General features: G+C 38.6%; 2 protein-coding genes and 1 long non-coding RNA gene across 4 annotated transcripts; all 3 read left to right on the forward strand.

The window, feature by feature from the left end:
- The first annotated feature begins 3977 nt into the window (after positions 1–3977).
- LOC104097481 (uncharacterized) lies at positions 3978–49982 on the forward strand. 2 transcript variants are annotated; one of them, XM_009604076.4, is made up of 18 exons: positions 3978–4069; positions 5756–5907; positions 7747–7986; positions 22937–23083; positions 23704–23782; positions 31846–32029; positions 35624–35689; positions 40699–40929; positions 41702–41908; positions 42062–42365; positions 43033–43192; positions 43303–43411; positions 46729–46864; positions 47279–47334; positions 47413–47712; positions 47805–47927; positions 48103–48792; positions 49608–49982. In XM_009604076.4, the coding sequence occupies exons 2-18, from the start codon at positions 5778–5780 to the stop codon at positions 49779–49781; spliced, it is 3336 nt and encodes a 1111-aa protein (XP_009602371.1). In that variant the 5' UTR covers positions 3978–4069; positions 5756–5777; the 3' UTR covers positions 49782–49982. The 2 variants fall into 2 exon arrangements, with proteins under 2 accessions (XP_009602371.1, XP_009602441.1); XM_009604146.4 differs by having other exon boundaries at positions 4064–4153.
- A 195-nt stretch (positions 49983–50177) lies between these two features.
- On the forward strand, positions 50178–50777 carry LOC104097974 (uncharacterized). Its single transcript, XM_070190314.1, has one exon. It carries the CDS (start codon positions 50178–50180, stop codon positions 50775–50777), a length of 600 nt encoding a protein of 199 aa, XP_070046415.1.
- Positions 50778–52088: 1311 nt separating this feature from the next.
- On the forward strand, positions 52089–54508 carry LOC104097672 (uncharacterized). Its single transcript, XR_686590.4, has 3 exons — positions 52089–52925; positions 53146–53693; positions 53814–54508. It is a non-coding gene; the product is annotated as an uncharacterized lncRNA (long non-coding RNA).
- The last annotated feature ends 17581 nt before the right edge of the window (positions 54509–72089 follow it).

Consider the following 72089-nt stretch of genomic DNA (forward strand, 5'->3'; position numbering starts at 1 on the left):
AGGAATCGCTTACCTCATGAAGGATGACAAAAATGGCACTCCAAAATCGCCCCCAAGGCCGGCTCCAATGAGGCAAAAGAGGTGAAATGAGCCAAAACCCGATTTGGCTAACATATACATTCTGCCCAGGCGATCTTTGCATATGCGAAGCCAATGGCCGCTTTTGCAGCATCGCTTCTGTGGAAAGCACTGGAGGTTGCCCCTTCATACCTGCGGACAAGGTCCCGCTCCTGCGACATCGCATGTGCAACAATCTCCCTCGCTCCTGCGCTCCACTCCGCTTTTGCGCTCCAGGAAGCCGCATATGCGCCATCGCAGATGCAGAAATAGTCTCGCACCTGCGGCCACTGACCAACTCGCCCAGAACCGCTTCTGCGACCCTCTTGGCTGCTTCTGCGGCTTCGCACCTGCGGCCAAAATCTCGCAGGTGCGGTTACACCAGATGTGCTGCCACCAGAAATTGCATAAGGCCAAATTCTTACTCCGATTTCAATCTGAATCAAACCCGAAGCCCCCGGGACCCCATCCAAACATACCAACGCATCCCAAAATATGACACGGACCTAGTTGAAGCCTCAAATCACGCCAAACAATATTAAAACTACGGATTGACGATCGAAACCTTTCTTAAAAATTTCAAACATCCAAACTTCGCCAAATGCGTCCGAATTATACGTAAACATCCCGGAACGACACCAAATTTTGCGTGCATGTCACAAAATCACGATACGAACTTATTCCAATGATTGGAATCCTGAATAGACATCGATAACACCAAAGTCCATCCCAAAGAAATTCTTAAACTTTCAAAAATGCCAACTTTTCATAATAAGCGCCGAAATGCTTTCGGATCACCCGATACTCAACCCGAACATACACCCAAGTCTGAAATCATCATACAAAATTAGAACCTTTAAATCCCGATTATGAGGTCGTTTACTCAAAAGTCAAACCTTAGTCAATTCTTCCAACTTAAGCTTCCGAAATTAGATTTTCTTCCACCCGAATCAACTCCAAACTTCCCGAAATTCAATTCTGACTATGCATACAAGTCATAAAACATGAAGTGAAGCTCAAGACCTCAAACCGCTGAGCGACGCGCTAGAGCTCAAAACGACTGGTCGGGTCGTTACAGAAAAATATCAAAATTAACTAAGAAAAATTAAAGAGAGAATTGTCAGCCTTGATACCAATTGTAGCTATTTTCAAGTGGGATTATTACAATTAACCAAAGAAATTAAAAAGAAGAAAGAAAGAAAATTATAGAGATAAAAATTAGGTTTTCTTTCAATATACGCTTTTGGAAAATGAGAACTTAGTACATAAGTAACGTAGGAGCTATTAAGGGATACATGCCTTAGGAAATAAAAATTATATATAAGAACGACTAGGGATTAAATAGTAACTTTTAAAAGCTGATATGTAGATAATAAAATTACTTGACTGAATTTATGAAAATAAATAACTTGCCTCCTTAAACACAACCTATAATTCTCTTTCCAATTAAATCCTAATTTACAACAGAATGATTTGTGTAATTCTTCTAATGATTCTGATGCACTGAGAATTCCATGTTAGAATAATAATTGGACTATAATAGTGGGAGTAATGTGAAAGATGAGATCTGGATGATTTTGACCCCATTGAAAGCCCTATTTGAGTTGAAGTGATATTTGTAAGACTTAAATTCATGGAATTCTGGAATTCTTTTTTCTTTAAATATAATTCACCCATGCTTTCCCTCCTGTGGAGATGGCTAATTTGGCATATACCCCTACCCGTTTATTAAAACTAAAAAGAAAAAGTACAAGTAAGGAAGACGAAGTTTTATCTCCAGTAATTCAAATAAGAGTAAAAATAAAAAATAATTATATGTCATATGATAATCTTGAAGTTTTTAATCCAAAATGATATTACAATAAAAAATACTACGAAAATTACAAAATTATAATAAAATATAATTTTATGTCACCTATGTATTTTATTATAGTGAAAAATAAGCCCAAACTAACAAGTAGGATAATAACACTATAGTCTTCGAAATTTTTAGCTTGCAAGTCTCGTAATTTGATGATAACTTCCAACACCTTCAACAAACTACTCATAATGGCATATTAAGTCCTGAAGTTTGGCATTTGTAACTTATTCATATTTATTAGAAAAAAGATATAAAGTCCCCATTAAACTTGTCCAGAAAGTCATTTACATACCTAAAATTTACTAGTATCCTAACACCCCACTGTTTTTATAGCAATCAAATTTATTTATACCTTAGGCCTTGCCAACTGCGCGTCTTAGCCAACATTTATGAGTGCATCTTTGTTCCCTTTTAAGTTTTAAACCCTCCATTTTCCTCCCCTCCCACCCAAAAAGAATTATAGTTTTAACCTCAATATAATCCCCAACGGTAATATCTATTCTTCCACAATTTTTTACCAAACCCAAGTGAAGAACCCTAATTTCCTATTCATCTAAATTCTGTCGGAATTGCAATAAATTGGCCTTTGAAGTTTTGATCTATGAAAGGAAAGGTTTATCTTTCTCCTCCTTAATTTCGTTTGTATACTTGATTAAGCTATATCTTCTTTCTTTTATTATTATTTTCTCTTTCTCCTAAAATCCAATCTCTCTCGTTTAAATACTGAAATGTGTCTGGTGTTTTTAATTATTTTGTCAACAATACCTTCAAAAGCTTGAATTTGACTAGGCTTTAAATGGAAGAGGACGGTAATCACTCAATTGGAGAAATTCGATGCAACGATGAGTATGCGCTACCTTTGTTAACAGCTTGGACCCCAAGAAATCAGGAAGAAGATATTGAATTTGTCCATACTATGGGGTAAGCAAGACAACAAGATATCCGATAACCGTTAAGCCGAACCATTAAGCGTAATTATCCGTCCGATCCTCTCAATAAGCACCCCTACTCGCCACTGAACTTACACTCCAAGTATTCTATTTTGGTCCCGCTCAACTTGAACCCTTTAGATTCAAGGGTCTGCCTCCATACCTCTAACACATCGTCTTGCATCTCGTCAATCAATACAATATCATTTACAAATATCATACACCAAGACACCTCCCCTTGGATGTGGCACGTCAGTATGTCCATCACCATAGCAAACAAAAAAAGGGCTGAGTGTCGACCCCTGATGCAAACCCATCATAAACAAAAAATGGTCCGAGTCCCCACCCAAGAGTGAAAATTATTTCAATAATTGAGTTGTGAAAAATTATCAATGATTAATTTTCTTTTGTTATTCATCTTAGGGTCCACGATCTTGTAATTTTTGGCTTTAGAAGGACTACGAAATTGATCTTAGGTCGAATTTGTTATTCCAAAACTGCTTGACAAAATGAGTGAACTTTGTGTATTAGAAGGCTTTGAAAAACGTGATAAGGGCAACTTTAAAGGCTGAAAATGACATAAAGAGTAGAAGATGAACAAGAATGAAGCTCAATTGGAGAAATTGTAATCTGATACGGAGAAGATGAAAAAGAAAGAGAAGATGTGGAGGAGCAAATTGGTTAGGTCCAAAGCCCAGAATCAGACCTTCAAGAGTAATACACCACGAGTAAACGACATCAAAAACTTAGTATAAAAGATAAGTTAATATAGTTATACAAACACACTTTTACAAGGGGTTTAATATATAAGGAAATATAGTTTAGAAAATTTTGAGGACACTAGATAGTTTAAGAAGATAAATAATAAAAACAATAGCTTTGGGGTATTTTAGGCTGAGTTAAATAGCTACTTGTAATGCCACATGAAATATTTTTTTAGTTAATTAGGAGCGTGTACCAAACATATTTCTAAGAATTCAATGGAGTTCAGGATTTTTTGAAGATACCGAATAGTTTAAGTAGGTAATTGACTAAAATATGATACTTTAGGGGGTTTTAGGATATTTTCTAAAAACATTCGAATAAATGGAAAAAGTACTTATGTATTATTCTTTAAATCTTTTTAATTTCATATATTAAACTGGGGTCACTTGCATATGCCACCCGTTCACTATATTCCATCATCCACCTGCAATGCCCACCACTTCCATAGTGGCAACTGGTAAGTGTCAACTTTCTCTATTATTGTTTTCCTCACACTATCGCATCTCTAATTCCTCTGAATTTTGCTATTTTCAATTATTGGGTAAGAATCTTAATAAGTTAGATCTATAGCAGTCTTCGTCCGTCCTTTTACTTTTGAATATCCATTGAAACTGTTCTTGATTCTTTTTTTTTGAGAACTATGAACAATTTAGATGGTCTATTAAGAACTTTCATCACTTACCTGTACTGAGACACGAAGCAATTTTCTTATTCAGTGCGGCAATTTCAAGAAGAAGTGTATATCCATACTTCATAGTCTCCTTTGGATAATTTTTAATACCCATTTTCTATGTGCGTTTGTCTAATAGTATGTGTCTATGGAGAACCTTGCTTATTTCTTTTTTTGAGGATCGACGAATCGAATGATATTTCTGTTCCAATTTTTGCCTCTTCTTCTCCCTCTGAATCAAACTTTTCCTTGCCATAATGGTTGAATTCCTATTAGTATCCATGATACAAGTCGAATCCTAGATGTAGAAATAGAAGAAGGTGGACCCCCTCTCCGTCGAAAGAAATGAGATTATCGCGGATACACACATTAAAAATATTAACCAAATTTGCCCGACGTAGAGGCAATCAAGAAAGCCGCATAAGTGAATATATAACCTACAGAAAAGTGAACTAATCCAACCAATCTTGCTTGTACAATGGAAAGGGCCACTGGTTTATCTCTCCAGCGAATCAAATTGGCCAAAGGTGTACGTTCATGAGCCCATGCTAAAGTTTCAATCAATTCCTGCCAATATCCACGCCAAGAAATTAAGAACATAAATCCAGTAGCCCAAACAAGATGTCCAAATAAGAACATCCATGCCCAAACCGATAAACTATTCATACCAAAAGGATTTTCCTTCATAAAGCTCCAACAGCGCAATATAAAAATTTATAAGTTGCCCCAAAGGCATTAGTCTAGTGGTAAGAGCACAACCCGTGTTGTGTGAGTTAGGTGTATGCGACTGATTCAATTTTGAACCCTACCGCAGACAAGGGCGGATTTAGGGGGGCGCAAGGGGCCCCTTTCATCAAAAAATTACATTGTACATATAAGGCAAAATCCGTTTTGTGCCTCTATATATTATATTTCGAATCCCCTTGACACAAATCAAAAGCATAGCTAAGTGGTTAAGGGGGTTTAAACTTTTATGAGGTTGCTGGTTCAATTCCCACTAGCCACAATCTCTTTTAATTTTTTCAACTTTTTCTTTTTTAAACCCTCTTAACGGAAAATTCTGCCTCGGTCACTGACCGCGGACAAAAGCTCAAGCGGAGAAGGATAGAGCGGGGTGCCTATTATCCATCGAGTTTCGAACCGTGTGCCATTGGGCCTCAGAGATTTCTTTGTTATCAATAATAAAATAAAATTATAAGTTTGTCTTTTGTTGTGGATATTACATTAACATGGATATACATAACTACTTACATAGATAAAAACATGTGAAGGTATATGCTTCACTGGGAATGGTTAACAAGGCATGGGAAGATCTTTATTCCTGGCTAAAGACATAAATATGTACATGTGTTTTATTCATAATTTTTTTTGGTTATGAGAAGATCCATCTTACAAGCTTCATCAATAGCTGAGATCCTGTACATTTGTTATATTCAGAGTTTCAAGGCTAAAGACATAAATCTGTATTTGCAGAGGTGTAACTCCAAATAAAGTGATGTCTTCTTTAATCAGTCAAATGGTTCTTCCATCAAGTAATGGTTACAAGGCATGGGAAGATCCTAATTTTTTCAAGTGGAGGAAAAGAGATTCTCATGTCCCACTCCATTGCCATGAATCAGTTGAAGGTAATACTCAATTGCATATGAGGGAGTGTTCTTGTTAGAGTTCTCCTCTTATGCCTATCAATAATTTGGTTTACTGATACGAGTAGAATTGAAGCTTACAAATGTTACTGTGACAAATATTTAGCTGTATTGTTCATTCTTATTTTCTCGGTACTACTTTCTTTTGTTGTTGCAGTTTACATTCCTATTGCAGTGAAATTAGATGTTAATAAGTGAGAAGTAGCTGAGAGATTTGTTGTTATTTTTGGAAATTGCAAGGTTTTATTAAAGAACTAATCAGCACCAAGAGAGTGCTGTGATATATACAGTGTACAGGAATGACCCCAAAAGGCAAAAACCTCCATATCTATCCTTGGAGGAAATCTATGAATTCTAAAGCAGATTCTGCCTCATTTACAGTTTCCTGTTTCCAAAAATAAAGCAAAATTATACAGTTAAACTTTATCTTCTGAACTGAATTGGCTTTGTCTTCGAGAGATTTCAAATTTCTTTCTTTCCAAATTGTCCACCATATACAGGCAGGGATGGTATTCCATATTTTGTTGCATGCCGTGGTTAAGGCCTCTTCTTTTACAGCATCTGAGTAGGCCCTGTGCAGTCTTAGGAATTACCAAGCAGAATCCCAGGATGTTCCAAAAAAGCTGCCAAAATCCCAAGTGTAACAAGACAAAGCAAAAATAAATGACTACTTTCTGGGTTTTTGTCACACAAGTAACATCTACTGGTAGCCTCTTTTCTGAAGGTTCTCATGTGTAAAACAAGATATCTTATAAGGAATTTTTCATCCTCCATAGTTGTTTCCAAAACCATAGATTAGCTTGGTTTTCTGTTGTTGATAAAAACTTGTAGCATGATTTTACAATGAAGCATCGATTGGAGTTGCTTGACTTAAAATTTTGAATTTTCTTTTCCTTTTGTTACTTTGCATATATTGATGAATCAGAATTTGTGGTAGTCATTAAAATACTATAGGGAGTTCTGGTTTTACTTTCCTCACTTCTAATCCTGGTAATCCTTGAGATCTGATATATGAAACAAGAACATGGAGGCCACAGTTTTGACAGTTGACTCACTTGGCATAACTAGCTATAAGGTGGCTTTGTAAATGCATGGTTGAGTTTTTGCCTTTGGTTCCTTTTGATTGCCTGAAACAGTAGAACTCTCCTTTCAATTGTTTCAAGCTGTATTCACTGCTGAAATAGTTATTTCTGATGTTCTGATTCTCTTGAAAGAAAATCGTTAGGTTGAATGGCGAGTTTGCTTGTTGCGACCTGCTAATACCCATATAATCCATGAGTAACAGATAAGTAGCCTTCCACTAGTAGCCATGAAGATCAATTAGACGCTGCGCACATCCAAAGCTGTCTTTTGTCAACCAGTGTTTGAACAATTAATGGATAAGAGTGAAAGATCACACAACATGCTAGATACTTACCTAAGATATCAGGGTCTCTGGTGCTTCCAAAGTCCTTGCACTTGCCAAGTCTTATGTTTTTCCATCTTCGTTGTCTTTGAAGAAATTTTCTGTTCTTGATAGCATCCTTCATGCAGATTGTGCACCGTCATAGTGATTACAACTCGTCTCCTGTTTGTGTCAAATAGGACCATAATGCAATCCCGGGATCATTACTAGGAAAGTAGATGAAGCCTGATATTGATTTTGACTTGTAGAAGTTTGGTAGTTGAAGAAATTTAAACACCATAAGTTTTGTGTCACCTTTTGGCTGTATACTGATTGACTTGATTATCATTTTTAAAAGTTGCTTCATTGGATTATTTGTTTTTGATGCTCGTACGTCGTAACTTTTAATGATACTCTGGTACTGTACTGCTATTTAGGATCTCTGAGATACTGGAATGAGCGAAACAAAGTGGATCTATTGGTATCAAAATCAGCAGTTTGGGATGATGATGCTGTTTCTAGAGCTCTTGAATGCGCTGCTGACTGGGTTAATGGTTTACCTTTCGTGAAATCTTTATCTGGCTTTTGGAAATTCTGGCTGGCTTCTGGCCCTAGCGACGTTCCATTGAACTTTTATGATAGCTCATTTCAAGATTCTTCATGGGGAACAATACCAGGTATAATAGAGCTCCGCTCACTTTTAAAAAAAATGGTACCTGGCTCAGCTCATAGTCCTTCATTGATCTTCACTCTATTTGAATGATTGAATTTTTTGAGCACTTATTTCTCCATTACTATTAGTACCTTTATTGGTTGCGGACAGACCTCCCTATTTCTTCCTTAGGATGTTTTTCTCAATAGTAGATATGTTGGCTTTTGGAGATGTAAATTGTTGGACTTTACAAAATATACCGTCAAACTTCTAATTGATGATTTAAGTGATATATCATTAACAAGCATCAAGAAGATGCAAGGATTACAAAAGAGAGAAATTCTCAGCTCAATAAAAGACAAAAAAACTATCACAGAACTAGTGAGCCGATGAATTCCAGGAAAGTATCAATACTAAATACAGGAGTGTGGTTAACCCAACTAAAAAGATTAACTAAACATCTGGCCTTGAGAGAGTAGGGGTGGGAGTTGAGATGCCATCAAAACATCGTTGGTTCCTTTCTGTCCATATGCACCACAAAATGCAAGCAGGAACCATTGCCCAGATCCTTATGATGGATTTCCCAACTTTCCAAGAGCACCAGCTCTCGAAGGCCTCTTTGATATTGCGTGGCATAGACCATTGCAGCCCAAAAAGTGACAAAAACATATTCCAAATGTCGACTGCAACTGGGCACTGAAGAAATAAGTGATTGATAGATTCTAGATTGCTATGGCACATGTGACAACTGTTGGCTAGCTGGAAGCTCCTCCTGATTAGGTTATCCCGTGTTAAACAAGCACCATTTAAGGTGATCCAGCAGAAGCATATGACTTTTGACGGCAGTTTGGTTTTCCAGATTAGCTTCCAAAGCCATTGGTCAATCAGGTCCTTGTTTGAGCTCAATAGAAGATAGCCTTCCTTGACTGAGTAAGCACCTTCCTTGCTATTGCCCCCCATTTGAGCCTGTCCCTCCTTTGGTTTGAAATTAGGATGTCTTGGATGTTAGCAATGAGTGAAAAGTACCCTTCCAACTCCCAATCATTTAGATTTCTTCTTAGAATCAGGTTCCAAGAGTTGTCCTCCCTGTTTTGGTCTATGCTATAGTGGAGTCTGGATTACTTGCAATCATGAATAGACTAGGGTAGGCATCCTTCAGAAAAGTGGTTCCCAGCCATTTGTCCCTCCAGAATCGTATGTGTGCCCCATCCCCAACCTGTAAGGAAGTGTTCTGGGAGAATTCTTCCCATAAGTTCCTGATTCCTTTCCATAGCCCTATTCCATGAGATGATCTGGTTGTATTAGTGCACCAATGACTGGAAAAACCATGCTTTGCTTGAATGACCTTCTTCCAAAACCCAACTTCTTCCTGATTGTACCTCCAATGCCATTTCATTAACAAACATTTGTTGTGTAGTGCTAAATCCTTGATACCTAAACCTCCTAGAGTTTTGGGAAGGGTTACTTTGGGCCATTTCACTAAGTGAAACTTGTGATCTTTGCTTCACCCTTCCCATAAAAATGTTCTTCTGATCTTGTCAAGTTGTTTATATACTTTGCCTGGTATTGGGAAAAGTGACATAAAGTATATAAGAATGCTATCCAGGACACTGATAATGAGAGTTAGTCTACCTCCCCAAGAGAGAAACTGCTGCTGCCAAGAGGCTAATCTTTTCTCAAAATTTTCAATGATCACATTCCAGATATCTGTTGATCTGTGCCTGGCACCCAATGGTAGGCCTAGATAAGTTGTTGGAAAAGCACCAGTGTTACAGAACATAATACCAGCCATCTCCTCCAGTAATGCTCTTGGACATGTTGATGGGCAACCCTGACATAGATTCAAAGAGCATGAGTGTGAGGTTTAAGTATTGGACCTAAGATTTCTCTGCACCACAGAATATGAGAGTGTCATCAGCAAACATTAGGTGTGATACAATGACTAGGGACTCTGGAGCTCTGCCTACATTGAAACTTTCTATCCATTGCAACTGCTTGGCCTTTTCAAGCATTTTACTAAGTGCCTCCATTGCCAGTATGAAGAGGAAAGGGGATAAGGGACCCCCTTGCCTTATTCCTCTCTTAGGAGAGAAAAAACCTACAGGGCTCCTGTTGACCAAGATAGAATACTTCACGGTAGTGAAGCTGTACTTGATCCATTTGATCCCTTTTACCCCAAATCCCATTTGCTGAAGAATTGAGACAAAGAACTTCTAGTTGAGTTTGTCAAAGGCTTTCTCTATGTCCAGCTTGAATAGAGTCCAGGAACATCACTTTTTTGCCTCCAATCCAGCACTTCATTGGCAATAAGAGCTGCATCAGTGATCTGCCTGCCTTTGATGAAGGCATTTTGATAGCCTGAAACCAATTTTCCAATCACTTTCTTAGCCTTTCTGTAAGTACTTTTGCCAAGATCTTGTAAACACTACCTATCAGACTAATTGGCCTGAAGTCTTTGAGCTCAATTGCACCTTTTCTCTTGGGGACAAGAGCAATGAAGGATGCATTAAAGGATTTAACCATGTGGCAATTGGCATGGAAGTGACTAAGAGCTCCCATTATGTCAAGCTTTAAAGTGTCCTAACACTTCCGGTAAAGAGCCATAGTAAAGCCATCAGGACCACGACTCTTATCACGTGCACAAGAATTGATGGCATATAGAACTTCCTCCTCTACAAAATCATGTTCCAATTCTTCTTTCTCAACAGAGCTTAGACAACCCAGACCTTCAAAGGTGGTAGTAGGCCTCCAATCTTCATTTTCAGTGTAAAGTTCTTGGTAGAAATCAAGAATCGCCTCCTTCACCTTCTCTTTTTTTTGATTTTGCACCGGGTGTCCGAGTCTCTTTGAGACCCGACTAATCCCGGGGGTGCACAGGCCCTCGGCAAGGAGTTTCCCGCAAGTGCACCACGGTTAATTCAGGTTTTACCCAGTCCGTTGGCCCTCAGAAATTGTTTGCACCCAGTGGGTTTCGAACTTGAGACCTTGAAAGGGAGCAAACCCCAAGGTTCAAGTCAATTGCCACCAGACCAACTCCTTCACCTTCTCTTTGTCTTCAATGATGACCTCACCGACCTGTAACCTATCGATGTGGTTGTACCTTCTATTAGAATTAGCTATTCTTTGAAAGTACTTAGTGTTCCTGTCCCCCTCTTTCAACCACAAACATCTAGATTTTTGCCTCCAAGAAGTTTCTTCAGTCTTAGCTAGCTGCTGAATCTCCACCTTTAACCTCAGGATGTTGTTCTTTTCATCTAGAGTTTGTGCTCTCCTTTCAGTAGCCTGTTCTAGCATCTGTAACTCTTCCATTGCTTTGTTGATCCTGGTACTTAATTTGCCAAAGACCTCCTTGTTCCAGATAGCCAAGTCCTTTTTTAATAGCTTCAGTTTCTGGGCAAGAATAAAATTAGGGGAGCCATTAACAGTATAACTTTGCCACCATTGCTTCACTAGGTCAAGGAACCCTTCTTGTTGCAACCACATATTCTCAAATTTGAAGTAAGAAGGGTCAGATGACCAATCACCACTTTCTAGGACAATAGGTTTATGGTCTGAGACCACTCTTGGCAATGCTATTTGTTTCACTGAGCCAAAATATTCATTCCACTCTGAAGAGAGCAGAAATCTGTCAATCCTGGAGGCTTGTAACGAGTCCTCCCCCCTATGCCAAGTATAAAATGCACCCTGCAAAGGAAGGTCCACCAGACCCATGTGTTGAATGAAATCAGAAAAGCTTTTCATGGCTCTTGACCTCCTTATGCAGTTGAATCTCTCATTCTCAAACCTACAAACATTGAAGTCGTCCCCTATAACCCAACATTCGTTCCAAAGACCCCTTACAGCCGCCAGTTCATTCCAAGGGTCCACCCTTTCCCCGTTAGTATGAGGTCCGTAAACACCAGAGAAGCAAAATCTGAAATCTACCTGGATGCCTTCAAACATAGCTGAGATAGTGTGTTGACCTTGATGAGAGTCTAAATATCTACACTGTCTCCTGTCCCACATGATTAGAATGCCACCCCTAGTACCACTAGCTTTAACTTCTACCCAATCTACCCACCTTGAACCCCATACATGCCTCACCATTGACACAGCAATTTTCAGTCTTTGTTTCTTGTAGGCATACGATGTCTGGCCTCCATTTTTGAATAAGTGACTTAGTAGTGCCTCTTTTGCTCACATCATTGAGCCCCCTTATATTCTAGCTGATAATTTTTTCCTTCATTCAGAGAAGGCTTTGTGAAACCTGCTCCTGCTCGACTTACTTCCTCTATCATAATTAACTAAGCATTCCAGCTTTTTGGCAATAATCTCCCCCTTTTTCTTTGGCGTTTTCCCCGCGCTTCCTTTCCCCTTTAATTGCTGAAGTTGAGATTTACGTTTTTGCTCCATTCTCAGCACCATATCAAATATTCCTTGTTCAAACCCTACTGAATTAACCCCAAAAGCTTTGCAAACTTTAGACATCACGATCTTGGTCCGGTGCAAAGTCTCTATAACTGCCAGGGAGTGGATCATTTGTTGTTCTGCATGATTATCACCATACCATGGCAATTAGGGCTGTGCATAATTTGGTAAATACCAAATTACCGTACCGAAACCGAAAATTTTGGTATTTGGTATTCGGTATGGTATTTGGTTTAAGTTTTTAAAACAAAATTGGTATTATCTACACAGTGAAGGTAGGATACAGTAAGCTAAGTGCATCTAATGATATGATTGAACATTGACCATTGAAGCTGATATGGAAGACAAAACTCACTTTAAAAGTTATGTGCTTCTCCTGGACAGTCCTCAAGGAAGCTATTTTGACCCAGGATAACCTATGCCGAAGGAATTTTCAGTTGGCAAGTAGGCGCTACATGTGTCAGCTCAACTCAGAGTCGGTTAACCATCTGTTACTACACTGTACAGTGGCAGCAGATCTTTGGAACATGTTCCTCGCACTTTTTGGAATCAGTTGGACAGTCCCACAGAACATTAGGGATGCAGCAGTTAGCTGGAGCCTCTGGGTCTAAACATTAGTTTTTTACTTTTGAGTACTTTAATTAAGAATATTACAGTCTATGACTCTACACACTAGTAAGCTATGTTGCTCGGACTCTCCGAAAATGTGTCCGGATACGTGTCGGATCCTCCAAAAGTAGTGCATTTTTGAAGGATCCGACACGGGTGCGGCTACATTTTGGAGAGTCCGCGCAACATAACTAGTAAGTATTCAAACCGAATAAGCCGAAGTTACCGAACCGATAAATCGAAACCGAAAGGAGAAAAACTGAACCATACCGAATTTAATTAGGTACGGTATTGGTATAGTATTTTAAGAAATCGAATACCGAAAATACCGAATTGAAATGTTTAAATACCGTACCATACCAACCGACGAACACCCCTAATAGCAATGACAAAGTGTCATTACTGAAAGGAGAAGAAAATCCTGAACCGGGGGAACTAACCATGGAGGGTTCAGGATAGGATACAGATATAGGAGAGTGAGAAGTGGGAGAGATTGCATGACCTCAACATCGTCGTCAGCATCGCCTTCGTTTAAAACCATTGCTTCAATCTCTGGATAGGCTTTGGTTGACGAGTGTAACGAGGTGGAGGCCTTCTGATTCCTTTCAGAGTTAAATCCCACATTTAGAAGCTGTTGGGCTTTAAAATAATGGGCTGACCCAGTTCTTCTCTATTCTTGTTTTTGCTTGCCTTTATAGTTATTTGCAGATTTAGCCCCCATTTGACTCTTTGCATAATACGCCTGGTCCACAGACTTGGCCCGGTGAGAATGGGCCTTTAACACTTGTTGGGCCAGATTGCCAACACTTGTTGGCCCAACCCTAGCAACTGATGAATTTTTGAATTTCACAGGCATAACTGGCGTTGTGCTCGATGAGGGTAACTCTTTGGACTGCCGGGTATTAGGTTGCTCTGAATCAGCTTTTCGGGTGAGCATCTGCCATGATTGAAACTTCAAAGGTCCAATCACCTACCACTAGATTTAGCTTGCTTGGAAGTTCAAAATCAGGGTTGGAGACACATATACGAGCCCAAAGGACGTGGTTCCGTTTTTTTGTGTCCTCATCGGATCCAACATATCCGCCACACCGGTCACCAATATATTTCAATGAGCTTTCTAACCAAGCATGAAGAGGAATGCCAAAAGCCCTGATCTATCTGTGGTTTTCGTTTGGTGCTACTGCCTCTGCTGCAATGACCGGAGACCACCATTCAAGAGTGAGTCTTCTCTCATTCCAGAACCAGTCCCCCACTATGATTCTCTCTGCCTCTTGTCTAGAAAGAAGTTCAAATAGCATTTGATTGTGGGTCAGTGGGATAACGCGCAAGCCTGCTGTCAGCCTCCATCTTTTCAAGAACCAATTTTGAATGACTTATGGGTTTGGGCTTGAGCTAAAAGGATCATTGAATGTACCCACAAGGCAGCAAGAAAGATATCGATCTAGCTCCTCCGGCTTAAATTGCATTTAAGTGTCACGCCCCAACCTCGAGGAATGTGACCGGCGCTCAACAGAGTTACCCCGGTCGAGCAAGCCTGCACAATGTCGTCTACCCAACTCACCCATGAATAAAGAGAATAATACATTTCATTAATTAGACAGTAAGAGGTCGTGTGAATATCACCAGTTCATTTCCATTAGTTACGTCATTAGCAAGTCTTCAAAACAGTACACTGTACAATCATAGTTAAAGTGGAAAGATGATACGATTACAATATTTTTAGTTTAACCTTCCCAAAGACAAGATACAACCCATACTGGCTACGGAGTCTTTAACAGGAACAAAAGAGTGCTATGACAGTGCCTGCAACAAGGCCCCGGCTATACCTCAAAACGCTATGTACAAAGGATAAAAGATATAGGACCCCGAGATGAAGTAGGGCTCACCAAATCAACAGAGGAGAGGGTGTGCTGCTATCACTATCAATGCCACTTGCTATGGAACCACCTGCATCCATTAAAGATGCAGCGCCCCCGGCAAAAGAGATGTTAGTACATATGAAATAGTACTAGTATGTAAAACTAAACACCCTCTCAATAGAACGGGCAACAGTAAACGGAGAATAAAACACGAAATCAATAAGAGACTCAAACAGTATCAATGTGTCAAGGTAAGGGAAAGGTAATTTCAAATAGGATTTGGTAATATAAGTTGGGAGATCTTTAGCACCGATACTCCACCGTGTTTTAGCACGGAGTCCGATCTCAGCCTGACCGGCTAAGCCGTCTCACCCCGAGACGTACACTCACAATACCACCATGTGCGCAGCATGGCGTCCGATCTCAACCCGATCGGCTAAGCCGTCTCACCACAATGCCGTGTGGGTCGACATCACATCATATCTCGCTAGCAATAATCTCATCCCATTTAAGGGGAAACATCTCAATACACCAATCTCATCCCTTATAAGGGGAAACAGTCTCATCACATTAACACGGGGATTTACCCCTCAATCACTCCTACACCGGCACGTGTAGTTTCGGGGTTAGGTTGTTCCTACCTACCCTTCCTCGGTGGCTAAAAGATACTCCCAAGGCATTTATTATTAAAAAGTATTTACCACTCAATTCATATTCTTTTACATGTCATTCATTTTATTGGCACCATTGGCTATACACAATATCATTCTTGGCACGTTGGCCGTATTTCTTAATTCATGCTCACTATTTCACTTTCAATCATTATCATGGATAATCAACAACAAGGCCTTTCAAATTAAGACTTTAAACACATACTCGAACAATTTAGGGCCTTAGGCACATGTAACTTCTTACCCAATCGACATGATAGCTTTCATTAAAAATCACGCTTTTAAATCATAACATAGCAACACACAACCCATACTTAAACCACATTCTCAAGCATTAACTCAACATGACAAGAATCTTTGGAATACATATTGAACGCATAATTATTTTGACACAAGGCTTATTTGGCAAAAAAAACAATTTATAAAGAGCATCACGAGACTTGGGCATTGCGGGGTTCAATTATAAGAGAAGAATTTAGCCAATATGCCTTGCCTCGAGCTTTTAATTTACTACAGTGTTCCAGAAATCCTAGCCACTTTGATCTATTTAGAGATATAGCAAAATTGAACACAAATTAGGAAGGAGTTCATAGTTCCAACTCACTTGAGCATTTTATCACACTAGGTGTGCATTAAGGTTTCAAGGTCCTCCTATGGTGGATTCTTTCACCCCACTACCCAAAGTTCACCCAAAAAAGTTCAACAATTTCCCCACTACCCTAGATGGTACATGCATGTAAAATAAACAACTCCCACGCCCAAGAGTTGCTTGGCTAATCACCCATTTTTAGTTAAATTCCGAAATTAGGGGTTATGGTGTAAAATCTTACCTTTTGGTTGAAGACATTGTGAGTTACCCTAGAGAAATCTTCAAGGTTTGAGCAAAGATTGATGATCAAATGACTTAGAACTCCTCTTCTCTCTAAACCACCTTCCTCTCTCTCTAAAATGTAAGTTTGAACCAACTAAAATGACCCTTAACATTGTTTTATAAGAATGGGGTCGGGTTTATAAAACCAGAAAAATGAAGCTCCGAAACACAATATGCGGTCGCAGAGTGACCGCAGAATGGATATGCGCTCCGCAAACTGGGTCGCGAAATGGCCCTCCAGAACTGGGCAGTTTTGCCCCACTCTGCGACCAGTCTGCGGTCGCATAATGCGCCGCAGAACTTCCTTCCGGAAAATCCCATGCTGGTTCCGCGGTCGATGTGCGGCCCACGAAACGGTTTTGCGGTCGCATAGTTGACCGCAAAATATCATCCAAACTTGCCCAGTTTTCTGCTTCACTCCGCGGCCGAATAGTGGGCCGCAGAAATGTCTTTTTCTGCCAAAATTTTTCTTTTACTCCTCAGCGCACTGTTCAACCCAAAAAGTTCGTAATCTCTACAATCGTCAACACATAAGCCTACTTCAGCACCACGAAACCCGGGTCTTAGGTAAAATTTTACGGGCCCTTACACTGAGAGTCCATTACCGACCACTTTTGAATGTTGGCATCTTCCATGAATGACTTTTCTGGTGAGCTAAATTTCTGAAGAACGGGGTTGATGGGTTCGCCTAAGAATCTGAGAATTTTCCCCGCAATGTCACTCCATCCCAAATTGTAATCAGCCTCTAGGACAATGATTGTTGATTTCCTTCCTCTTCGTTGTATCTCTATCCGTAAAATCTCCCATAAATGTTGTAAATCTGATAAACACTATGTAATACTTCTTTTTGTAATCTGCCCTATCTTTTGTAGAGATCCCCTGTTCCTCTGGATGCTAACTTTAGTACATTGCATACCCAGCGCAGGTTGTCTTCATCGATTTTGATGTTGCTGGAGAAACGTCTGCCGAATTCCTTAAATAAGAACCATCTGTTTTGACCTTCGCTGATGTCTATAAGCTCAAAAGATTTATCACTTGCAGTGAAGAATACCCTTTGACCCATGTTAAAGAATAGTTTTTTTCTGGTGGAAGGTATATAACTAAGGGTAGTGGTCAGATCCCCTGTTCCTATAGATGCTAACTTTAGTACATTGCATACCCAGCGCAGGTTGTCTTCATCGATTTTGATGTTGCTTGAGAAACGTCTGCTGAATTCCTTAAGTAAGAACCATCTGTTTTGACCTTCGCTGATGTCTATAAGTTCAAAAGATTTCTCACTTGCAGTGAAGAATACCCTTTGACCCATGTTAAAGAAGAGGTTTTTTCTGGTGGAAGGTATATAACTAAGTGTAGTGGTCAGATTTGTTGAAAAGAGAGGTCGGAGAAATTTGGGGGTTGTCGGAGAGGGGACTGCGAGAGAGGGTATCAGAGAGGGTGGTTTTTTTTGGTCGGAGAAGTTTTTGGGTTTGATCAGAGAAGTTTTGGCAAATCCGTATGAAGCACCTTTGAAGTTGATTGTTGTATGTCAATTCTTCCTCAACACTTCCATCCTATGGTAAGTACCACATTTGGGGTCAAACTTGACAACTAACAATTAACAATTGCTCTTGCTAGAAGAAGTATGTATCACTAAGAAATGATTGGATGGTATTGGTTGCTTGCTTGTGGAGTTTGTTGATTGTAATATCTGATTATAATTATATGTTATCAAATCAAATCAGATATGTTGATTTGTATTATCAGATTATTGATCAATCATACAAGATCAAATCAGATCAGCTAAGTTAGGAAAGTTTTAGATTCTTAGGGATTAGATTAGATTAGAAATACCCCTTTGTCTGGAATTAGGGGATTATTTCCTTTTTTATTGATTTGTTTTCTCCTATAAATTGTGTATTCTTTGAAAGAATAAAACATACTATTCCGATACCAAAACTAACATGGTATCAGAGCAGTAGCCTCTTTCAACCTCTTTCTTTTCCTTCTGTTCATGGCTAAAACAGCCTTTACTGGGCAAAGAATCCCAGCGGCAACAACAGAAGCCGAGAGTTCTGTTAGTGCGGTCCCACCCGAGACAACCATGAATCAAAGCAGCCATTCATCTCATTTATCCTTTCAACTAACGTCTCATAGGTTAAATGGAAAAAATTATCTGGAGTGGGCACAATCTGTCCGGTTAGCAATTGACGGCAGAGGAAAACTTGGCACTTGACTGGTGAAATCAGAAAACCTGAAGCTGGAGATCCAAAAAGGAAGGCCTGGAGGTCCGAGAACTCATTTGTGATCGCGTGGCTTCTAAACTCTATGGAACCAGCAATAGGTAGGCCATATTTATTTTTGCCCACTGCTAGGGATGTATGGGATGCTGTTAAAGAAACCTATTCGGATTTCGGATGTCGAAAATGCTTCTCAAAATTTTGAATTAAAGAGAATCCAGATTTTTAGGAGTGACAATAGCTGAGAGGTTTTTAACGAGCAAGTAGGATTTAAAAAAAAAAAAGGAATAATCCATTAAAGTGTTATGATCCGAATACAAAAAAGATTGTGGTTACTATGGATGTTACTTTTTTTGAATCCCAACCTGTTTTTGGCACTCATCTTCGGGGAGAGAAGTTTGTAGAAGAAGAGTTGTTTTGCAATAATGAGGAAATGAGTCAAAATAAAAAAGATCCGAGTTACCTGATAAACATGGATGGGCTAAATATGGGTGATAATGATATAGGAAAGATAAGGAATGAAAATGCTATAGATAATAAAGGCTATGATTCTGTAAATCAAAGCATGATCTGATTAACAACAAAAACGGTGAACAAACAAAAGAGTTGCACGTTTACACGAGGAGAAACCAACATCTTGGAAAAGAGACCGAAAACTCTTAACATGGCCAGTCATCCACTCAACAAGACTAGAATGAAATTCCAAGTAATGAGATTCCAGAAGATGAGAGTAGCAGAAATGAGGATGTTGAGGTGGATGTGTGGGCACAATAGGATGGATAAGATTAGGAATGAAGATATTCGGGAGAAGGTGGGCGTGACTCCCATTAACGACAAGATGCGGGAAGCGAGTCTCAGATGGTTCGGGCATGTTCAGAGGAGGAGCTTGGATGCCCCGGTAAGGAGGTGCGAGCGATTGGCATTGGTGGGTACGAGGAGAGGTAGAGGGCGACCTAAGAAGTATTGGGGAGAGGTGATCAGGCGGGATATGGCGAGGCTTCAGATCTCCGAGGACATGGCACTCGATAGGAAGCTGTGGAGGTCAAGTATTAAGGTTGTAGGTTAGGAGGTAGTTGAGTTCATTTAGTCTACCAGTGTGAGGCTAGGCTGATAGGATTTAGTCTTAGACTGCTAGTGGCCAGTGTTGTATTTTCACTACTCTTCCGTTATTTACTGGTCATTATTTCTGCTTTCCATTTATTCACCGGTTCTTGCGATGTCGTGATTATTTATATGTTTTTTATTGATGGTACTGATATATTGTCTCTTTTCGTCTTCTTGAGCTGAGGGTCTGTCGGAAACAGCCTCTCTACCCCATCGGGGTAAGGTCTGCGTACACACTACCCTCCCCAGACCCCATTTGTGGGACTATACTGGGTCGTTGTTATTGTTGTTGTTGAGATTCCAGGTCGTACCTCGAACGAGTCTGTTTCTAATACATCTCTTGTTCCCTCAAATCTTGATCTTCATGTAGCTAAAAGAAAAGGTGTGAGAAACGTCACTAAACACCCCATGCCAAACTTTGTGTCATATAAAAAATTGTTATCTTCCTATTCAACTTTTCTTTCTCAATTAACTGCTTTGGAGATATCAAAGAATGTGCAGGTTGCTTTAAATGTTCCTGAATGGAGGGAGGCAATTCTAGAGGAGATGAAAGCCCTAGAACAAAATGAAACTTGGGAAGTCATTGATCTACCACGAGGAAAGAAAACTGTGAGTTGTAAGTCGGTTTTCACCATCAAATTCAAGTCAGATGAGTCACTAGAAAGAGGTTGTGAGTTCGAGTCATCCCAAGAGCAAGGTGGAGAGTTCTTGGAGGGAAGGATGCCGAGGGTCATTTGGAAACAGCCTCTCTACCCCAGGGTAGGGGTAAGGTCTGCGTACACACTACCCTCCCCAGACTCCACTAGTGGAATTATACTGGGTTGTTGTTGTTGTTGTGAGTCACTAGAAAGATATAAGGCGCGTCTTGTAGCTAGAGGGTTTACTCAGACCTACGACATCGACTACCTTGAAACAGTTGCTCCAGTAACCAAACTGAATTCTATTAGAGTCCTCCTTACTGTTGCCGCTAATTTTGATTGGCCCTTCAACAGTTAGATGTAAAGAATGCATTCCTCAATGAAATAACTTGAAGAGGAGGTCTACATGGATCCTCCACCGGGCTTTGAAAACCGATTATGTAGACTTAAAAGGTCTCTGTTTGGTCTAAAGCAATCTCCTTGAGCTTGGTTTGAAAGATGTACTCAATTTGTTAAAGGGTTGGGGTACTTGCAAGGACAAGCAGATCACACAATGTTCATTCGGCATTCACTACAAGGAAAAATAACAATACTTATAGTGTATGTTGATGACATTATACTTACGGGAGACGACTCATTTGAGATGAAGAATCTAAAGGACCAGTTAGCATAATAATTCGAAATCAAAGACTTGGGACCCTTGAGGTATTTTCTTGGCATGGGAGTGGCTCGATCGAAGGAGGGAATAATGGTATCTCAAAGAAAATACGTGCTGGATTTGTTGACAGAAACAGGGATGAGCGGGTCGACCAGCAGAAACTCCTCTTGACCCAAACATAAAGCTCGGGAATAAAGAAGGAGATCCGATTGACAAAGGTCAATATGAGAGATTGGTGGGAAAACTTATCTACCTTTCGCACACTCGTCCTGACATAGCTTTTGCGGTAAGCTTGGTTAGCCAGTTTATGCATTCTCCTCAAAAGGAACATCAGGAGGCTGGGTATCCAATTTTGAGGTACTTGAAAAGCTCACCGGGAAAAGGGTGGTTGTTCAAGAAAAGTGATAAAAGGAGCATTGAGGCATACACAAATGCAGATTGGGCAGGGTCCTGTACTGACAGAAGGTTTACTTCTGGGTATTGTACATTTATTTGGGGAAATCTTGTGACATGGAGAAGTAAAAAACAAAGTGTTGTGGCACGAAGCAGTGCTGAAGCTATACTGTAACAATAAAGCTGCCATAAGCATTGCCCACAATCTAGTTCAACATGATAGAACAAAACATATTGAGGTGGATAGGCATTTCATCAAGGAGAAGCTCGAAGAAGGAAGCGTGTGCTTGCCATTTGTGCCAACAAATATTTTTACTAAGGGGTTGTTTAAACCAAGATTTGAAAGTCTTGTAAGCAAGTTAGGCATGTCAGATATCTACATGCCAACTTGAGGGGGAGTGTTGATTTGTGATATCTTATTATGATTATAGGTTATCAAATCAAATTAGATATGTTGATTTGTATTATCTGATTATTGATCATATAGGATCAAATCAGATCAGCTAAGTTATGAAAGTTTTAGCTTCTTAGGGATTAGATTAGATTAGAAATACTCCTTTGTCTGGAATCAGGGGATTATTTCCTTTTTTATTGATTTGTTTTCTCCTATAAATTGTGTATTCTTTTAAAGAATAAAACATACTATTCCGATACCAAAACTAACAGAGTTGATGGGGTATTTTTCCTCAACCTTCTGCCAACCTACTTTGGCACCACTATCCTGCTTGCTTTTGAGTTGATAAGGAGTGTAAAGCTTGCTTGCCTTTTAATCCCTGAAAAGTCCTTTTCCCTTTTTATTTTTGTGTTGGGTGATCAAAAAGCTTGTGAGTGGTTGATTTGGTGAAATGGAGGATTTACGAGCCTTGAGAGGCCCTACTGCTTTCATAATGTTCACTAAAGTGTACTGTATGTTTTGGGCTTCTGTTAGTTTTGAGATATCAAAGTGAGAATTGATGGACCGAAGTGCAACCAAAATTGACCGAACTCTAAAGCGATAGTCAATGGTGTAAGAGGATACTTATAATAGATCTAATATCAACACTCTTTTTTCTTAAATAGAGTCTACACAAAAGCTAGGGACACGAGAAGGGGAGAAAGAAATTTGTAAACTAGCACGACTGAGAGAAGATCAGTAAGGACTTAAACAAGGTGAAACGTATTAAAACCGATTTTCAACAAATGTGACAAGGGATAATGAGATCAAGGAGGGGTGGAGAGGCTATTTTGGTCAATTGTTAATTCGAGTCACGAGAATAATATTTTGGATTTCCATACATCTGTGCATGATAGAAACAGTGCATTTGAAAACTAATATCTTCAAATGCATGAAGCTGTAAAACACTTTTCCTCGCAAAACTAATCTCTCTTTTTTTCCCCTTCTAGTTTATTTAAATCTGTTTTGTTCATTTATGATATGCATTCATGTTTATGCTGGAAACTACCTACTGGTAGACTTACCTGTCTTTAGCAGGTCATTTTTCTCTTTCTGACTTTTCTTTTTTGGATCAGTTTCTCTTTCTGACTTTTTTGTTTTTTTTAATCAATACAGTTCCTTCGAATTGGCAGATGCATGGATATGACCAGCCTATTTACACAAATACAATATATCCATTTGCTTTCAATCCACCTAAAGTTCCAGATGATAATCCCACTGGCTGCTACAGAACTTTTTTCTTCCTTCCTGAAGAGTGGGAAGGTGAGGTTTTATGTTTCTCCAGTTTGTGTCACCCCAAATTTTACTACTTGATTCCTTTTCCAATCTCATCTCTCTTATAGATTCACCTATTTCATATTGTAGAGAATGAGCATTAGACAGAAAAGCTTAATTATTCCTCAAGCTTGGTTGGGAATCTAAAGCTGTTACAATGTGTACATATTTGGTAACTGTATAATTACAAAATAAAGATCCTAATCAAATCCTTCATGGCTAAGGAATAATAATGACAGGAATAAACCAAGTTGAGAATGATCTGCGTCCCTTCAATCACATGCCCAACATTTAGACCAGACATGGGATTGGGTTATCATCCAATCTAATGTCCATGTTCGTCAATAAACCTAAGCCCCCAAGGGTTAAAGTTGCCCGAGGCTGGATAATTGGAGAGTAAAACTGTCTGGTCCCTTTTTATAGTATTTTATTGATTATTGAATAGTCCTTTGAGGTTTGATCTTTACACCTTTGTCCTCATCACACTTTTTACAACAAACGTATGTGGACATTTGTATTATCCTTTTTTAAAGTAAAATGTAATGCATTTTCATTATCTTCATTTGGCTGTCAATAGTGTTATGTGATTTTCAACTACTTTTTGATAGGTCGCAGGATATTTCTACATTTTGAAGCAGTTGATTCAGCCTTCTATGCTTGGGTGAATGGAGTTCCTGTTGGATATAGGTTTGTGTTGCAATTTGATATCTCCAGGCTCTTTTTCTCTTTTCTAATGAAATACTTGTTTGATATCCCTATTTTAGGTTCTCTTATTTTGTTAGTGGTCTTGCTATTGAACATTATTATCATAGGTGTTTCTACATTTAGGTGAGTCATGTACTCGATTTCTTACCTTTTTTGGCTTGTAATTTCCGTTGGTGAAATCATGCACAAGTTTATCCTTTTCCTTCAGTACAGAGGAATCCTGCGAGAGAACCACAATCACCACACTTTCCCAAGCTTGAGATTGCACCCATTTCATGTGATGTTCTTGTTCCGGAGACCGGTTATTTCTTCCAAGCTAATCTTTCTAGCCCTTTTTGCTGGAGCGATTCACGAAGGGATTAAAAACGACAGATATTTTTTTTTGAGAAAGTAACATATTAGTATATATAATAAACTTAGATTACAAAGCAGTGTAGTCCTACAAGGAGAGTTGAAGCCTGAGTTCCCAAGTCTTAACCTATCATAAGTAATCTAAAATCTCATAAATAAATTCAGCTTCTTGTAAGTACTCCTGCTTACACCACAAAATAAAATAGGACTAAACACTTCGTCTACAGCTTCTCAATGGAACTTCTGTTATCTTCAAAGCATCCTTGGTTTCTCTCTTTCCAGATTGTCCACCAAATGCAAGCTGGGATAATCTTCCATCTCTTTGTGTCCTGAAAGGTTACCATCTCTGTTCCAACAAGCTAGGACTTCCTGGATTCTCCTTGGCATGGTCCACCCGATTCCCCTCAAATTAATGAATCTATTCCATAATTGATCTGTCATTCTACAGTGTAAAAAAAGATGATTGATTGTCTCGGCCTCTTCACCACATAAATAACATCTGGAACATAACTGAAAATCCCTCTTAATGAGATTGTCTTGAGTCAAAACTGCCTTTTTTGCCAATGACCATGTGAAGCATGCTACCTTGTATGGGATTTTAACTTTCCATATCATCTTCCAAGGCCAACAATCAATCTGATTGTTTGAAAGGTTAAACTCCTTATATGCTGAGTTCACAAAAAAATTTCCTTGTGCGTTCCTATTCCAAGACATACTATCCACTCTGGTTGAAAGCCCCCTGAATTGTTCTAGGGTGTTATAGAACTCTGTTAGCCTGTCCACCTCCCAGTCATTCAATAATATTCGGAAGCTAAGATTCCATCCTGGATTGCCCCATACTTCTCTCGCACATGCTCCCTGTTGCTGATTCAGATTGTAAATATCTGGAAAGAGTTGCTTCAATGGCCTTTGCCGTAGCCATTTGTCATCCCAAAAGGATGTTTCCATACCATCTCCTACTTTGAAACTGGATTTGTTGATGAGCATGGGCCATGAGTTTCTTATGGATTTCCACAGACCGACTCCATAGGTGCTATTTACAGCTTTAGTAGTCCATTTACCATCCATCCCATATTTTATCTTGATAGTATCCCTCCACAAGGACTGTTTTTCAGCGGCAAATCTCCATAGCCATTTCATCATCAGGCTTTGGTTTTGGATTCTCAAATTCTTGATTCCCAGACCACCTTCCTTCTTACTGGTTGTAAGAGTACTCCATTTTGCCAAGTGCATTTTCTTTGTGTCGCTATTCCCTTGCCAAAGGAAATTTCTTCTGATAACATCCAGCTTCTTCACAACACTGACAGGAATCGGAAACAGAGACATCATATAGGCAGACAACGCATCAAGAACACTATTTATCAAAATCAATCTTCCACCTAGAGCGATTGGTTCTTCCAATTGACTAGATTTTTTTCACACTTCTCAATCACTCCATTCCATATCCCTTTTGATTTAACATCCAGCTTCTTCACAACACTGATAGGAATCGGAAACAGAGACATCATATAGGCAGACAAAGCATCAAGAACACTATTTATCAAAATCAATCTTCCACCTAGAGCGATTGGTTCTTCCAATTGACTAGATTTTTTTCACACTTCTCAATCACTCCATTCCATATCCCTTTTGATTTAACATCCAGCTTCTTCACAACACTACTCAAGTTAATTATTGGCAATACTCTTACTTTACCCCCTAAAATTGCAGCCAGATGGTGGATCTCATTGACTTCATTAACTGGATCAATGTAACTTTTACTCCAATTAATGTGTAATCCTGAAGTGGCTTCAAAGAGAATGGAAATTACTCTCAGTACTTTCAGGTTATCTCTATCAGCATCACAAAAAACTAAAGTATCATCAGCATATTGTAAATGAGAGATCTCCAGATTGTAAGCAGCCCTGGGATTCACAATAAAGCCCCTTATCCAACTGTTGGTCTGTGTTGTTATTATCAAATCATTTAAACCCTCCATGGCTAGGATGAATAGGAAAGGTGATATGGGATCCCCTTGTCTAAGACCTCTCTCAGATACAAAGAATCCAGTCGGTGAGTCATTTATCAAGATTGAAAATTTAACTGTGCTAGTACAAAACCTGATCCAATTAATCCAACTGCCACCAAACCCCATTTTCTCAAGCAACCCCCAAAGGAATTTCCAGTTGAGATGGTCGTAAGCCTTTTCAATGTCTAATTTGCATAATATACCAGATTTCTTACTCTTTATCCTTGCATCTACACATTCATTTGCTATAAGGATGACATCCATTATCTGTCTTCCTTTTATGAAGGCTATCTGTTGGGCATCCACCACCTTATGTACCATTTTTTTAAGTCTCTCTGTTAAAAGTTTTGAAATGATTTTGTAAACACTACCTATTAGGCTAATAGGTCTAAAATCCTTCAACTCTTTGGCACCTATCTTCTTGGGAATTAATGCTATGAAAGTAGCATTAAAACTTTTTTCAAAGAAACCTTGTTCATGGAACCACTTCCACCCTCACCACCTCCCAACAATGTATAAAGAAAGCCATAGAATATCCATCTGGACCAGAGGCCTTATCCCCTGCACAAGCCTTCACACTTTCCCATATTTCCTGTCTTTCAAAAGAATTTTGCAGCATTTGATTTTCCTCTGCACTAATCATAGGACATTCTTTGAAACTAGCATGTGGTCTCCATTCCTCTGATTCTGCATAAAGTTTGTGATAAAAGGAAACTATCTCCCTTTTAATATCAGCTGGATCTTTTAAAGTAACCCCTTCTACTACAATTTGATCAATATAGTTGTATCTTTTATGGGCATTTGCAGTTCTATGGAAGAACTTAGTATTGCTATCTCCTTCCTTGAGCCATAGTGCCCTGGATCTTTGCCTCCAAGCCACCTCCTCATGTTTAGCATTTTTCTCAAACTCCACAGATAGGACATCCCTTAGGTGTACTTCTTCATCATTCAATATTCTTTGCTCTTGTATCTCTTCCAATTCAGCTAGTTGTGTAAGGATGTTTTGTCTCTGCAGTTCCAAATTACCCTGCAAAGATCTGCTCCACTCTTTAAGTTTCTCCTTCAGGGCTTTCAATTTAAAAGCAAGAGATATGATCAGGTTGTCCTTCACAAGAAAAAGAGTCCCACCAATCTTTAACCCTTTCTTTGAAACCCTCTGTTTGCCGCCACCAATTTTCAAACTTAAAATAAGACTTCGCTGGCTCCCAGTTCCCACACTCTAGTAACAATGATGAGTGATCAGAAGTGACTCTATGTAGAATAGATTGTTTTATGTTCTTGAAAGCTGCTACCCACTCTTCAGAGATAAGAAATTTGTCAATTCTAGCTGCTATATCATGTCTTTCCCCCCTTCTTCCATGTGAACCTTCCTCCTGAAAGTTGAAGATCTTCCAATTCCATATCCTCAATAAACTCGGAGAAATCAGACATTCCTCTGGTGAATCTGTTACAATTATTGTTCTCAGAAGGGAATCTCACAGTGTTGAAATCCCCACATAACACCCATTGCCCAGTAAAAAGACCCCTGGCTGCCCCCAATTCTCACCAAACTTCTTCCCTATCCTTCATATCATTTGGAGCATAGATACTAGATAAGTGCCATGTAAAGTCCTGGTTTTTATCGGTGAATTTGCAAGTAATACAATGAGACCCAAGCTACTGATCTCCCCTCCCAAATTCTGTTGTCCCACAACATGATTATGCCCCTAGGCCCACTAGCTTCTAACCGTGCAAACTTCACCCATCTGTTTGCCCATAGCTCTTTAACTACATTCCTTACGTCCCCTTCTAATTTGGATTCTTGAAAGCAAAAAACGTCTGCTCTCCAACTTTGAATCAAGCTCTTGATCATATCCCTCTTTTTCTTACAGTTCAACCCCCTCACGTTCCATGAGACAATGTTTACCTTCATCTATTCTGGATAAGTGTGATACCTCCCTTGCTTCGTGTGCCATTGCTTTTAAAATTGCTACCAATGACTCTTCAATTCTTTTGAAATTTTCTTCTTAGGCGTGTCCGGTAACAATGAGCTAGATCCCTCCCTGCTTATTTGCCTTTTTCTATAAATTTTCATAAATAATTCAAGTGCTTCCTTTAAAATCCAGCCCAAACTCCTTGCTTAATCTGATGATATTTTGATGTACCCAAATTGGAGTGTCAAAATCAGGGTCTGTTTCTTCTACATTAACATGTGTGCTCAATGGTACTGCCTCTTCAATTGCCAGGCCATTCACTTCGCCCATTTCTCTCATGTGCATGTTGCCCTCTTCTTGATTCTCTGTTGCTGTAAAACAATCAACTGAAATAATGGACATAGGCTCTTTATCCTTTGATAAATCACTTTGAAATTCCCTATTGTCTCTCTCTTTTGCTTCTCCCTCTGTTTCTTTCGATGTTATTGCTTTAAGAAGTATCGGTGTTTGGGTCTCCTGTGGTGGAAGAGATTCATTAGCCTCGATCTCCTCATTTAAAATATCTATCTTGGACTCTGCAGAGATCTCATTAATAGATTTTGAGATGCATTGGGCTAAAATATCCGGGCCCAAAGATTTTGTAATATTATTATGGCCCAAATCCTCGCTAGAGATCAAATGGGTAACCTTCTCACGTGTATGGTCACATGATTTATTAAAGGATTCAGAACCTTTTGAACAATCCACGTGCCCTAACACTTTTTCAGTATCTTGAGCCCCTCCCTTGCCAGTTGTATTGTCCTTTGAAACCCAGCGTTCCAAAGCTATCAACCCATCTTCTCTGGTACGGGTCCTTACCGGTGACTCACACCAAATTTGAATCGTGAAAATTGTTCCTTCACATTCCACATTCACTGCCTTCGGAATAGCGCCACCATCCCCTTTAACTTTCAACCTTGCCCATTTTAGATGATTTCGAATCTCTGTCTCTTCTTCTGTTTGGATCCAGCCACCGCAATAATCTCCAACTGCTGCAAACACTTTCTGCGCTCTTTCACATGCCGATAAGAGAATTTCGACGATTGTACTACACTTGCAAGTTTGTGAGTCGGATTCTAACAACTTTTCAATGAGGTATTTACTGTTTGTGGGTCAATATGCTCACGATAAAATAGACAGATAGCAGAGTTTACTGAAAATGGCTAGAAGGATGGCTTTTTTCCCCTTTAATGTCTCACAAGCTCAAGCCACATACATACAAGGATGCTTTAACATGGCTAGTGCTAGACTTGGACGAAAGCTGTAGAAAATTGGATAAAGAACCTATTTTCTGTGTGCCTCGCGTACACACAAAAGAGATTATTTTTTGATAACTTGCTTGGTTGAAGGCTTCGTTAGATAGGTTAATTCGTCAAAAGTTGTGTGGGCAATGAAGGCTTGGAGAATTAAGATGGCTAGTGTTAGACTTGGACGGAAGCTGTAGAAAATTGGATAAAGAACCTATTTTCTGTGTGCCTCATGCGTACACACAAAAGAGATTTGTTTTTGATAACTTGCTTGGTTGAAGGCTTCGTTAGATAGGCTAGTTCGTCAAAAGTTGTGTGGGCAATGAAGGCTTGGAGAATTAAGAAAGGGTCTAAAGGTCTGGCTGTTAGGGGACTCCAAGTTCATCTTTCGCTTTGCCATTAGAAAGGAAGCCATGAGAGTCCTCTATGAAGGCCAAGATGGATGGGGAGATAATTCTTAAAATTGTAATAATGGAGTGAGTGAATTTAGTGTGGCAATAAAGGAGAGTGTAATAATGGATTGTGTCATTAACATCGCTGGAGTTCCAAAACACGTATTTGTGGTTTTGGGGATGTCATGTGTAGCATGTCTAATGTATCTAGGATTAAGGTGTTGAGAGCAGAGGAGAGAATCCCAATTTCGGTACTTATTAAGGACGATAAGCATGATATTAGGCTATGGTTGTATCGGGAGTTTTGAGCTGAGATTTCGTAGGTGAAATGGGTGATGGAGATGGGGATAAGGGGAGAGGAGGAAGGGAAAGGATGAAGGAGTTAGGAGGAGAAATGGAGATGAGGTGGGGAAGAATAGGGAGGAGAAAATGGTGAGGCGTGTTGAAGCATAATGAAGTGAATAAAAACATATGCTCTATAACAACTTAAGCTTTTAGATGAGATGGTCACATAAGTCAACATGGTATAAGAACAGGCAGTGTTTCTTAGTTCAAGTTTCACCACCATCCATTATCAAAAAGTATTTCACATGCTTGACCGATGAAGGAGAATCAGTCCGTGAAGGACCATCTTGAGGACATAATTAAATAAATAAAAGTATACTGACTATAATAGTTAAAGCTTAGCTTTTAGATGAGATGTTACATAATTCAACAAGGGGAAAGGTGGAAGAGGAAGGGGAACCCTTACCGCCCGAATATATTAGAAAAGAGACGATAATGGCTAAAAAGGGTGCAACAAATGTCGAGGCTTTTGAATAAGTGGAAAAGAGGAACTCAAAACTAAGAAAAACGTGATTGTCCTTGGATTAGTGAACCGTTTTGGAATGCTTTGAAGTGTGTACACCAAAGTCACTAAATCCCTAATTAATTTCTTAATTAATTGTTCTAGTTGCGCTCATGCGCTATTCCTTTTCCAACTCAAAATCTCATTTCTCAAGTCAAATATAGTCTAAAACCATTTTAAATAGAGCCCATACCAAATTGATAATGCCAAATAGAACTTCTAATCAAATACCCAATAAGAATTGTGCGTGGTCATCACATTCATTGCATAGTTACGTCCGAGGGTTCATCATAAGACCTAAGCATAAAGCTTAGCTACTCATGGAATTAAGAATATTACAAGTGTTGAGAATATAATTCCCATGAATGGCAATTGAAGAGGGAAGAAATTGCAAACTAAGTGTCCCATGCTTGGAAAGCTTCTTCAATCTTCATTGTCAACTGACAAGTACAATTTCCCTATGAAAGCTGTTGTTCTCATACAAATGGTAAAAATTTCTATTTATAGCAAGTCCTAATTTTTAACGAACAACCTCACTGCCCTTTATAGCTTGGACATTTTTATTCTTCATGCGATGCGTGACTCTCCTTTCTAGCATCGCTTCAGTTCAGATCTATCCAGACTCTTCTTCAAGTGTTTTATTTCTTCTGATGGGCACCATCATTTGTCGCAATACGTCTATATGGAAGTGACTTGAAGTTTCTATCGTCCTAATACAGGGCACCTCACTGTTCTTCTAACTGTAGAAATGGGTCAACGCTATAAAGAACTTCGAACCTGAGGTTGTGGCATTATGTCTTGTCACACTGATATTTCCCGTTAGTGCTGAATCACCCATTTTTTGTGACAATTTGGTTAGATGGTGCTTCTACAATTATGTAGAAAGCTGCTGTGAGTGTTTAAATAAGTTTAGAAGTTCTCGACTTCACCTCATAGTTGTATTCTTGTTGGTAATCACTCTCTTGGACTTTGACTCCTAATACATTCCAAATACATAGATTGTTTCCGGGGTTCTTCATTATGCCATCAACAATGTTATATATCTCAACTCCTTCATTTAGCTTATGATGATATTTACTCTCTTTTGTTTGATTTTTACTTGTTTTCGTTTGATTTCAAACACGGTATACCAATTATGATGTTATCTCATGCTGAACTGAGAGGCTTGAAGCTAAAGTACAGACAAAAGTCTTAGTTACATGGATCTTTGTAATGGATGATTGATGTAACTTTTATTGAATGGTTCAGTCAGGATAGCAGACTCCCTGCCGAATTTGAGATCACAGGTTTTTGCCATCCATGCGGGTCAGAGAAAAGAAATTGTCTGGCTGTTCAAGTGATGAGATGGAGTGATGGTTCCTATCTTGAAGATCAGGATCATTGGTGGTTGTCGGGCATACACCGCGATGTGCTGCTTCTAGCAAAGCCTAAGGTGTGAACTTTTCCTTTTTCTCTGTAACTATTTTTGGAATCTGGATACAGGTAAATGATAAGAAAACTAATTTCCTAGGTGTTTTTCATGTCTGTCCTCCTTTTTTCTGAATGTTAATGATATAAATATAGAAGAAACAACTGTACCCCTTTGGCTAAAGACTTACCTCCCATCCCCTGCCTCCGGCTACTTTGTCCTTCTTATCTTACTTGCCATCAGTAGGATCACCTTCTCTGTGTTCACCATCTCCCCTTTTCCCGCTTTTGTTTTCTCCTTCATCTAGGAGAAGGCAAAACCTCTCCTTATAGAAAAAGGTAAAACACTCTCCTTACCAGAACCTCAGCTCCTGAAAAAGCGATTGGTTTAGTTCGAAAATTTTAGTATCTTGAATTTGGAACCTTTACTTCTTATTTTTACAAAAGAAGTAATAAACGATGAAAGCGAATTTGAATAAAAGTAGAGGTAGAAATAAATGGTGACTAGGTATGGATTTAGCCGTGGTAGAGTACAAATGTGACTTGAAAGTCTTGAACTATGACGTGCTCGAGGCACACTTAAACCCTGAAGTTAGGTGCAATTCATGCTGGGCTTCACTTTGCTTTGTTGGAACTTCAGTATGTGATACCAATGCTTCAGCATTCATGGACTCCATCTGATAGAGTAGGGCAGAACTAAACAATGTAGCTAGCAAAGTACTGTATGAATTGATAAGAAATGTTATGGATGATTATGTTAGTGACTGAGCACAAGAAATTAGAAATTTAGTAGTATAAGAAAAAGTAAACACAAAATTTAAGTAAAAACTCAACATTACATCATTGCATCTGAATCAGAATGTTTAAATGGGTTTGAAATAGATTGACCTGGTTTTTATTTGTACTCCATCCAGGAAAGAATCTTACTATAACCATTTGGTTAGTCAAACAATCTTTTCTTTGACTTGTAACTTTTGCATCCACCGGATGCTTTCAATTAATGATGTTCCACTTCATTAAAAAAAATTTGTTTCTTTGACTAGTATAACACCAACAATCCAGTGAAATCTTACAAGTGGGGTCTGGGGAGTATAGTGTGTATGCAGACCTTACCCCTACTCCGGAGGAGTAGAGATGTTGTTTTCGATAGACCCTCGGCACAAGAAGATTGAACGAGACTATGCAGCAGTAACAACAAAAGAAACCATAAAAGATAACATCAATAACACAATAACCAAGAAATAGAGAGGAAAGCAATAACACTAAGCAGTAATAATGGCACAGTACTATAGACGCAATAAAGTAATAAACAAGAGCCACTAACATACTAAGACAAATCACTACCAGACTAGCTTCCTACAACCTAACCTACAACCCTAATGAAGTACTAAGGACACAACTGGAGCCACTAGCAGCGTAAAACACAACAAGCGTAAAACACAACATTAACAGACAAGCCTCCTATCTCCTAACCTAAAACCTTAATACTCGACCTCCACAACTTCCTATCAAGGGCCATGTCCTCAGAAATCTGCAGCTGCCCCATGTCCTGCCTGATCATCTCTCCCCAATACTTCTTAGGTCACCCTTTACCTTTTCTCATACCCGTCAAGGCCAACCGTTCACACCTCCTTACCGGGGCATCCAAGCTTCTCCTCCGCACGTGCCTGAACCATCTAAGCCTAACTTCCCGCATCTTGTCTTCCATAGGAGCCACGCCAACCTTCACCCGGATATCTTCATTCCAAATCTTATCCAGCCTAGTGTGCCCGCACATCCATCTCAACATCCTCATTTCTGCAACTTTCATCTTCTGGATATGAGAGTTCTTGACTGACCAGCACTCTGCACCATACAACATGGCTGTTCTAACCATCGCTCTATAAAACTTGCCTTTAAGTTCCAGAGGCACCTTCTTGTCATGCAAGACGCCAGACGCTAATCTCCATTTCATCCACCCCACCCCTATACAGTGCGCGACATCCTCGTCAATCTCCCCATCCCCCTGGATAACCGACCCTAGGTAATTAAAGCTCCCTTTCTTGGGGATGACCTGAGAGGCAAGCCTCACGTCCATGTCGGTTTCTCCTGACACGCCGCTGAACTTACACTCTATGTATTCTGTCTTGGTCCTGCTCAACTTGAAACCTTTAGACTCAAGCTTTCGTCTCCAAACCTCCAACCTCTCGTTAACACCGCTTCGCGTCTCATCAATCAGAACTATATCATCAGCGAATAACATACATCATGGCACCTCCCCTTGAATATGGTGAGTCAGTGCGTCCATCGCCAGAGCAAATAAGAACGAGATGAGCGCAGATGCTTGGTGTAACCCCATAACAACCGGAAAATGCTCTGAATCGCCCTCCCACAGTCCTAATCCGAGTCTTAGCTCTCTCTTACATGTCCTTAATCACCCTAATATACGCTACCGGAACACGTTTCACCTCCGGGCATCTCCAAAAGGACCTCCCTAGGGACCTTATCATATGTTTTTTCTAGGTCAATAAACACCATGTGCAAATCCTTCTTCCTATCCCTGTACAGTTCGACCAACCATTGACTAGTAGCTTTTTTATTGGATTTGAAATTGATTGACTGGTTTTTATTTGTATTCCATCCAGGAAAGAATGTTACTATTACCATTTGGTTAGTCAAACAATTTTTTTCTTGACTTGTAACTTTTGCATCCACGGGATACTTTCAATTAATGAGTTCCACTTACTTCATCCAAAAAAAGAATATTTTGACTACGAGATTTCAAAGTTTTTGAATACTTTAAACTTTTAAAAACTCTGATTTTGTAATATGTTTATATAGCTTCTAAATGTGTAAAATTTAATTCAAAAAGGTTTGAAGCCATCATTGTTCCAATTTGTACATAAATTTAGGTGCCGTTTGGTTGGTGTTTTAAGAGTTAATCTATGTATAAAAATCAGCATCATATAGTACATTGTTTGGTTGGTGTTTTAAGGAGAGGTAATCTTGGTATAAAATCCAGCATAGCATATGTAAGTTTGGTTAGCTTGTTTGCTTTCTTCTTTTCTTCATACAGAATGCCCACATAAGTTAATGAAAAAATTTATGTGTTATTTTATGCGGGATAGAATGTGGAATAAAACTACGGGTATTAAATAATACCTGGATTAAAACATTAAAATGACAACTAACCTTCGTAATAGTGAACAAACTTTTATTTTGCAAGTAAACAAATATTTTAAATTATCCACTATATATTAATTTGTAATTGATCAAACTAAATGTCCAACAAGAAAAAAAATCTGACATTACAGTCTCTGCATAACTAATTCTTGCATAACAATCCCTGCATTGCTAATACCTGCTCTGCTAATTCCGGCATAACTTGATCTCTGTGTGTCATGTTCAGTTTTCCCTCTTTTTCATTACACTTTTGGCAAGTGTGTAGGAATCTTGGGAAGTTTGTTTTGTTAAGACTTTATGCCATGTTTTGGTTGAGAACAACTCTTCTCCTTTTTACCATTCTTTGTATCACTATGACTGACATGTATTCCTTCTTACTGTTCTCTGTCTTTTATTATTGGCATTCTATGTTTTGGCTAGGTCATTGGTGACTTCTTACTTAACTTTTCTGATGCAGACATTTATTGCCGACTATTTCTTTAGAACAAACATGCCCGAAGATTTTTCTTATGCAGACGTAGAGGTAATCATAACACCCCAATGACTTTCTTATATTCCCTTTTCTTTTTCATTGTCCTACTTGTGCAGTATATCATACAATGTATACAGTTCTGTCACCGATTTATGGGGAAATTTTCTGGAATTTAGAAACCATCATCACCCTACTAGATGTGGAGAAGGCAGAGAGGCAGGTGTCTGTGAGAAAATGCCTAGAGATCTATATATTTGCTAATAAATGTTAAGCCTGATAGAACCGTCTATTTTTACTGTTGTTTTTGGATAACCGAGAAATCCTTGATGACCAGTGGCGCACTGTTTGAAACTCAGTGGATAATGGACGCCCCTCTAGCCTTCTCCACTTAAATACCAGGCTTTTGTTGCAGGGTTTGAACTCGTGACATGCGCCTACTCCACATATCTCAAGTTGCATTCTTACTACTAGATCAAAGCCCCAGGCTTTATTGTGTTTCAAGTATTGTTTTTGCGTGTCTATATATCTTGTCAATCTTTATTTGCATCTCAGGTTAAGAATTTCCCCAATGTTTCACTAACTTTGGTTGGTTCTCATTTCCTGGCTGATCTTTTTTGGGCATTAAGACTTTGTTTTGACTTACTTAGAAGAAGAATGTAAGTTAGTCCATATAGTAAGTGATTATATGGGGGATGAATGACCCAAACAAAAGGGCCATCATCAAAGTGGGAGTTAGAGAGTGGGGTGCTAACCTAGTTTGTTTTCAGGAGACAAAAATGAAAATTTTGTCGGATGTGATTGTGAGGAGTGTCTGGGGAGGTAGTTGGGTAAAATATGACTGGGTCCCAATAGTGGGAAGTGCCGAGGGCATTCTTCTAATATGGGATGATAGAAGCTTGGAGGTAAAGGAGATTAAGAAGGGAGTTTTTTCTTTAGCAGTTCTTGTCAAAGATAGAATGAGTGGGGTGGAGTGGGGATTTGGGGGAGTGCACGGACCGGTAGGAGAAGGTTCCAAGGAGTCTTTCTGGGAGGAACTGGCCATTGTGATGGGGGAATGGGACATTCCATGGGTTCTAGGGGGAGACTTTAACACTATTAGATTCCCGGAGGAGAGATTAGGGTGTAGTCTGATTTCGAGGGCCATGGAGGAGTTTTCTGACTTCATCAATGATCACTTTCTCATTGACCTTCCTCTGTCAGGGGAAAGGTTTACTTGAGATAGGGCAGAGGATTCCAACTCAAGGTCTAGACTTGATAGATTCCTGATATCGCCCTCATGAGATGAGCTGGTGCCGAATGTGCTGCAGATTCCTTTACCTAGGCTGACTTCAGATCATTTGCCTATTTTGCTAAATGGATGCAGAGAGGGGGGTGCGTGCTCCCTTCCGATTCGAGAACATGTGGTTGAAAGTGCCAGGATTTGGTGACAAAGTGATAGAATGGTGGACAAGCTACGGGGTATAAGGGACACCTTCATTTCGTCTTTCGAAGAAACTTAAATTGCTCAAGGGAGATATTATTAGGTGGAATAAGGAGGTTTTTTGGGAGGGTAGGGGTTAAAATGAGGGAGCTTATGCATGAATTGGGGAATTAGAAAGAGGGTAAGGGGCGGGAGAGTTAGATGAATCTGAGAAAGCGAGATTGGGGGAGGTTAAGAGGGAGATAGCCGAGTTAGCAATAGCTCAGGAGACTAGTTGGCGGCAAAAATCGAGGGCGCTCTGGTGAAATGAGGGAGATTCGAATACCAAGTTTTTCCACAGGGTGGTAGTTGCAAATCGAAGGAGAAACTTCATAGAGTCCTTAGACTGCTAGGGGTGAGGATTGAGAGAGAGAAGGAGGAGGTAAAAGGGGCGATAATGGGGTTTTATGAGAACTTATACAAAGAGGAAGTTAGTTGGAGGCCGACTTTGGGGAATAGAGTTCAACCACATAGGGGAGGGAGACAGTCAGTGGCTAGAAAGGGCTTTCGAGGAGGAGGAGGTGCACGAGGCTGTGTCGAGTTGTGCTGGTGATAAGTCCCCCGGGCCTGATGGTTTCTCCTTGGCCTTCTTCCAGCTCTTTTGGGACACCATCAAGGGGGAGTTGATGGAAGTCATTGAATACTTCCATGCGAATGGTGTTTTCGAGAGAAGTATCAATACTTCTTTTATTACTATTGTGCCTAAGAAAGAAGGTGCATCTTGTATCAGAGACTACATGCCTATTAGTCTCGTGGGGAGCATTTACAAGATTATTTCTAAAGTGCTTTCCATCAGACTTAAGAAGGTTCTTGACGTGACTGTTTCGTCCTCCCAGAATGCGTTTGTGGAAGGTAGGCAGATCATGGATACTGATTTGGTGGCAAATGAACTTGTAGACTCCAGAAGGAAAAATAGAGAACCCGACTTACTATGCAAGTTGGACCTTGAGAAGGCTTTCGACCATGTCAATTGGGAGTTCCTGGACTTCATTATGATGCGGATGGGGTTTGGGGCAAGATGGAGGGGATTGATCAAGTTCTGCATTTCCTCAGTTAGATTCTCTGTCCTAGTTAATGGTAGCACGTGTGGTTTCTTTGGCAGCTCTAGGGGTCTCAGGCAAGGTGACCCCCTATCCCCATGCTATTCATTCGATGGAAGCTCTGAGTAAAATGATGGATCGTGCGGCCGGCGGAGGCTTTTTGAGAGGATTCTCAGCTCCGATCGGGGTGCTCAGTACCCGAAGAGTCTCTCATTTGCTTTTTGCGGATGACACCCTGGTTTTCTGTGATGCCGATATGGATCAGTTGACCTATCTGAAGCAGTACCTACAGTGGTTTCAGATAGTATCAGGACTCAAAATCAACCTGGGCAAGTGTGAGATTTTTCCGGTGGGTGAGGTTGCTAATATTGATGCTTTGTCTTATGTTCTCAGATGTAAGGTGGGCTCCCTTCCCACTACTTACTTGGGCCTCTCATTGGGCGCTTCGCATAAGATTAGCAGGCTGGCAGAAACAATATTTGTCAAAATGCGGTAAGGAAGTGCTTATTAAAAGCACTTTATCGAGTATGCCTACCTATTACTTGTCCCTGTTGCAAGCTCCGGTGAGCATCACAGAAAAACTGGAGCGGCTTCAAAGGAAATTTCTTTGGGATGCGGCGGATGGAACTAGAAAGTTTCATCTAGTGAATTGGCAGACAGTCACTTCCCCAAAGAAGTGGGGTGGACTTGGAGTAAAAGATCTTAGGGTATTCAACAGAGCTTTATTGGGGAAGTGGCTATGGAGATTCCGGGTAGAAGAGCATGCTCTATGGAGGGAGGTCATAGTAGAAAAGTACGATTCCACGGGAGGGGGTTGGAGGACCAAGGCAATCATAACATTTTTCGAGTGTGGCATGTGGAGGAGCATCATGAAGAATTAGGAAGCATTCAGTGGCAACATCACTTACAGGGTGAGAGATGGAAGGAGAATCAGCTTTTGGAATCATAGGTGGCGTGGAGAGGGTACTCTGAGGGTCTTCTTCCCCCACGTCTTCATAGTTTCCAACCAGAAGGAATTGATGGTCCAACAGATTCGTAAGGAGCATGAAGGGGGTAGTATGGGACCTCTCATTTAGAAGGAACATGCAAGATTGGGAGATTGCGGAGCTCCAAGATTTGTTGACACTGCTATACGGGCAAGACAGGCCCCAGCCATCTTGTGATTCTTGGAGATGGGGTTTGCGTGGCGATGGTTTGTTCACCGTAAAGTCCTTTTACCAGAGTATGTTGGTGAGAGAGGAGGCTACTTTTCCATGCTCCTCGATTTGGATTCCTAGAGTGCCGACGAAGGTGTTCTTTTTTGCATGGCTAGCGGCGAGGGGAGTGATCTTGACTACTGAAAATCTTCGAAAGAGAGGAATTACACTTGGTAGTTGGTGCTACATGTGTAAAAACTCAGGGGAAGAAGTTGATCATCTTTTGTTGCATTGCCTTATGTCCTCGGTTTTGTGGAGGGCAATCCTGAATCTTTTTGGTGTTCAATGGGTGATGCCAAGCACTGTAAAAGAAATGTTATATAGCTGGGCCGGTTTCCGTAGAAGAAGAAAGCAAAATGCGTGGAAGTTCGCCCCGTTAGCTCTCATGTGGATAGTTTGGGGGGAGAGAAATAGGAGAGTTTTTGAGGGGATTGAGTCTCCTTTTTCACATCTTAGGAGTAGTCTTTTATCTTTGATCGCTTTTTGGTATAGAAGATTGGGTGTCTTTTGTAGAGAATCATGTTCTGCTGTAAATTATCTACTTTTTGGTATACTTCGTGTATACGGGAGTTCTCTCCCCTTTTGATTAATACAATTTATCTTATAAAAAAAAAGTAAGTGATTATAAGGATAGCTTTTCATTTGTTTTGTCCTTATGTTCATATTGTGTCAGACAGCACACGACCAATTTCCAACGATTGGTTTCCCTTGTTATTATTTCCTTATTTAAGAGGATTGAAGTCTTGTGCTTCTCTTGTGTTACCTTACCCTCTTTCCATTTACTTTCATTTCTTTTTTGTGCTATTTTATTTCTTTTGTTTTCTTGGGAGGCAGAAGTAGCCACAGGTTAGCCCTTTTTGGTTGGGTTTGTTTTTTTACTTTTTTGGTTGGCTGCTGACAAAATAAGTAACTAAATTTTCTTGCTTATGTTGGTATCCTGCTGGTCAACAGCGTTGTCCTCAAATGTGGACATCTAGAGATTGGACCTCTTTAATCAACAATTACACCTCAATCCCAAGCAAGTTGGTGTCAGTTATATGAATCTGCACTGTCTATATAACTTCATTGTTATTACTTCTGCTTTTGATGAATTGATATTGAGCTATGCAGAGAAGTTTCAAGAAGAAAGTCACTAATGTGAAAAATACAGTAGTTGAAAGGATGCCACTTCTGATTCTAATAATTATAAAGTTGCTACAGCTTATACTGGTTTGATCATTACAGGGAGAATCTTTTGTCACTTTAGGCAGTAGGTCAAGGTTTTCTGAAAGGACTAAAATTTGATCATGTCATTTTTTTAGGAGGAAATATTGAAATCTCATGACATAACTTTGCTAATTTTACCTTATTATGTCCATAATGCAGGTGGAAGTGAAGATTGATAACTCTTCCCAGAATAACGACATCATCGACTTCATTATTGAAGCTTCACTCTATGACAGCGGAAATTGGCTAAGCTGCTCTGACCATATTGATTTGCTTTCTGCTAGCATTGCTCATCTAGAGTTAGTTCTGTCTTCTGATCCTTGTTTGGGATTTAAAGGCTACATGCTTGTGGGGAAGGTGCAAGCACCTAAACTTTGGTCTGCAGAGCAAGTAAGTGATTTTTCTCAACTTTAAATCCAAAACATGATAATGTTTTACAATGCTGTTTTCCTTGTTTGTTATTTCATATTGGGCATATATTTTTCTAAATGCAATTATTGAACTCATCAGATGCTACACCCAAAACTCATTTGATGTAGTCTTCTGGATTAGCACTATTACTATGTTCCATTACATATTAGTAGCACTAGTTCAATGTTAATCATTCATTGTAATCTGGTAGTCGGCTTTTTCTCCTGCACACCCTTGCAGGTAAGCTTAAAGTGCAATGAATCTTTATCCTGTATGCTTTATCATGAAATTCGGCTTCCATATTCTGAATGACCCTGTCATATATTGAATTCCGAAGTTTTAGTTAAGATTTGCATGATTTATTTCCAGTTATAACTAGGAAATGATGGAAGACTTTTGATACCCCGCGTATGAACTTCACTCTTTCTTAGGCCCCCTTAGCAAAATTGGTTTTAAGTACACCATGATATTGAATGCACAGCCTTCTCCATGATTTTATCAATCTCACATTTGAAAATTAACATTGTATTAGGAAATCAGCTTTGGCGTGTTGCTTAGGCAGGACAAGACTTGGCTTGTAGTTGCAGAAATTGACCCTATAATCATCTCTTTCTAGGGATTGAGCTGAGTCTTTCAATTTATCAGGACTGAATTTCAGATGGTCATCTCTGACCTCAAATAGATTTAATTTACTCTAATGCTCTCGTTGCAACTTTGAAGAATGCCTTATCCATTTCATTTATCTGTTCAGCCAAATCTCTACACTCTTGTTGTCACCCTAAAAGATGCATCAGGGAACTTGGTTGACTGTGAATCATGCCAAGTTGGTATGAGAAAAATATCAAAAGCCCCAAAACAACTGCTAGTAAATGGGCGTCCAGTAGTAATAAGAGGGGTGAACAGGCATGAGCACCATCCACGTCTTGGAAAGACAAACTTGGAGTCCTGCATGGTCAAGGTATGTTTGTTGGTTCCTTTTTCTTTTTTCTTTTTGTTTAAACTTTATGGATTTCTCTTCACTTTAAAATTGCAGGCATGCTTATAGGTTATCATTTTAAAATCATCCTGTTTTCTGTTGAAGACACATCATATATCCTGTTACTTCTTGTAGGATTTGGTTTTGATGAAACAAAACAATATTAATGCTGTTAGGAACAGCCATTATCCTCAGCATCAACGTTGGTATGAGTTGTGTGATCTGTTTGGCATGTACATGATCGATGAGGCCAATATCGAGACACATGGTTTTTTTGATTATCCAAATTATAAGCATCCTACACAGGAATCTTGTTGGGCTGCTTCCATGATGGATCGTGTGGTCGCCATGGTTGAAAGGGACAAAAATCATGCCTCTATTGTAATATGGTCCATAGGGAATGAGGCAAGCTATGGACCAAATCATGCAGCACTTTCTGGTATATACCTTTCCATATTTTCACTGTCCATTTTCTGTTTTGAGAACCCTTTGTTCTTCAAAAAGTAAAGTGCTAATAAGCTTTCCAAGGGATGTAAGGACACTGTTTCTTGTGCATATATGTGTGACCACAACTTCAAAAGCAGATGGTACTCACTCTTCAGTTTTCCCCATTTGAGCTGTAGGAGAATTAATGTCTCTTACTTGTAGAGGAACAGTAGTTTAGCCACAAAGTCATCCCTGAAGGGACCACTTTTAATATACTTCGCTAACATTCCTAAGGCATGTTTGATATATTGGTTGCACCCATAATTGCTAGGTAGATTTGGTTATAGTTTATTGATCAGAACAGTACAAATATCTGAATGACTAAGGTTACTGACTGATGTTTGTAAATACCCCTTAGAGAACCAAGTCAGGAGGATGCTCAATTGAAGAAAGTAAATATCAAGGATCAGAGGCTAAGTGCGTAATATATTTTATTATCCTGCATGTGATATTTGTGTTATAGTGGATTGTCTAGGTGGTCAAAAGACATTAACACTCTTGTTTCGTGATGTGTCAAGTTATAAAAAAACTAGCTTTTGTATCCGGCTATGAAAGCCTTGTAAGTAACCCCCCCTCCTTAGTTGGTCATGTTCACCAACCAAGTTAGAGACTCTTTCCAGGTTGGGTACGAGAAAAAGATGCGTCAAGACCAGTGCACTATGAAGGTGGTGGAGCGAGGACATCTTCAACAGATATTGTATGCCCCATGTATGCACGTGTGTCCAAAATTGTTGAAATAGCAAAAGATCCAACTGAACAACGGCCTTTGATATTGTGCGAGTATGGTCTTCCATTATCCATATCTTTTTCTTGGTCAATTTCACTGCTCTCTAATTTTTAAAAGTATGCAATTAATTTACTTTGCATATTCTTGGTGTAAAACTGTTCAGATATTCGCATGCAATGGGAAACAGCAATGGGAATCTCCATAAATACTGGGAAGCAATAGATAGTACCTTTGGTCTGCAAGGAGGCTTTATATGGGATTGGGCTGATCAGGTTTGTTCATGATTTAGGATTGGTCCTGTAATTATGGACATATTTTAACAAAACTAGTTTCTACGAACGTGCGTTGCACTTAATAAAGGCCCGTAATAATTTAATTAGTCAATTATTTATATGAAATAACAACAAATTTAAATGTCGAAAAATATTAATACATTAGTATATACAAAAATTCAAAATGACTGGACATATTTAAAAGGATATCCTTCATTTTCTAGAGGCGAAAGTTGAATTCGGGGATAAACATATGTTTGGAAGCACATTAACTCATCAAAATTTCTACATGTATGATGTTATGTCAAAGCCTCTACATATCATCCTTGTATCATTACATAAGTCATTTGACGGATCTAAATTTCTCAGTAGCATGATGAGTGTAAATTTTTCATCAAGACCAACTTGTATGCAATGGAAGTTGAATTTTAACTTTGTCTAGATACATACAAGACACTAACAAACATAAGAAATGATGAACTTGACAAAGTACATGTGTGGTGAAAGGCTATTTGGTGTTAAAGTATTGAAGTATTCTTCCTGATATTAATTGTTGATATTAGTCCATGTAAACATGCCTTGCACGTTATTCCCAGTCAATCTCAATCATCACAAAGAAATATAAGGTAATATCATTTGTAATTACATTGCATTTATTTTATAAGGTAAAAATATGTTACTATAGTATAAGATTCTATCCAACATTATAGATCAAGCGAGTATATATATTTAATAATTTATTTTTAAAAAATTAAGTTGATCACAAAAAGCAAGATATAATATTTTTTAAATATCTAGTCCTCCCATCTCTATCTAGTTTTTTCTGATCTCATGGTAGTTTTTTCACAATGAAATTTTATACTTAGTACAAATAGGTTCACTATTTTATTTTCTTTCAATATAAAGTTTTATATCTATCAACTTGCAAAAGATAATTAATTAATTTTATGATGGCTATTTTTGTTCTTCTCATCCTTCTTTTCGTGTGTGTTTTGTTCAATCGCTTCGGCTACTATCTAAGAAAGTGAGAAGGACAAGATTATAAAAGAATGCTCTATTAGTGAATTATGTTGCCTTTTCTAAAGATAAAAAGTTATTTGAAAATATGATCTAAATGCACTCTATTATTTTCTCCTTCATCTTGTGTTATATCCACACGTGTGACTGAAAAAAAGAAAAAGAAGTTACACACGGAAGCTAGAAATTCGAAGACCTACATTACTAGCCGTAGAAGCATAAGTCTCAAAAGAACTTGAGTCATTTATCTTCATGTCTATGGTGCTAGTTCCCATTAAATTGCCGACTGCAGGCTTTAATTTGGCTATGCTTTTCATTCTACCACATGTATCGTAATTGATAGTTTCCTTGGATTATATATTGGAGATTTGGAGGCTCCATATCAGACCTTCCGTTTCGTATTTTTTCTTGAATATTCCATGATCCATATGAAAAGAATTCTTTTTCTGTGATCTAGTTCTTGAAACACATAAGATAAAGTAAAAAAGATTAAGTACTTCTTAGCTGCTTATTATCAGCCTTGATAACATGATAAACAATAAGAAAACCAAAAAGATTTATGGGTAAGCGTGGCTCGACAGCTGTGAGAGATTAATGTCACTAAGAAAGATTAATCATTCTCGGCGCTTAACTGGTGTTGGCTGCCCAAGGCCCTCTTGGATTAATTACATATATTGTCTCTTTAGCAAACGTCTATTTTCTTTTCTTAATTTCTTCTTAATCAACTTGGTGAAGTACCCCATAATTCTATGATAGTATCCCATAATTATTTGATAAAAGAATTGATAAAGTAAAAAGATTAAGTACTTCTTAGCTGCTTATTATCAGCCTTGATAACATGATAAACAATAAGAAAACCAAAAAGATTTTATTGGTAAGCGTGGCTCGACAGCTGTGAGATTAATGTCACTAAGAAAGATTAATCAATCTCGGCGCTTAACTGGTGTTGGCTGCCCAAGGCCCTCTTGGATTAATTACATATATTGTCTCTTTAGCAAGTCTATTTTCTTTTCTTAATTTCTTCTTAATCAACTTGGTGAAGTATCCCATAATTCTATGATAGTAATACTAACCTGCAAGAAAAAGAATGTAGGACTATCCAAAATAAAAAAAAAATTCAAAGTTACCTTAAGAAAAAATGTTCTAAAGCCAGCTTTCTCATTTCATAAAAATTCATTACCTTTTTCACTTCACACATGTTAGCATATAGTTCTAAAATCTCAAAATAGTTCATTCAACAACGAGCAGTCAATTGATTCAGTGTCAGTGAATAGCAATTAATATTTGGTCCTGGTTAGAGTCTGCTGAAACAAAGCAAGATCTAGACAATATCCCTTGGATACTCTTTTCTTTGGTTCCTTCAATCTCTTACTAAACTAACTTCTGTTACCTTAGGAAAAATAAACATATGAGAGGCTTATGCAATAAACTGAGGAGCTAGTTTCTGCCAAAGCCGAGAGGCATCCCAGGCTTTCAGTAGTTTTTTTTGTAGATATAAAAAGATTAAATTGATTTCAAATCCTTAATCATTTCAAAGCCCTAAATATTAGGAAAACAATCAATTGACTATTTGTCCAGTGTAAAATTTATTTTTAAGGCTGTTTTAGTCGCTTGACATTGTATTCATGCTTTTATAATAATATAGATAGACTACCTGGAGGAGTTAATGTAGTCACTCAAATAATTTGCATTGCCGTTTATTCCTCAACATCTTTCACAGTTTCTTGGTTTCCAAAACATTATCGTTACTCTGTTTTTGTAGCTTCAATCTGTTCCTTTGAGTTAAGTGCAAATGTATGTTTATATTGACCTAAGACATTTCAGATATGTAAACTCCATGTAAGATAGATTCCTATCAAGATAGATAGTTGAATGTAAATTCAAATACTACGACTAATGCCTGCTCTAATTAGTTGAAATAGAACTTAGTGGGTGTCTCTCTAGTCTACGTGTATATTGCAAAAAGCAGAATTGGTTCATATAATACTTAAATCCTGTTCCTTATCAAAAAAAAAAAAATACTTAAATCCTGTTTAGAAAGCACAAGATTTTTTATCTGGATCTAGCATTCCGTGCTGCAAGGCATGTCGTTGCTATTCGCAACATTGTCACACGGAGATGGGAGAACCAAACTAGAACCATTTGGCCGCATAATTGTTGTGTGACATTTTGAAGCCTACACAGTTACTGAAAGCTTCAACTCCTGCACGGAAAGTAGTAGTCATATAGATGTTATATCTTTCGTTATTTTAGTTGTGCTTCCTTTTTAACTGAACACTATAATTTGGCACTTTCAATAGGGATTATTGAAGGAAGGTCCACGTGGAAAAATGCACTGGGCATATGGAGGTGATTTTGGGGACACTCCTAATGATTTAAACTTCTGCCTAAATGGTATCGTATGGCCTGATCGAAGTCCTCATCCTGCATTACATGGTGAGGCGACAGTTCTCTTGTTCAATAATTTGTTTTTTCTCTTGTCTTACAAAAAGTTTTGTAAGACTAATAGACAATAAGTCACTTTAACTAACCCTCTTTTCAAAAAGTGTAGGGTATGAAAATATGGAACATTAAGCAATGTTGAATAAGTAATTTGTTGTTTTAATTGCGTATTCTCTTGCGTACTTTTGGGGTTAAAGCTTTTAATATGTTGGGAGTCTTGCAAGTTTTTCCCGTTGTGTCTGGAAATTTATGGGGAGGGGGGAGGAGGGAACAATTGGGACTATGCACAAAGCATGTACAATTATGCCCGAGCATGTTTTCTGCGTTGGATGATGTAACCTGAATTTCACAAAAGTACCGGTGCTTGCTAAACTTGAACATGTCTAACTGTAACATTTTTGCTGTCAGAGGTTAAGTTTCTTTACCAGCCAATCAAGGTCTCATTTAAAGAAGGCCATGTTAAGGTAATCTTGTATACCACTTAAATTTTCTGTTCACTTACATCAATATCTTTTACATGATAAATAGTCTTTTCTGTTCAGATAACAAACATGCATTTCTTTGATACTACACAAGCATTGGAGTTTAACTGGGTACTTCATGGCGATGGGTGTGAACTTGGGTCCGGGATCCTCCCTCTACTTGTCATAGAACCCCAGAGAAGCCATGAAACAAAATGGGAATCTGGCCCATGGTTTTCTGCATGGACTTCATCTACTGCAACAGAAATTTATTTAACAATTACAGCTAAGCTTTTGCACTCTACTCGGTGGGCTAATAATGGTCACCTCATTTCGTCCACACAAGTTCTGTTGCCTAACCGAAGGAGAGTTGTCCCTCGTGTACGTCGCTCTTAATTTACATTTCTTATTGTGTCTGGTAGTCTTTTTTGTTTTCTCAGACATCACTGACAATTTTACTGTTATTTTCTTAGATCATTAAAAGCACCGATGCGACTTTACTTGGTGAAGTTCTTGATGACATGATAAAGGTTGGCCAGAACAACTGGTGGGAGTTGAAATTTAACAAACGAACTGGTGGTATAGAGGGCTGGAAGGTAAATACTTTGCCCTTCAATAAATTGAGCATTGGTACAATATTGTATCGAAGGCTATATGATTTTAGTTATTTAAAGAAATGGACCTTGAGCCTAACTCCCAAAGGCTAGCTTATCAAGTGAGGGCTGTACATGACCATATGTGGAAATAACCCATTCCCCAAAATGATTGCAGGTTAAAGGAGTTTCAGTAATGAATAAAGGCATCTATCCATGCTTTTGGAGAGCACCAACAGATAATGACAAAGGGGGAGGGCCTCTGAGTTACTTATCTAGGTGGAAGGCTGCTAATCTTGACAAGGTAATCTTTGTGAACAAAAGTTGCTCCATTGAAAGTATGAACAGTCACAAAGTGAAAATATCAGCTACTTATCATGGCATAGCAAAAGCAGAGGAGCAAACTCCTTCAAATGCAGCAACTTCCAGTGTTCTCTTTGAGGTTGACATGACGTATTTGATATATGGTTCAGGAGATGTTGTGCTAGAGTGCAATGTAAAGCCCTGTCCTGATCTTCCACCTTTGCCACGTGTCGGGGTTGAATTTCAGTTGGATTCAACTATAGACCAGGTTAAATGGTATGGAAGGGGGCCATTTGAATGTTACCCAGACCGGAAATCTGCTGCTCATTTAAGTATGTATGAGCAAACCGTTGGCGAAATGCACGTGCCATATGTTGTTCCCGGGGAATGCTCAGGCAGAGCAGATATTAGATGGGTGACGTTTGAAAACAAAGATGGAGAGGGACTTTATGCTTCCATGCATGGAGACTCTCCAACCATGCAAATGAATGCAAGCTACTACAGCACCGCTGAGCTCGAGAGAACTACACATAATGAGGACCTCAGGAAAAGTGAAAACATCGAGGTACTTCATTTCTTGACTTATGCACGCTTTGTTGCATTCCAACTCTAACTTTCTTGTACACTTCATCTGAGCTTTCACTGGCTATTTTTGCCTCTTAAACAATTTACTTGAGGCTTTTGGTTTACTAGTCGAGGAGCAAAACCAACTTTTTGGACCATTTCGGAGAATGAGCATCTTTCTCTTTGGTCTCTGACACAAGAATTACAATATCCATCAATTGGATTCAAGGGTCAGAACAGTACTAACTATATAAGCAGAGTTAACCTTGCCTCTTTTGGTGAAGGATGCATTTGGAATTAAGTTGTGCATTAATAGGACGATGTATCGGTAATCATAATGAAGGAAAAAGAAAAAAAGACGAAATGTATTTGTTTCCCTAGAGTGCCTGGGAGAGCGATGGGGTGGACGCTAGCTCCCTTAGCTTGTTGTGGCTACTTATCCTTTTACAACCTATTGTTTCAAAGGCTCCATTTGGCATTTCGAACAATGTTTCCCTTCATTTTTTTGATTGGATGTTTGATTGTCTTATATTTTTGAACGTGTGTTTCTAGAAGAAAATATTTAACATCAATATCTTATGTCCTATAAGGGTGTTAACATTTGTATTAGAACTCTCATTACCCCATGTTACTCTCTCACCTAACAACACAGTCCATGCTGCATCCTCCACCCTCGCTACTATACATGCCATTCACTTGTATATCCAATCAACAATGATTCAAGTATTTTTATTTATGAAAAACATTTTGCTGCCGTATCAGATAGAATCTAGATATTATTTAATAGGATTTTGACATTGATTTTCTGCATCTCAGGTGCATCTTGACCATCGGCACATGGGTCTGGGAGGAGACGATAGCTGGTCCCCTTGTGTTCATGATGAATACCTTATTCCTGCCGTGCCATACTCTTTTTCCATAAGGTTTTTCCCAAAAACTGCAGCAACCACCGGATCTGATATCTATAAGTCCCAATTTTCGGAGGAGTGATTGTTTTTAACTTCTGTAGAATCCTTTACATTGTTCACTTTTAGCACATGGAATTCTTCAAATTTTGAACTTTGACTTAATAAAGCATGTCGCTGAAGTGAAAGCCGCTTTAGGTGCAAATACCTTTACTTGAAGAACAGATTTGTTGTAAGTTGAATCTTCTTTCCTCAAGTAAACTTCACTTTTTTGCTTTCTCTTTAATTGATAGTGTATTAAAGTAGGGTGATGACTCGGGTGAGACTCGGGTGAGGACAATGGGAGGTGACTCGAATCACTTCCCAATAGTGATGGGGTTGCACCAGGGATCGACTCTTAGCCCGTTCTTACTTGCTCTGGCGATGGATGTGCTGATGCGGCACATTTAAGGGGAAGTGCTATGGTGCATGTTATTTGCCGATGACATTGCTGATTGATAAGACGAGAAGCGGGGTTAACACGAAGCTGGAGGTTTGGAGACAGACCCTACAACCTAAAGGTTTCAAGTTGAGCAGGATCAAAACGGAATACTTGGAGTGTAAGTTCAGTGACGAGACTCATGAAGCGGACGTGGATGTGAAGCTTGATACGCAAGTCATCCTGAAGAGGGGTAGTTTCAAGTATCTCGGGTCTATAATCCAAGGTAACAGGGAGATTGATGATGAGGTCTCCTACCGTATCGGTGCGGGATGGATGAAATGGAGGCTCAAGGTACCACCAAGACTTAAGGGTAAGTTCTACAGAGCGTTGGCTAGACCTACTATGTTGTATGTGGCCGAGTGTTGGCCAGTCAAGAACTCCCATGTTCAGAGGATGCAAGTAACAGGAAGGAGGATGTTGAGATGGATGTGTTGGCATACCAGGAGAGATAAGAATAGGAACGAAGTTATTCGAGACAAAGTGAGAGTGGCCCCCGTGGAGGACAAGATGCGGGAGTTGAGCCTGAGATGGTTCGAGCATGTGCAGAGGAAGAGTACGGATGCTCCTGTTAGGAGGTGTGAGAAGCTGGCCATGGCGTGACTGAGAAAGGGTAGAGGTAGGCCGAAGAAGTATTGATGAGAGGTGATTAGGCAGGACATGACGCTACTTCAGCTCACTGAGGACATGACCCAGGATAGAAGGGTGTGGAGGTCGAAGATTAGGGTAGTAGGCTAGTAGGTAGTCGAGATTCCCCGTTCTTTTTTAGTAGTATTAGTAGCTCTCTTGTTTTTTTTTTCCCGTATTCTTTGCTCTAGTATTTTCTTATTCTTTCGTTCACTCTGTGTATCATATTTTCCAGTTTGTTACTATTTGATGCTACTTTGTCTTTTACTTGTTTTTGTTGTCTTTTTCCCATTTTCCTTATCGTCCTTTGTCCCCCTATTCTTTCTTTCTTCTTCGTCTTCGTCTTCTTCCTCTCTTTCTCTCTCTTCACCTTTTCTTGAGCCGATAGTCTATCAGAAACATCCTCTCTACCTTGTCAGGTAGGGATAAGGTTTACGTATACACTACCCTCCTCAGACCTCCCTTGTGAAATTATACTGGGTTTGTTGTTGTTGATAGTATATTAAAGTACATCCCTACAGAGTACTGTACTTGTGAAACTGCAGCAAATGTCACTATATCTAGTATTGACTATTGATTCACAAATTTTTAAATTATCCAGGAGCTATATTCAGAAAAATAAAAATAAAGCGCACTTTACTAAGATTGTCATCTACTCTCGTGACTTCTTATCCTACCAATAGAGAAATCCAGTAACTACTCTATAAGGAGCGAAAAAGATGGCTGAATACATATGCAGCCTCTCAAATCTGTCAAATATTTTTATTTAAACATTTGAACTATAAGGGATTAGCCTATGAATACTGCTCAATCCAAATCTCGCCTAATAGACACACATTACTTATATGATAGTGTGTGCGCGACACTAAAAATGAGCGAGTGAAGCCATTGTTAATACGTAAATAAATAATAATAAAATATACTGCTATATCAATATGGTATGGTATGTTAGCATTGTCCCTATTTTTTTATTTCCCTTAAATGCTCCTCATAACACATTAACAATACTTTAATGAGGGGTTATTTTGTCTTTCCATCGGAAAATATCTTTTCCTTTATTTTCTTTCGTCAGTTCTCCATTGGCTAACTCTCTCTCCGACCTTTTTTATTCTTTCTCTTCTTTTCATCCCTACAATTGACCCAAAAAAAAAATATCTTTATGCCATTGCTAACTGATATTTTTCTTGAAGCCATTTCTCTGCCATTGCTAGGGATAGAAAAACTTTTGCAAACATAAATGGATTTTTCTGCCCTGAAAATTGAAATTTTATGTTAAACACATTTCAGGTTGGGTAAACAAAATTGGGGAAAGGACCGATATACCCTACTATTAAAACTTAATAACAAACCATACCCTTAAAACCCCTAATTACCGTCGGTACCCCCCAAAATCTTTCCACCTGATACCTGTCTTTCCCCCAATGCGATATACGCGTGATTTTGTGCGAACTTATCGCTGCCTATGGATTATATAAATTGCTAACCCAAATAAAAACTAAGAATTTTCTTACTGTCTGCGCGTTTGTTGGTGAGCAGAGGAATTTGGGAGAAAATTTAGGGAAAATTGAAGCTCTGACAAATTTGGGAGAAAATTTTGAGGAAAATTGACGCTCTCACAAATTTCAGATTAAATATTTTGATTCAAAGCTGAAATATAACAATGGTCGAAATACCTACATTGCTGCATCATGGTGTTACGACTACAGTTAATATCAAGTATACTGTTAAAGATGGTTATCCACCATTAACAGTAAGCAGTGATATGTCTTTGAAGATGTATATTAAGTTGGAAGAGACAAATTCGGATGTGATAGTTTTTCGGTCTTATATTCAAGGAGAATAATACATATGTGAGCTGCTCGACTATAAGGTCAGTTGCAACACCAAGGATAACAATACAAAGCATATGGAACTCAATGAAGCTGTTGATATGTTGACAACAGAGAAATCAGAGAGTGATAAGAATATGGAACTCAATGATATGAATATAATTACAAATGCTTTACACGAAAAGGTTGAAGTGGGTCAGTTATTCAAAGATAAAGAGACCATACGTAATGTGATGAAATACCATACAATCAAGAACAATTTCCAATTTAAAGTTCGAAAATCATGTTCGAGAAGGTGTGTATGAGATTAGAATTTGAATGAGTTTAGCAACACCTGATTCTGTCACTAAAGATACTAGCTAATAATGTGATCTGCTTTGCTTGATGTAGTTTTCGTTGTCTTAGTTTCACCAAGTTAAGTTTACTGTTTATTGTTAACTTTTAGAGTTGTGATAGTATACCATATTTTAATTGGCATATGTTAGAAACTAACACCATACCTATATAAATGACAGGTACTTCATTGATTGTGTATATCAGAATTGTTCTTGGGGTTTTAAAGCATCAAGGCTAAACAAGTCTCATGTTTTCAAAGTTAGAAGCTTCAACAAACTTCACACATGCCCAATTGATGAAAAGTTTGATACACGTCAGGATACTTCAATAGTTATGGCGAACTTGGTAAAACACAAGTATACTGACCCAAAATCAGGATACACTGTTGGAGACATACAATGTAACATGTTGAATGATTATGATGTCATAATGAACTACAAGCAAGCGTGAAGAACAAAAGAAAAGGCTCTTGACCTGTCGAGAGGAAACTCAAGTAGTTCACATGGGAAGTTGGCGAAATATCTTTATATGTTGGAGGTAACAAATCCAGGATCTGATACCAAGCTACACAAGTCGGGAGATGGACGCTTCATGTATATATTTGTGGCACTTTATGCAATAATTAAAGGATGGCAATATTATTGGCTTATTCTAGTAGTTGATGGGACTTTCTTGAAAGCATCATACAGAGGAACTTTAATCACAGCTTGCACGCAAGATGTATCAAGTAAGTATAGATCATCAAATATTATACTGTTTATAAAGTTATTTTTTCTTAAATCGATGATATACTTTTAATAATTGAAATCTTTTTATACATGTAAAATTCTTCCTTTTACTTATTCAGTGGTTGATTCAGAAAACGATGCATCCTGAGAATAATTCTTCAGACAATTCAGGGATATATATGGTCTTAGGGGGATGGCATGTGCATAGTGTCAGATAGGCATGAGAGTATCACAAAGGCAGCTTCTACCATCTATCTAGAGGTACCCTATTGTTTCTGTATTTTCCACCCCTGGAACAACATTAAGGCGAAGTTCAAGAAGAGTCATAACCAATTTGCGCAAATATTCTTCAAAATGGCCAAAGCATACACATTTGACGAGTTCAGTTACCAAATGACAGAAATTGAAACAATTGATAAGAGGGTGTGGGAATATCTATTTGATGTTGGATACGACAAACGGTCAAGAGCACATTCAAAAGTTAACAGAACAACAATAATGACATTTAGCATAGCTGAATCCATGAATTCAGCAAATAAGTCTGCAAGATATCTCCTAGTAACTCCGTTGCTAGATTTCATGACAAATTTGGTTAATGAATGGAACTACAATAACAAAAAGATCGCAAGAAAAATATTTATAAAGCTGGGACAGAAGTATGAAGATATGCTGGAAGAAAACTTTATTTCTGCACGAAAGATGACGATATAACTGTTTATGACCATACTTATTAGATGCATTTTAGTTTGTATGATATTACGCTAGAACAGTTTATGGCACAATTTTTACATAGCAGTAATAAATCTGTTTTAATTATGCAGGTAAAGCTAGCCATCAAATAATTTATTGTATACAGTATATGATGGAGGTAGAAGATATGTTATATGTATGAAGGAAGAAAGTGTAGTTGCAGAAGATTTCAACTGGATGAACTTCCATGCACGCATACTGACAATTATTAAGAAATTCAATATGGATCTATATCAATAATGCTCAGTATACTACTTGACGAAACTACATAGAAGATCCCTACAGAAATCTCAGTATGAGATTCTACCACCCAAGGGGAAGATCAAACAAGAAAGGCCACAGAAATCGAGATACAAAGAGTCGCATGAGAAAAAAATCCAAGAGATCAAAAGTTGCATGTGAAATATGTGGACAACATGGTCACAATTGTAAAACGTGCAAGAATCCTCCAAAGAGCACTTAACATACATTAATATCTTAGAAATTTGCATAGTATCAAATTATTTCATTGGATTATTGTAATATTTAATCACATATAGATTTCTGGAATAAAGTTCAAGAAATATATTGGATCTATCTCAACTTCCTTTCTTTCATTTCAGTTAATGAGATGAGGTGCTAATATGTCCAATTGTTTTACTATGGAGTACCATTATTCCAAATAATCTTGGTATACTACAATATATACCATCATTATTGCTATTCCCCATACGGTTGGTATGCCACTATTTTTGGTATACTCTATAGAATACCACATTTATTGGAATTACTAGGGATCCTAGTATCCTCTGTAGTATACGACCTTTATACAATTATTCCCAATCTTGATATACTACAGACTATACTAGGATTACTGGTATTCTCAGTAGTGTTAGTATACTATAGAGTATACCATGGTTACTAGTATTACCCCATAATGTCAGTATACTGCTATTCTTCGTATACCATGATTATTGGTATTCCCATTATAGTTGGTATACTCTGGTTACTGGTATACCATGATACCAACATAGTTTCGGTATACTACTATAGTAGGTATACTACAAAGTATGCCATGGTTACTTGTGTTTCCATTATAGTATACCATAGTGGTATTCCCCCATAATGTTGGTATACTACTATTCTTCGTATACCATGATTACTGGTATCCCATTATTATTAGTATACTACAAAGTATACCACTAATATTACAATTATTAGGGTCTTGGTATACTCTATAGTATACCAGGTTGTTGGCATTGTTAGGGGTCTTGGTATACTATGGAGTATACCATTATTCCCAATATTATGGTATTCTCAGTAGTCAAGGGCGGATCTATGTATATGATTCGGGGTGGTACGCCATCCGCAAGTTTCAGCGAAAACTCTATGTATATATGTAAATATGTATAAAAAATAGTATATATATTTAAAGTGCCACCCACAAAACAAAAGTCGCCAAGGTGAAAGTGGCAAAGGTCCATCTTTTCCTTCTGCTTGGCACCCGGAATCCCCAAATCCTGGATCCACCTCTGTCAGTAGTGTTAGTATACTACAAAGTATACCATAGTTACTAACTATTCCCCCATAGTGTTGGTACACTACTATTCTTCATATACCATGGTTACTGGTATTCCCATAGTGTTGGTATACTACTTTTTCAAGTAATGATAGAATGCTACAAAGTATACCGTGGTTACCAGTATTGCCATTATTTTAGTATACTACTATAGTAGGTATACTATAAAGTACACCATGGTTACTAGTTTTCCATTATAGTATACCATAGTGGTATTCCCCCATAATGTTGGTATACTATTATTCTTTGTATACCATGGCTATTGTATACTATAGAGTATACTGTGGTTACTGGTATACCATGACACCAACACTTTGGGGATACAATAACACTTTGGGGATACCATAGTGTTGGTATACTACTATATTCCCAGTAATGATATACATTAGAGTATATTCCCCCTTGTATAACATATCATACCACGATCACTAGTATTCCCATAGTGTTAGCATACAACTATTTCCAGTAGAGTGCTAGTATACAACTATTTCCAGTAGTATACTATCATGATGGATGGTATTCCATAAGCCTTTGGTATACTTACAGAGTATACTATAATAGCTGGTATTGTAGTATACCGAGATAACTGGTATTTCCAGTATCCTTGATCATTACTAGTATTTTCGGTGGGTCTTTAGCATAACAACAGAGTGTACAATTAATATTAATAGACCAAAAAAACTATAGAAGCATAGAAAAAGTTATGATATTAGCAAAAGGTAGCGGTTGCACAAGGAGCACAATTATAACACAAAAGACTAAATTTAACATTACTAAAAAGAAGTTTAGAAGATGTTTGCATATACCATACTCAAAAGCAAAAAACCTGAAATTTCCTAAAGTACATCAGTAATTTTACTATGCTCACAACTATAATACTAGTTTTCCAAAAGGTTGAATGAGATTACTGATTAATCAACACCATCACTAATACCTACAACCTAAAAAACTACTTCTTGCTCCTCGCATTGCGCCTTTTTGAAATACAAGATTTGTCCAATCTTTCAGTGGCCTCATCTTCACTAACCATATTTTTCACCTGCTTCTTCTTCTCATAATGGTATAATAACGTTCCAAATATGGTTTGAAGATGTTCAGAATCAAAGATGTCGATGTTTGCAATAATCTTCTTACCTTCAATGATATACTCCGCAAATGCACAATAATATACACCACAATCACTACGTACAAAAACATATAAAAAAGAAATAAGATAATAATAAAACAACAAAAACTGAAGAAGATTATATAAAACAACATAACCACTTACGTTTTTTTTCTTGTTCCGGCAAGTCATTAACTAGTAAAAGAGGAAATAGATCGTCCAGATTCTCTTTCTCCGAATTAATGAGAGCGATCCCTTACAATGTCATGTCTTTGGTCATAAAATGGAGTAGCAGCCAGCAACAATGGTATTAAGACATCAAATGACTGCAATGCTTCACGAGCAACTGCATCATGACTTGCAGATCTCATAGAGTCGTATATATAAATGCACCCATCATGGAAAGACATGACACCCAATACCTAATGCCACGCAGTTTTCACATTAATTGGCATAACACATAATCAACGTCAACACATGGGGTGTTACAAAGAATGTAATATTCAAGCATATACTTTTTTAATTTCTTTGTCAAGTCGAGCATCTTGATTCTTACATTTGTGCTCCTTGAAGTTGATTTAGCGAATAACTCTTGAATACTACAACTGAAAAAATTGTCAGTCACTGCTATCCTCACATTTTCATATTTAGCTTTCTTCTGGAGTTTGTAGAATATCACATCAATATGCTGCAAAAAGAAAAAAAAGCATTACTCCAATACATACACATACTTGTCAACTAAACAAAAATGAAAAATAATGTCTGTTGACATACCGTCGATCTGATACCTATATCAGCATAATGTAGTTCAAAAAACCACGTCCTCTGAGCTATGCATGCAAATCCAAGATCAACCTCTTGATCAAGTATATCATTCTTCTTTTCATACACCTTCTTCGTGAAGATTTAATAAATATATAAATAAACTAGTCGAAACTATGATAAAAAAATACAATCAACCATAATTAAAACTGTAACATTACGTGCGAGTTACAATTAACTTTCTTACAACAAACTAAGAAAACTCATGACTAACTAATAGAGGAATTTCTTCTGTAATTGAGGTTTTAAAAGGGTGATCCCCTTTCACAACAACACGAGATACAACAGGTTCTCTCATTCTTGTTGCATCTTCTTCACTTGACTTATCTGAAAACTCATAAGCTTGAAACTCTTCACCTGTTGACTGAATCAACAAAGAAGACATTGTAGCACCTTCAGGTGTAGAGCAATTTGGTATAGAACACATTACAAGACCTACACCTATGGACTGGTTCGCAACCTCAGAAGTTAGGTTATGAATCTGAGAGTAGCTCACCTCAATCTCGTAATTTGGAAACATTTCCGTTGTTTATTGTTTACGAATCTCAACAGTTGGAACATCTTCATCAACTAATTGTTTAGGCATTTGACAAGATGGAAGATCTTCAATTGTTGTTTCTTTACCAAGCTCACGTGTTAGTTTATGAGCCTCCTAATCACACATTTCAAACCACTTATCATCATCTGCATTTCCTAAGGTCGTTTTACCAACTCCAACATCAACTAACCCAGGTGCTACATAAAATATATCAAGTTGTTAGAAAGATAAACATAAAAAAAATTAAATATAGAACTATACAGATAAATGCCAGATGTCCCTTCCTTTATCCCTTCTAAATTCACACCTTCATTATTATTGCCATCATTTTTCTTGATATCATGGGCATCATCTCCAGGGCCAGACATTTTTGAAATTCTTATTACAAAATAGGTAAAAAAATCGCAACTAACATGAAATAATCAATATGTTGAAACTACAAAAATAGACCAATATATACTACAACAATACACTAGTATACCTTATTTGGCTTTGTTTTCATCGACCACATCCTGATTAGTATCACCATCACCATCTTGATCTGTTTCAACATCTCTATTGTGTTGGTGCTTCATCAAAAATTTCAAAAAAGTCTTTTTAATTTTAGAACTACCAAAAAATAGAAAAATAATACAAACAAGAAATATTATTATACCTCTGAATTGCTCTTTTTAAGTGAATCAATGGCATTAAATACCTCCACAAATTTCTCAACAACATAATTCTTTAAAACTACTAGTTCATCCTTATATTCCTTTTTCAATAACAATACTTCTTTCTTTAATTTCTCTTAGCCATTTGGCAAAATCTTAAATTGAACATCCCAGTCATTACCTATGGGAAAGACTTTTTAACTTTAGACTATTTTTTTGTCCAGGTGGAGGGTCGACATAGGCATTTTCTGAACTATGACGTTTGTCATGAATATTCTCTATCTCCAAGTCATTTTCAGTTATGACGTTAGTTAACATTTTCGATGTTTGAAATAGAGGATCAACAAAGTCATTATCTGCCACCTTATTATCCAAGTCAATTGTAGCTTTCCCCTGCCTTTTCATCTGCTTTTTGCCTGCCTTTTTGAGCTCTCAGGTGGATGATCAACAAAGTCATCATCTGAACTAGGGTGTTTCTGATCAACATTATTTGTTGCGTCATTCTCCAAGTCATCAAGAGACAAATTCCTTAAATTCAACTACATAAACAAACATCTAATACGTTAGTAAAAAAGAAGAAGTATTTACTGATGGTATACTATTTTATATAAGAAATAATCACAGTTATACTAGTGACTTGGTATACCAGAAATACAAATGAGTATATCACATGATATACAACTATTAACTGAAACAAACATCTAAAAGTTAGTTAAAAAAAGTATTTACTGATGGTATATTATTTTACATAAGAAAAGTCAGAGTTTGACTAGTGACTTGGTATACCAGAAATATAAATGAGTATATCACATGATACACCACTATTAACTGATAATACATAGGAAAAAAAGAAAGTAATTGTCATGACCCAACTCTCATCGGAGCCACATCGGTGCCTAACACTATTTGCTAGGCAAGCCAACAGTCACATGATAACTATGAATTTGAATAAATATGGTTTAATAACTAAACAATGGAAAATATCATGAAATATATAATGAAAACAACTACAATACTGCTACAATTATCCTAGCGATCTAGTGTCAACGAGTACATAAGCACTAGTGAATATCAAAATACAAGCCAAATCCGCTGATACAACTGTCTGAACTATAGAACGGTAATACTACAAATAACTAAAAGAGAACATCGAGGACTGAAAACGACATAACAACTACCTCATAGCCTCCCAAAGCTGGTAACAACTCAAGTTTGGAAATTATCCCGTCCGGATGTACCTGGATCTAAACATGAAGTGCAAAGTGTAGTATGAGTACAACCGATCCCATGTACTGTCACGACCCAAAATTCCAACCAGTCGTGATGGCGCCTAGCATACTTGCTTGCCAAGTCAGATTTAACAATAAAGAACCATAATAATAGAATTGATAGAAATAACATAAGTCTAAAACCTTAATATAGCATAGTAAGACAATACACGATAAATCCCCAAGAAACTAGTAAATACAAATTCGGAAATGACCAAATACAATACTATCATAAATAAAGACAACAGTACATAAGGAAAGAGATGCCAAGACTGCAGACGAGAATGCAGCTCAACCTCGTCTCTCGATGCTTAGCTCAACAAATAACTCCGCTACTGATGACTGGCCCCGACACCTGGATCTGCACAATTAAGTACAAAGTATAACATGAGTACAACCGATCAAATGTACTCAGCAAGTATCATAACTAACCTCAGTGAGGTAAAAGAAGCAAGAATTATAAATGATACTTGCTATAACCTGTATAGTTTCATAAATTCAACAAGTATAGAACAACAATATGATCAAGTATGAAGCACAGAAAGAACTATCTGTGTGTGCACAATTATCCAAGTACTCTGCTTAGTCAATGATATGACATATCAGAATCTGAATCATACCTGAGGCCCCTGAGACCCCGTCGAAACATATTTTAAGTCCTAAAACACAATAGCAACTCACTCGTAGACTCAAATCACATCAAATAATACCAAAACCATGAATCGCTCATCAATTCAAGCCTAATGAAACTAATGAACTTTCAACTTCTAAAATTCATGCTAAACCATATAAAATCAACTCCGAATAACCTCAAATTTTGCATGAAAGTCCCAAATGATACAATATACCTATTCCAACTTCTAGAACCAATATCTAAACCCGATATCAACTTCTAACTTTTACCAAAAAGCATCAAACCAATCTACAGACCTTCAAATCCAAATCCGGACATACACCTAAGTCCAAAATTACCATACAAAGCTATCAGAACCATTAAAACTCCATTTTAGAGTCGTCTACACATTTTAGTAAACTCTTTCCAACTTGAGCTTCAATCTTGGGACTGAGTGTCCCAATCCTCTCCGAAACCACCCCGAAACCAAATCCAACCACCCTGCCAAGTCACATAACCACAAATGAGTATAGAAGAAGCAATAAATAGGGGAACGAGGCTAAAATACATGAAATGACCGATCGTGTCGTTACATTCTCTCTCTTTTAAACATACGTTCGACCTCGAACGGGTCTAGAATCATACCTGGAGTCTCAAAAAGGTGAGGATATCTGGTCTGCATCTCCTTCTTTGTCTCCCAAGTAGCCTCCTCTACTAGTTAACCCCTTAATTGAACTTTCACTGATGCTATATTCTTTGATCTCAACTTTTGAATCTGCCGATCCAAAATGGCCTTCGGCTCCACATCGTAAGTCAAATACCCATCTAACTGCACCATGCTAAAGTCCAAAACATGAGATGGATCACCATAACACTTCTAGTGCATATAAACATAAAATACTGGGTAAACTCCCGATAGACTAGGTGGTAAGGCAAGTCTATAGGCCACCTCTCCAACTCTCTCAAGCACCTCAAAAGGGCCAATATACCGGGGGATCAATTTGCCTTTCTTCCCAAACCTCATCACACCCTTCATGGGAGAAACTCTGAGGAGAACCTTCTTACCCACCATATATGCAACATCACAAGGCTTCCTGTTAGCATACATATTTTGTCTGGACTGAGCTGTACAAAGTTGTTCCCTAATTACCTTAACCTTCTCCATAGCATCACATACTAAATCAATTCCCAACAACCTCTCTCCAGGTTCAAACCAACCAATCAGAGAGCGATATTGCCTCCCATATAAGGCCTCATACAGAGCCATCTAGATACTTGTATGATAGCTGTTATTGTAGGCAAACTCTGGGAGCGGTAGAAACTTATCCCATGAACCTCTGAAATCCATAACACAGGCACGTAACATGTCTTCCAAGATCTGAATAGTGCGCTCGTACTGTCAGTCTGTATGGGGATAAAATGTTGTACTAAACTAAACCTATGTGCCCAACTCTCACTGCACTTCTCTCCAAAACAATGACGTGAACTGTGTTCCTGGATCAGAAATGATAGAAATAGGCACGTCGTGCATGAGGATAATCTCCCGGATGTAAATATGAGCCAACCGCTCTAAAGAATAGGAAGTCATCACCGGAATAAAGTGTGCGGACTAAGCCAATCTATCCAAATAACCTAGATTGCGTCATATTTCTTCAAGGTCGATGGTAAGCCTACCACAAGATCCATAGTGATGCGCTCCCACTTCCACTCTGGTAACTCCAATATCTAAACCAACCCTCCCAGTTTCTGATGCTCAAACTTCACCTATTGATAATTCAATTACCGAGAGACATAAACAACAATATCTTCCTTCATTCTCCACCGCCAATAATGCTGTTTCAAGTCACAATACATCTTTGTAACACCTGGGGTGAATGGAATAGCGCGAGCTGTGAGTCTCCTGAAGGATCAAATCTCTCAACCCATCAACATTTTGAACACAAATACGGCCTTGAAGCCGTATAACACCATCATCACCAATCACAACCTCCTTAGCACCACCCTACTGCACCGTATCCTTCAACACCAACAAGTGAATATCATCAAACTAGCGAGCCTTAATACTCTCCAACAACGATGGCTGTTCCACAACGCAAGAAAGAATACGGATAGGCTCCGAAACATATAATCTCACAAACTGATTGGACAAAGCCTGAACATCCATGGCTAGTGGCCTCTCTGCTACCGGTAAATATGCCAAACTACCCATACTCTCAACCTTCCTACTCAATGCATCGGCTACCATATTGGTCCCCGGATAATATAATATAGTGATATCATAGTCTTTCAGTAACTCTAACCATCTCCACTGCCGCAAATTAAGGTCCTTATACTTGAACATGTATTGGAGACTTCGATGGTCAATATAGACCTTACATGGAACGCCGTATAGATAGTTCCTACAAATCTTTAGTGCGTGAACAATGGATCCCAACTCTAATTCATGCATACGGTAGTTCTTCTGATGAACCTTCAACTGTCGAGACATGTAGGCAATCACCCTACTGTCCTGCATCAACCCCGCACCAAGCCCAATACACAACACATCATAATACACAATGTAAGATCCCGAACCCATAGTCAACACTAACATTGGGGCCGTAGTCAATGAAATCTTGAGATTCTGAAAGCTCACCTCATACTCGTCGGACCATCTGAAAGGAGCACCCTTCTGGGTTAATCTAATCAAAAGTGCAGCAATGGACGATGAGCCCTACACAAAACGACGATAATATCTAGCCAAACCAAGAAAACTTTGGATCTCAGTAGTTAAAGATGGTCTGGGCCAACTATGAATTGCCTTAATATTCTTCAGATCTACCTTGATCCCCTCACTGTGCACCTCGTTCAATAAGAATGCCACTGAATCAAGCGAAAACTCACACTTGGAGAATTTAGCATATAACTTCTTCTCCCTCTAAGTCTGGAGTACTATCCTCATATACTGCTCATGATCCTCCTGGCTACGAAAATACACCAATATGTCATCAATGAACACGATTACGAATGAATCAAGATACGTCTGTAATACAATGTTCATCACTAGAAACTCGTAGTGACCATAGCGAGTCCTGAAAGCCGTCTTCGAAATGTCTGAATCCCGGATCTTCAACTTATGATACCCTGACCTCAAATCAATCTTCGAAAACACTCTAGCACCCTGAACTTGGTAAAACAAATCATCAATACATGGTAGATGTTCTTAACTGTAACTTTGTTCAGCTGCATGTAATCAATACACATCCGCATACTACTATCATTCTTCTGCACAAATAGATCCGTCATACCCCAAGGTGACACACTAGACCTAATGAAGCACTTATCAAGTAACTCCTATAATTGTTCCTTTAGTTCCTTCAAATCCACTAGTACCATGCGATATAGTGGAATAGGGATGGACTGAGTTCCCAACATAGAGTCAATATCAAAATCAATGTCCCTATCGGGTGGCATGCCCAACAGGTCTGCAGGAAACACATCTAGGAAGTCTTTCACTACCAAAACTAACTCAATGGTAGGAGTATCAACCCTAAGATCCCCCATGGAGACCAAATATGTCAGACATCCCTTCTCAATAATCCATTGAGCCTTTAAATATGAAATCACTCTACTAGGAACATAATCTAGGGAGCCTCTCCACTCCAACCCCGGCACCCCTGGCATCACTAATGTCACAGTCTTAACATGACAATCTAGGATAGCGTGACACGGTAACAACCAATTCATGCCTAAAATCACGTCAAAATCAACCATGATAAATAGTAAAAGATCAACTCTCATCTCATAACCCCAGATGGTCACCACACACATACACGATCCATAATAATAGAATCGCCCACTAGTGTAGATACATGAACAAGCATAACTAAAGAATCACATGGCACATCCAAATAACGAGCAAAGTATGATAATACATATGAATAAGTGGAACCAAGTTCAAATAACACTGATGCATCCTTGTGTCACAGTGAAACAATACCTGCGATCACGATGTCTAAAGCAACTACCTCCAACCTGACTGGGAATGCGTAGCAACGAGCCTGACCACCACCTGATGGACCCCCACCTCTGAGGCGACCTCGAACTGCTTGAGTTCCATCCCTAGATGACTACGCATGTGATATAACTATTGGTGTTGATATTAGGGCTGCTTATCGGGCAGATTGAGCGGTTAATTAATCTTAACGGTTTGGCTTAACGGTTATCGGCTTTTAAATGTATTAATCCGCTAGCCACCCGATAAGATATCGGGCGGATTGGTATCGGTTTAGCTCTTATCGGGCTGTTTATCGGCCTAATGAAATCTATATTGCGTGCATTAATTGTTTGTTGACCGCCTAGCATACAAATTCATAATAGAAAATTACACATTGAGTCCCGACAAACATGTCTGCTAACGCCTACATAAGAATGATGTAATGTGTCATGTGTTGTAAACTGAAAAAACTAGAACACATTGTAGGCTAGATTACATTCCAAAGCAGACTACATATGAGTCCAGACATACATGTATGTTAACGCCTACCATTAAATCCCAAAGCAGACTACATTACATGAGTCCAGACATACATATGTCTGTTAACGCCTACCATACAAATTCAGAATAGGAAATTCCAGCCTATATTCAAAGTGAGTCCAGGATACATATTTCAAAATGATTAATCCATAAGTGAGAAGAATACACATAAATGTTTGGCCTGCAGCTAACGCCTAACAACGCTTAAATTTATGCAGCTTCAAAGTTCAAACAACAACTTCAAATTTCTAACTTAAACTCTCAACCAGGAATTTCACGCTATATCATTATCCATACAAACAACATCGAGCAAAATGCAGTTATGTATAGAAATAGGGATGGATTATAAGTAGTAAACAATTTACAGGAAACGCAGATGCACTATTTCCCCAGAACATAATTCAAGACAATACTATCGTCAATATTGTGGGATAAAAGTTGTGGCAACAACACTGTTGTTCTTCTATTAAACCTAGACAGCAGGCATTAGTTTTAAAAAACAAAAGCAAAGGTGAACCATAAACAACAGCTTAAACAATCTTATAGTAGGGTGGGAGAATAAGCTAAGCAAATAGCTGGAAGAAGTGGAAGAGTTTTTGATATTTAATATATATATGGATAAAAACAATATATATATATATATATATATATATATATATATATATATATTCTTAACGGGTTAACGAATTATCCGTTAAGAAAATTGAATAATCCGCCGCCAAACCGATAAGCCGTTAATAAAAAAATTTCAATCCGTTCCCCATCCGTTAAACCGTTAACCCGATACCAATAAGCCATTAAGCTTTGATTTCGGTTCGGTTTTCGGTTTCGGTTCGGTTTTGAACACCCCTAGTTGATATCATAGGCTGCGAGCTCTGCTGTGGAACACTGCCAAGAAGTCCGAGAAAATTCCTCTTGAGATGAATCAAGTCTCCATACTCATAATAGCCTCGCCTCGGAGGAACCTGATAACCTGAGTAGCTGTTTGTGGAACCCTGACAAGATGAAGCATGGTAGGAACTCTGTGCTAGCATCCCACTGAATGATGATTGAGTTAGGAAAGCACTGTGTAAGTCACGGCTAATTGAAGTACCACGTGGAACATGATGAGCTACCTGAGTGGGCCTATGCGGACTACCTCTACTATAGTGTGACTGGCCTCCAGATGAGGCACTACTGAAACCACCTGAACTACGAGGCCTCTTCGCTTCCCACTCCTCACACTCAAGCCTGCGAACCTACTCTAAGTGTCTAGCAATCTCGACCACCTGGTCAAACCTAGCATCCGTCGCAACCTCTCGAGCGATATTGTAACGTAAATCATAGTTGAGGCCGTAAATGAACCTACTGATCTTCTCCCTCTTAGTGGGAACCAACCATACAACATGATGTAACAAATTTTCAAATCTCATCTCGTACTAGGTCACAGTCATACCTTCCTAGCGTAGCTGTTCAAACTGCCTATGCAACTCCTCTCTGCGAGTCTGTGAGACAAACTTCTCTAAGAAGAGAACTGAGAACTCATGCCATGTTAGTGGTGCCGCGCCAGCTGGCCTAGCTAACTCATAATTTTTCCACTGTTTGTAGGCTACTCCTATCAGTTGAGAAGTAGTGAAATCAGCCCAACTGGTATCCATAATACCCGCATTGCGAAGAATCCGATGATACTGGTCTAGAAAATCCTGAGCATCCTCTGACTCTCCTCCGCCAAACTCGGGCGGATCAAGCTTCCTAAACTTCTCCAATCTCCTCTGCTACGCATCAGACATAACTGGATAAACCTCAGCCCGAGAAACAATCACTGGTTGTATTGGAAACACCCCTGGTGTCTGATGGCCCAGAGCTAGCTGCTCCGGAGTACGGACAACGGGAGTCTGGGCTCCTCCCCGAGCCTGTGAAGTAGTTGGAGCAGCTGGTATATTAATCGCCTAATCCAGAGCCAAAATGCTCGGGCTCACTAATCACATGTATGACAACATCAAGCATGATAGATCGTACAAATACAACTAAGAAATGAATATGAATAATACAATATAGAGAAAAGCAAGCACAACTAAGGTGCAATAAGCAAATCAACATCACGAGGGCCATCTCGCCCATATCGCCATAAGGCCTGAATGGGATTACAACATGCATGCGAATAATCATATAACCACACAACCCATCATAGCATAACAGAGAAGCACATAACATAGACTAGGGCACAAATAACATCCATTCTGCCCGATAATATACCTACGAAAGGAATTGCGTAAGAGTAACCAAACCTGATATGATATAGAATACACATTTTCATTAGGCTTACAAATAGCCCCCAAACTAATTCCGATCATCCCCAAACATGTGAATAACCTTCCAAAAGTCCATAGCAACCTATCCATAACATATACCATCAGTTAGCCAATTCTCAATATTTCTTCACAGTCCGCAATCAAGGAATAGTTTGCCAACAAAGACATCCAAACCCTAAACCTCATGCCCAAAATCTCCATATACGATCTCAACTCCGCTACTTAATGGATAATACATCACTCATACTCCATCATCTTACCGAAAACACCCACATAGATCTTCCATTCCATGTAGAAAAACATAAGGTGCCTCATAAAATGCACGTTTTTCTTATGTAATATCCAATAGTGACAACATTATCTTAACTTGTGAAGTCACCCATGCCATCTAGGACTCGTGACCCTATCCAAGAGAAAACTATAATGCGCAACATATTTCTTATGCTAGTAGTAGATAGCCAGCTCAAGTCGTAGTCGACACTATCGAGAACTCTCTGAAACCCGTCCACACATAACTAAGACATAAGAACTGAATCTCCCCAACTCAACTGACTCACGCAAACCATCAAAACCCATGAGTACTGATATAAAACACTAGTAAAGCATTATCACCCTAAAAAGAACCAATTACCTTTATTGCTATGCTGACCCAACACCACCGAGCTGACCTATTTCTTCGAATCCTCCTCGACATTTCTTCAGGGTAACACTTTTCCATGTCGGTGCACAATGATCCCAAACCAAAGCTCATTGCAGGAGATCCTAGAGCGAACCATGTAGCCTGAAAGCTCATAAGCCGCTGTATTTCCTATGAAGCACCCCATAATGCCGCATCCGAGATACCCACTCTAGAGAGATCTTTCGTGAATCTGAAGTTGTTTCTCTAACCTCTCTGATACTAAATGTAGAATTATTGATGATATAGAAATACTGCAATTCCTAGAACTATCCCATAAAAATCTCAGATCTTAACCATATACAAATGCTGGGAAACCCTTGAATAACACATATATACCTCAGACCAAGACTGATATATCGCATGACCATGCAATCTACTCATTGATAGTAGACTCCCCCACTTAGCGCGAAGCCATAGGACATAACATACGATGATCCACAATACCAACCTTCATTGCTCGTATGACACCAATCATAAGATACCTCAAATCACCTACTAAGCGCATGCCCATCCTCATGACAATCAAGCCCGTTTCCTCAAGTGCCTTGAATGAGAATATGTACCTTTCACTGAATAGAAGTCCCATACAAAACACATAGTCTCTAGTACCACCAACTATCCTCAAATCAACATTCTTCCATGATCCTACCACGATCCCGACAACTAGGCAATTAATTAATTATTTCAAAAGTCTTACTCACCAACCAGATGATAGAACCCATTTCACCCCACGCATGAACAACTGAAAGATCTATGAATACATCTCCATCCTTAGCATGGACAAAATGTATAGACAGTGATCAAGCATCCACGACCCCCTCATAGTCCCATCAGTTGCATCACGAACCGTCGGTACATAGCTGATACCGAGTGTGTTATATCATACATGAGTAGATGCAAAGGAATATAAGATACACGCTTCAAGCTGAATCAATATCGCATGATAAGGGGGTGGAGGAAGTGAAATTTCTTAATAGTTTCGTAGCCTCTCGAAGATAAGTACAGGCATCTCCGTACCCATCCGCAAGACTCTACTAAACTTGCTTATGACTAGTAGTACCTATGAACCTAGAGCTCAGATACCAACTTGTCACGACCCCAAAATTCCACCTTAGGAATCATGATGGCACCTAGTCACTAGGACTAGGTAAGCCTAACACATGCTGAGAATTAACAAAATTTAACCAAATTAACTGCAAAACATTAGTTAATAACTGAAATAACATAGCTGAACCAGTAGTACAAGTCATAAGCTTTTCTAAAAGTAACTAGGAATATCAAGTACATCATTGTCCCGGACTAATAGCAAATAGTGAAAATGAAAGACAACTGTCACAATCCAAAATCCAGCTAGTCATGATGGCACCTAACCGAACCAGCTAGATAAGCCAAATGATAACCAACATAACTCAATTAAGATAACAAGAGTCAATAAATAAAATAACTGAGTTTTCTATACAAAATCCCAAGGATTGGTAGTATATATCATGAGCTTCTAAGACATAGAATTTACAAATCTAGTGTGAAATAAGTACATTATCTATTCGAAATATATGTAAACAAATATGAAAATCTAGAACTACCAAGGACAAGTAGTAGCTATAACCGGAACGCAGGTACATCTTCAATATCAACTCCCTCCATACACAGCAACATCAACTCCAAAATCTGCACGCGAGGTGTAGAAGTATAGTATGAGTACAACTGACCCCATGTACTCAATAAGTGACAAACCTAACCTTAGGTTGAAAGTAGTGACGAACTCGGAAGAAGGTTAGTGACTATCATTAATAGCCAATAATAGTTCATAACAGTGTAGTAAAGCCAGTAAGGATATATGAATAAGGAGATATATTCCCAGCTAGATTCCATTACAGAAAGTAGGCATGTTTTTCAAGTAAAATGGTCAATTCCAAATCTCAGCACTCAGAAACAACTAAACACGAGTTTATCAAAAGAACTGTATTCCCAATTCACAACACGAGATAAGAGTTTTCATTTAACAATTAGCTTGAGGAAAGTACATCTCTATGCCTACATGTCAATATACATGTCAAGTTATAAATTATCAGATACCGTCCAGCATGAGAAATATATATCTTTATGCCTAGATATCAGGTATACATGTCAAGTAATCAATTTCACAATGAACTCATTAGGTACACACAATCTTAGCACATTCCAGGTGCGTGACACTAATGCCCCAACAACGTTACCATGGATCCATCAAAATAATCACAATTAGCACTGTACGGGTGCCTGACATAATTGCCCATCAACAAAGCACTTATATGAGATACTGTGCTTGCACCCACTGCTGGCATATCAGACTCTAGAAGGCGGATCCTACCCAAGCACTAATCAAAATCACTTAGCCCAAATGGTGGGGCCTGGTGCCCGCTTAGCATCAATTCAGTACAACTTACCCCTATATGGGGCCTGGCATACGCGTCACCTCAATATCAATATAACCGTTGCGGTGTGCAACTCGATCCAAATGTCGAAATTAATACGGCTCTATGGCCCACATTAGTCAACAATCCGCTCAAGTCTCAATATGCATACATCTCACAGAAACACAATACAACTATATAACATGAACTATCACAATATATCTCAAATATAGTTCAAACTCCTCTCACGTACAAGGACACCAATATCATATTGTACAACATATCAAAAGTGCATAAAGCTAGAGATATAACATGCAAATGTGACTATCATGACTGTTCAGTGTTGCTACGGCTAAGGCAAATAGCTCAAATGGCAAAAATAGCCCCATCATGTCTCCAACAATTGAGCAGGTAGCCTAGGCATAATTGCTAGCATGATTATATCCCACACAGTCCCATGAATGGAGAAAACATGATATCAAAGAAGCATGATAGCAAAACAAGGCATATAATAGCCTAAGAACTACCCGGATCATGAATACCATAGTGCACGCACCCGCACCCGTCACCTAGCACGTGCATCACCCATAACCCATCTCAATTATCACAGTTCTCAGGGATAATTACCCTAAAATCCAAGTTTAGATAAGTTACTTACCTTGAACAAGATAAATCAAATACCGAGCAAGCCAAACAACACTCTAGAAATGCCATCACGCGCAAATCAACCTCTGAACGGCTCAAAACTAGCCAAAAGCAACTCAAAACATCAAATAATGCCATAGGAGACAAACTCAATCGATAAAGGTCGAATCTTTAATAAAAAATTCAAAGTCAACCAAAAGGTCAAACTCTGACTCGCACCTCAGAACCCGACAAAACTCAAAATATCCGACAACCCATTTAATTAAGAGTCCAACCATACTAATTTCACTCAAATCTGACTCCGTATCGATGTTCAAAATTCAAAAATTTAGTTTAGGAAAGTGTATACAAAAGCCCCAATTTCTCTTTAAAATTCATAATCCAAATGCCAAAATCAAAGATAGATTCATGAAATATAACCAAAGACGAGTAAAACATATTTACCCCAATCCATGTGGTGAAAATCTCCTCCAAAATCACCCAAACCCGATCTCCAAATCTCAAAATATGAATAAAAATGACCAAGTCCTTGATATATAACTTCTGCCAGGTATCTTCGCATAT

Source organism: Nicotiana tomentosiformis, chromosome 12, assembly GCF_000390325.3.
Source record: "Nicotiana tomentosiformis chromosome 12, ASM39032v3, whole genome shotgun sequence".
NCBI classification, from domain to species: Eukaryota; Viridiplantae; Streptophyta; class Magnoliopsida; order Solanales; family Solanaceae; genus Nicotiana; species Nicotiana tomentosiformis.

Coding starts and splice junctions, on each gene's coding strand:
- LOC104097974 (XM_070190314.1), top strand. CDS start 50,178: ATGACATTGCTGATTGATAAGACGAGAAGCGGGGTTAACACGAAGCTG.
- LOC104097481 (XM_009604076.4), top strand. CDS start 5,778: ATGTCTTCTTTAATCAGTCAAATGGTTCTTCCATCAAGTAATGGTTAC. Junction 40,930..41,701: donor AACTTTGGTCTGCAGAGCAA/GTAAGTGATTTT, acceptor TTATCTGTTCAG/CCAAATCTCTACACTCTTGT. Junction 48,793..49,607: donor GGAAAAGTGAAAACATCGAG/GTACTTCATTTC, acceptor TCTGCATCTCAG/GTGCATCTTGACCATCGGCA.